Below are 72,089 nucleotides of genomic sequence, written 5' to 3'. Positions count from 1 at the left end.
CGTGATGGACAGGGAGTCCTGGCGTGCTGCAGTCCATGGGGTCACAAAGAGTCAGACACGACTGGGTGACTGAACTGAGCTGAACTGAAGAAAAACGCATTGGTTAGCTCAAGGTTTGAGAAAAGTTAATTTCAGGTGGAACCAGGTGTCACCATAGCAAAACAGAATTTTAAAACAAACCTTTTGATTGTGTATAGAGAAGGGAAAAAAGTCTGACACTTGTAGTTTGTTTCCTTCTGCCACTTTAGAGAGAAATAAAAAATGTCTGACACTTGCAGCCTATTTCCTCCACTTGGGCCCCCCGTAGCTTTCCTGCCTGTTACCCTGTCAGGGACAGCCTTGATCACTGCCTCTTGTACAATGTCAGGAACCTCCATCCATAGTTCTTCAGGCACTGTTTATCAGATCTAGTCCCTTAAATCTATTTCTCACTTCCACTGTATAATCATAAGGGACTTGATTTAGGTCATACCAAATGGTCTAGTGATTTTCCCTACTTTCTTCAGTTTAAGTCTGAATTTGGCAACAAGGAGTTCATGATCTGAGCCACAGTCAGCTCCCAGTCTTGTTTTTGCTGACTGTATAGAGCTTCTCCATCTTTGGCTGCAAAGAATATAATCAATCTGATTTTGGTGTTGACCATCTGGTGATGTCCATGTGTAGAGTCTTCTCTTATGTTGTTGGAAGAGGGTGTTTGCTATGACCAGTGTGTTCTCTTCGCAAAACTCTGTTAGCCTCTACCCTGCTTCATTTTTTACTCCATGGCCAAATTTGCCTGTTACTCCAGGTATCTCTTGACTTCCTACTTTCACATTCCATCCCCCTATAATGAAAAGGACACCTTTGTTTTTTTGCTGTTAATCCTAGAAGGTCTTGTAGGTCTTCATAGAACCATTCAACTTCAGCTTCTTCAGCATTACTGGTCAGGGCATAAACTTGGATTATCGTGATATTGAATGGTTTACCTTGGAAATGAACAGAGATTGTTCTGTCATTTTTGAGGTTGCATCCAAGTATTGCATTTCGGAGTCTTTTGTTGACTATGATGGCCACTCCATTTCTTCTAAGGGATTCTTGTCTACTGTAGTAGATATAATGGTCATCTGAGTTAAATTCACCCATTCCAGTCCATCTTAGTTTGCTGATTCCTAAAATGTCATTGTTCACTCTTGCCATCTCCTGTTTGACCACTTCCAATTTGCCTTGATTCATGGACCTCACATTCTGAGTTCTTATGCTCCGGGAGTTGGTGATGGACAGGGAAGCCTTGCATGCTGCAGTCCATGGAGGAGCAGAGAGTTGGACATGACTGAGCGGCTGAACTGACTGAAGGAATATTGTTCTTTATAGCATCGAACTTTACTTTCATCACCTGTCACATCCACAGCTGGGTATTGTTTTCACTTTGGCTCTGTCTCTTCATTCTTTCTGGAGTTACTTCTCCACTGATCTCCAGTAGCATATTGGGTACCTACTGACCTGGAGAGTTCATCTTTTAGTGTCATATCTTTTTACCTTTCATACTGTTCATGGGGTTCTCAAGGCAAGAATACTGAAGTGGTTTGCCGTTCCCTTCTGCAGTGGACCACGTTTTGTCAGAACTCTCCACTATGACCCATCTGTCTTGGGTGGCCCTACCCAAGGCCATAGTTTCATTGAGTTAGGCAAGGCTGTGGTCCATGTAATCAGTCTGATTAATTTTCTGTGATTGTGATTGAAAGGTCTTTGTGCTTTTCAATCTGTGATTGAAAGATCTTTGTGCATTAAGACCTTCCAACTTCACTGAGCCCAAGATTTTAGAGATGAAAGGAAATGTTTCTCCAGTGGATTACTTGGTACAGTTATAAAAGAGGGCCTCACATCTCTACCTCTTAGTTCCAGGATCAATGCATTCTGGCTTTGAGGAAAACAGTATGACATAGTGGCCACTATTATGAGAAATATCCCACACCTTTAGGAGAGCACCCTAACCTCACAAAGTGTTGTCTTATAGCTGATACTACAAATGAATATTCAGCAAGCCATTTCATAAAGTTGGCTGCTTCTGGGTCATGAGGTACATGGTAAAATTAGTAAACCCCACAGACACGAGCCTATTGTATCACCTACTTGACAACAAAAATCTATCTCCATGTCAGAGGCAATGGATAAAGCATTCTATAAGTCCACAAGTCGTGGTTCTGGCAGAAGTGTTACAGGGAAGAAAGGTAACCTGTATTTATATTTATTTGAGGACAAACTTCTTTGCCTCTTCTGATGGAATGGAAAAGATTCAGGTAACCAATAAGCCACTGGTGGCCAGATGGTTGGTCCCTCCCAAGAAAAGTGCCATACCAAGACTCTGGGTGGCCTCTACTATTGGATAGTTGGGCTTTTAGCAGTGGAGCAACCAGATCACTATTGATGAAAGGAAATCTATTTTACGAAGCCCATTGGAGAGCCTCCATTCCTGCCACTAAAGCCACCTTATACACGGGCCCATTGAGCAAGCATTATGGTGGCTACAGAAAGAGGCTGTTCAATGTCACAGAACAAATGATCTCCTCTACTTGATTACTGAAAATTTGCTCTACTGAGATCACTCTCTGGGGAGTGTTTTCATGGGATACACATTATTCTTATACTCTGTGCTGATTTCAGCCCTACATGACCTCAGACCTTCTTGTCACCAATGTTCCACACTGCCAGTGTCCATTCTCATAGAAATGGCTTCCACTTGATAGTGGATTGTAGCTCATATAGCTACAATCATATAGCTCAGATTTAGTTTGTTGGATCAGATAGCATTAAGTTCATGGTGGGTAGGAGAGTTCACAACAAATTTAGAATCCCCGTGGGTCCAGCATTCATTTCCTCCTTGAGCTATGCAAAATGCTCCATACCGTACAGTTTCCACTTGAATCTGCTAAGGGGCACAGAAGCTTCCCCTGCAGATTCTACCTTATTTAGAGCCTGCCCCTGCCCTGGGCGTCACCAATTTCTCAATAAATAAGCCATAGGGGCACACTCAAATACAATATATGTTGCCTCCAATATCCAAACAGTCCCACTGAGTTTGATGCCTCTAGTTTGGAAGTAAGTGTTGCAATGAGCAGGAAATTGTTAAGAGTAGATAGCCCCAGCAATCTCATCAGAAATGTCAGTGGTATGGCAAGCCACTGAACTTTGATGGGGTTTTTCTTCCACTTTCTGGTATACATTTGTACTAGCACGACATCTGGGATTCTTGCTTTTTTCTGCTCGAAATACCCAGCACGATGCTAACAATGATATCCTGTGAGACGCCCAGGTGACCGCAGACCCTGTGGATCGTGTTATATGACACTGCAGCTCTAGAGTTCATGTACCTCTAAGGTTTACCGGTATCTCTCTCAGGTAAAAGCAAGCTGCTTCTGATAATCTGTGTTAATTGATATAAGGAAAAACATTGGTCAGCTGCAGACCAAATACCTGGGACCATGTTCATTCACTCTGGAAATAAGATGTAACAACAGCTAGAAAAAGTAGCTGTAATTGGCCTCACTGCTTAATTAACTTTATAATGATCCACAGGCATTCTCCAAATTCATCTGGCTTTTGTACTAGCCAAACATGCAAGTTAAACAAGGGTGTGATAGGGATCAACAGGCTGTAATGTTCAAGTCCTTCATGGTAGCACTATTCTTTACAGTCTCCATATGAAGGTGTTATTACTCTTGATTTTTTTATTTAGTAAGAGAGCCTTTCACTTGGCTTCCATTTGACCCTGCTTACCACATTAGCCCTTACACCACGGGTAAGAGGCTGATGTAAGTATTCAACCAGTTGCTAAATATCAATATTTCAACCATGAATCCAGGAATTCAAAAACTGCAGAAGGACTCTTTTCTGTGCTGGGACCACTGTGAGACATGAATTTGAGCAAACTCTGGGAGACAGTGAAGGACAGGGAAGCCTGGTGTGCTGCAGTCCATGGAGTTTTGAAGAGTTGGATACAACTTAGCGACTGAACAACTGTGAGGACAAACTCAGGACAGAATTTAATTTAATTTATCCTCTATTCTCCATAAGCCATCACTGGTTCAGCAGACCACAGTGCCATTTCTGGCCCCTGGAAATTACTGTCAACTCAGAGCTAGTATTCATTCTGCATTTTCTCCCAAAGACCACAGGTCCCCTCTCAAGGTGACATACATACCCTTCAGTCAAGGGACTACAGAGCTGTTACTTGGTTTAGGTGTGGGAACATGGTAAGGTGCCAGACCTCTGCCCAGCAGGCCTAGAGATTTTCCAGTGATATAAATCCCATAACTTTTATCGAATCAGAGTCCATTTCAGCATCAGTATCTCCCTACACTGATTCATTTCTCAATGACTTAGTAAAGGAATGTGTCCTCCAAGGCCTTCCCCTCCTCCCTGGAAGGGGAATACTTTGAACATGATAAATTCACTCCAAACTTCTTATCTTCCTAAACCTTTGGATTTCTTCTACATCATACCATAGAAGCTATGACATCTTAACCTCACTGATTATAGAATAACACTGAATTCAAATTTTAGTTTAGCAACTAAGAAAACTCTTAGAACCACTTATAGTTGACTAAGAAAACATATTAAATCCATAATCTTGGGTAAGTGTGCCTGTTTCAGTAACTATAGTTCAATTCAGTATTATATTCCATTCATCTTGATCTAACATCACTTTGATTCCATTTTCACATGTGTTTCCCTGCTACTATAAATTAGAAAGAACTTGAAATTCTTTTAATGTAACTGTCTCCTACTGAAGCATAATTTAAATTCTCTCCTAGGGGCATAAGATATCTGACTCTAGGTGTTAAGTCTTTAGGCAATGAGAATATGCACTACCTTGTAAATCAACTATCTTGGAGGGATAATTACAGCATCTTAAGCAGGAAATGCTTGTCTTCTCAGAGTTGAGGAGGAGGAGGAGGAATTGATTCTATTGACAAAGGAAGCAAAGAAGGATTATAGTTACAATTTCTCAGATTCATTTGAATCTGATAGGGACAGAGTAAAGGGACAAAGTAGGTGATTAAATAGTTAATCCCATCAGGGAGTTGTAAGTAGAAAAATATGGGAGACCCCTGTAAGTTTAATGATTACTAAAAAAAACCAGATTTGTTTAACCACAAAACCAAGAAGGCTTGCTTAGCAACAAAACCACATAAGAGAAGCCCAGGACATGCCTCAAAATGATGAAAGAGTGGTGGCATGAAACCCTCATCCCACTCAGTGGCTCAGGAAATTGGGACATGCTCTCTCCAAACATAAAAAAACAGTAATTTGTGGACCTAGCTTGATCATGTAGGAACAAGAAAATTCCCCTGTCCAACCTGGAGGAAGAATTGATGATGGAAGCCTGATGTCTACTCAAGAATGACAAAGATTTTCCTTTCCCTCTCACTTTTCTTTTGATTATAAAACTGCAGCCCACTAAATTCTTGGGTGCAGCACCTTCCTGGCCACCCACTTGTAAGCCTCATAAGCATCCTATGCTAGTAAATCACTTCTTATCTATCACTTTGCTTCTCACTGAATTCTTTCTGTGTTGAGATATAAAGGACCGGAGCTCCATGGAGTTCCCCTGAAATGCCACCTAGTGGTTTCAAATCCACCCAAATGTTCTTATTCCTAAAGGTCCCAGTCTTTCCCATTCTCTAATTTAACACAAGGTACTTTTAGAAGTTGCATACTCAACTATTCAAATTATGTATGTCACACAAATAGATTTTGAGTCTTCAGCCACAATAACCACTCACATGCACACATGTGCACATACAAAATGGCACCATAAGAGCCGTCTTGTTCTGTGCCCATGTCTTGAGTTGAGAGTTTAAATTTCTAGACTTATTATTTTATTTCTCTAAACTCTCCAGAGCAGTCAGAAGCAGCAATCCCATCTCACAGACTTTGCACTATTTACAGTCATGAGGGCAAGTACAGCAGCTATATAATGTATTCCATTTGGCTGACATTTCCTACCAAGCAATAATAGGTTATAACATAATTTAAATAATTGTGATGCCACTATATGCCACAGACTTTTACTAGCCAACAAGTAGAATAGGGTTCTACTTGTAAGGAGGTTTCATGGTAGTCAAACTTAAATAGGTGAGCAACCCGATACTAGAATTCCATTTTGAGAGGCAATTTCTTTGGTAGATAGTTGGCAAAATGGACATTATTATCCTCTCTTTGTATCCATGAACTTTTCGCATTGCCCTAAATAATGTTCTCGAACAGCCAGATGCATGAATATAGACTAGTAATCTTCAACCAACTGACCAGAGTACTGCAGATACACAAGTGCTTCCCCAGCTGAGATGAGCTGGCCCAGATCAGCAGCAAATGATGTACAGACTCATGAGAAAAAGTCAAGCATTGCTGCTTTGAGCCATTAAGTTTTGGAGTGAGTTATTATACAACAAAAGCTAACTGATTGATACCAGGGTACTCCAAGTATGTAGTGGCAACCATATCAATCAGGGTCTAGTTGGGAAAATCTGGGTATTTAAAATGAGGGATTCTAATTCAAGAATTGATTATGCAGGTGATGAAATTGCTAAGGCACTCAGGGGGACAATGTGGTGACTGAGAAGCTGTGACAAACCCAAGAGCCAGAAACAGCAGAAAGAGGTGGTGTTACTAAAAGACAAAACCAGGGTCATCAGGGAGAGCGAGAGGCCCCTACAATCATGAAGGGCACAGCTATCTGATGGAAGCTGGAATCACAAAAATTTTAACTTTACCTTTGTGATTTTTCTTTAAACTGTCTAGTGTTTTTAGATATACTATAGCCATCAACCCATCAGTTGGTCCTTGATATCTGTGTCTCCTTCATTTCTTTATAGAGGTTAATATCTGTATGTAGTATATTTCCTGGCCCATAAGTCAGTGTTATACTGTATAGACAAAGTTCTGGTTTTTCCAGTAGTCATGTATGGATGTGAAAGTTGGACCATGAAAACGTCTGAGCACTGAAATATAGATGCTTTCAAATTGTGATGCTGGAGAAGATTCTTGAGAGTCTCTCGGACTGTGAGGAAATCAAACTAATCAATCCCAAACCAAATCAACCCTGAATATTCACTGTGTCAGGCGAGTGTATGTTCCTTGGTTTTTCTCTTGTCATAACAAAGATTTGGAGTGATGGACATTAAAGCCCCCTAGGCATGTCACAGCTCCTGGGTATTAGACCATGTTATAACTCTCAGGTCTCGAACAGACCGTGTTTTAGCTCTTAGACAAATCAGTGTTACAGCTCAGTGTTATAGCTCTATTTCATTTAGAAGATAGCAGGAAAATCCTCTCCGAGGGGTGAGGGCACGTCGATCCAAAGACGTGAAGAGAACAGTGCCCCATCAGGCGGGGTGGGGGGAGACAGGGGGAGAGCAAGAGAGACGGAGAGAGAGATGGGGGGAGGGGACGGAGAGAGGGAGAGAGTCCTTTGGCTCCTCTTTTTGCATGTTTTTTTTATCCCCCTGGGCTTACCCTATGCAAATTGGGCTTAGTCAGGAGTGCTGTTCCACCTGAAGTCCTCACTCTGGTCCTCGGACCTTCCTTTGACCTTCCTCTGTTCTGTTTTCAAGGGCTTTTCCCTTCCCTTGTCTTTTAGCCACCGCCATTTGGGACTCCTTTTCCCTATTCTAACTACCTAACAATTGGAAGGACTGATCTGAAACTGAAGTTCCAATACTCAGGTCATCTACTGTGAAGAGCCAACTCACTGGAAAAGACCCTGATACTAGGAAAGATTGAAGGTCTTTGTTAGATAGCATCTAACCTAGGTTAGATGGCATCACCTCAGTGGACATGAATCTGAGCAAACTCTGGGAGACAGTTGAGACTAAGAGAGATAGTTGAAACCACAGAGACTGATATAGAACTGTGTTTGAGTGTCTCCTGTGGAGGTCCGGGTCAGCAGTGGACTGCCACTGGGACGGGGGCTCTGGGTGCAGCAGACTTGGGTGTGACATGAGCCCTCTTGGAGGAGTTCGCCGTTAACCCCACCACAGAGCTGCCAGAACTGACACAGGACTGGGAATTAGACTCTTGGAGGGCACAGACAGAACCTTGTGCACCAGGACCCAGGAGAAAGGAGTAGTGACCCCACAAGAGACTGACCCAGACTTGCCTGTGAGTGTCCAGGAGTCTCCACCAGACGTGTGGGTCAGCGGTGGCCTGCTCAAGGGTTGGGAGTACTGAGTGTAGCAGTACATAAATGGGATCTTTTGAAGGAGGTCACCATTATCTTCATTGCCTCCACCATAGTTTGGCCCCAGGTAAATAGCAGGGAGGGAACACAGCTCTACCTATCAACAGAAAATTGGATTAAAGATTTACTGAGCATGGCCCTGCCTATCAGAACAAGACCCAGTTTTCCCCTCAGTCAGTCCCTCCCATTAGGAAACTTCCATAAGCCTCTTATCTTTCTCTATCAAAGGGCAAACAGACTGAAAACCACAATTACAGAAAATTAACAGATTAAATCACATGGACCACAGCCTTGTCTAACTCAATGAAACAATGAGCCAAGTCATGTAGGGCCGCCCAAGACGGACCGGTCACAATGGAGAGTTCTGACAAAATGTGGTCTACTGGAGAAGGGAATGGTAAACCACTTCAGTATTCTTGCCTTGAGTCCCCATGAACAGTATGAAAAGGCAAAAAGATAGGACACTGAAGCATGAACTCCCCAGGTCAGCAGGTACCCAATATGCTACTGGAGATCAGTGGAGAAATAATTCCAGAAAGAATGAAGAGACGGAGCCAAAGCAAAAACAACACCCAGTTGTAGATATGACTGGTGATGGAAGCAAGGTCTGATGCTGTAAAGGGCAATATCGCATAGGAACCTGGAATGTTAGGTCCATGAATCAAGGCAAATTGGAAGTGGTCAAACAGAAGATGGCAAGAGTGAATGTAGATATTTTAGGAATCAGCAAATTAAAATGGACTGGAATGGGTGAATTTAACTCAGATGACCATTATATCTACTACAGTGGGCAAGAATCCCTTAGAAGAAATGGAGTGGCCATCATAGTCAACATAAGAGTCTGAAATGCAGTACTTGGATGCAATCTCAAAAACGACACAATGATCTCTGATTGTTTCCAAGGCAAACCATTCAGTATCACAGTAATCCAAGTCTATGTCCCGACCAGTGATGCTGAAGAAGCTGAAGTTGAATGGTTCTATGAAGACCTACAAGACCTTCTAGAATTAACACCCAAAAAAGATGTCCTTTTCATTATAGGGGACTGGAAAGCAAAAGTAGGAAATCAAGAAACCTGGAGTAACAGGCAAATTTGGCCTTGGGGTACAGAATGAAGCAGGGCAAAGATTAATAGAGTTTAACCAAGAGAATGCACTGGTCATAGCAAACATCCTCTTCCAACAACACAAGAAAAGACTCTACATATGCACATAACCAGATGGCCAACACCAAAATTATATTGATTATATTCTTGGAAGCCAAAGATGGAGAAGGTCTATACAGTCGGCAAAAACAAGACGGGGAGCTGACTGCTGTTCAGATAGTGAACTCCTTATTGACAATTCAGACTTAAATTGAAGAAAGTAGGGAAAACCACTAGACCATTCAGGTATGACCTAAATCAAATCCCTTATGATTATACAGTGGAAGTGAGAAATAGATTTAAGGGACTAGATCTTATAGACAGAGTGCCTGATGAACTATGGATGGAGGTTTGTGATATTGTACAGGAGACAGGAATCAAGACCATCCCCAAGAAAAAGAAATGCAAAGAAGCACAATGGCTGTCTGAGAAGGCCTTACAAATAACTGTGAAAAGAAGAGAAGTGAAAAGCAAAGGAGAAAAGGAAAGATATACTCATTTGAATGCATAGTTCCAAAGAATAGCAAGGGGAGATAAGAAAGCCCTCCTGAGTTATCAGTGCAAAGAAATAGAAGAAAATAATAGAATGGGAAAGACTAGAGATTTCTTCAAGAAAATTATAGATATGAAGGGAACATTTCATTCAAAGATGGGCTAAATAAAGGAGAGAAATAGTATGGACCTTGCAGAAGAAGAAGATATTAAGCAGAGGTGGCAAGAATACACAGAAAAACTGTACAAAAAAGGTCTTCACAACCCAGATAATCACAATAGTGTGATCACTCACCTAGAGCCAGACATCCTGGAATGTGAAGTCAAGTGGGCCTTAGGAAGCATTGCTCCAAACAAACCTAGGGGAAGCGATGGAATTCCAGTTGAACTATTTCAAATCCTAAAAGATGATACTGTGAAAGTCCTGCACTCAATATGCCAGCAAATTTGGAAAACTCAGCAGTGGCCGCAGGACTGGAAAAGATCAGTTTTCATTCCAATTCATAAGAAAGGCAATGTCAAAGAATGCTCAAACTACCACACAGTTGCACTCATCTCACATGCTAGCAGAGTAATGCTCAAAATTCTCCAAGCCAGGCTTCAGCAATACATGAACTGTGAACTTCCAGATGTTCAAACTGGTTTTAGAAAAGGCAGAGGAACCAGAGATCAAATTGCCAACATCCATTGGATAATCAAAAAAGCAAGAGAGTTCCAGAAAAACATCTATTTCTGCTTTATTGACTATGCCAAGGCCTTTGACTGTGTGGATCACAATAAACAGTGGAAAATTCTAAAAGAGATGAGAATACCAGACCACCTCACTTGCCTTTTGTGAAATCTGTATGCAGGTCAGGAAGCAACAGTTAGAATTGGACATCAAACAACAGACTGGTTCCAAATAGGAAAAGGAGTACATCAAGTATATTATCATACTTATTTAACTTATATGCAGAATACATCACGGGAAACACTGGGCTGGATGAAGCACAAGCTGGAATCAAGATTGCTGGCAGAAATATCAATAGCCTCAGATATGCAGATGACACCACCCTTATGGCAGAAATTGAAGAAGAACTAAAGAGCCTCTTGATGAAAATGAAAGAGGAGAGTGAAAAAGTTGGTTTAAAAAACTCAACATTCAAAAAACTAAGATTATGGCATCCAGTCCCATTACTACATGGCAAATAGATGGGGAAACAGTGACTCCAAAATCACTGCAGATGGTGATTGCAGCCATGAAATTAAAAGTCACTTGCTCCTTGGAAGGATAGTTATGACCAAACTAGACAGCATATTAATCCACCCACAGCTCATGGGGAGAACTGTGATCCAATCTAAACCCCTGACTCAAACTCCACCCTCCTGACTCCTAGCCAGTGCTCCTCCACTGACCTCCAAGGTCTCCAGAAAGGAACATTTGGATGCTAATGTAGACAGCATATTAAAAAGCAGAGACATTACTTTGTCAACAAAGGTCTGTCTAGTCAAGGCTATGGTTTTTCCAGTAGTCATGTATGGATGTGAGAGTTGGACTATAAAGAAAGCTGAGCACCAAAGAACTGATGTTTTTGAACTGTGGTGTTGGAGAAGACTCTTGAGAGTCCCTTGGACTGCAAGGAGATCCAACCAGTCAATCCTAAAGGAGATCAGTCCTGGGTGTTCATTGGAAGGACTGATCCTGAAGCAGAAACTTCCATATTTTGGCCACCTCATGCGAAGAGCTGACTCGTTGGAAAAGACCCTGATATTGGGAAAGATTGAGGGCAGGAGGAGAAGGGGCCGACAGAGGATGAGATGGTTGGATGGCATCACCGACTCAACAGACATGAGTTTGAGTAAACTCCGGGAGTTGGTGACGGATAGGGAGGCCTGGCGTGCTGCAGTCCATGGGGTCACAAAGAGCCGGACATGACTGTAACTGAACTGGGAGATAGTGAAGGACAAGAAAGCCTGGTGTGTTGCAGTTCACAGTTGCACAAAGAGTCAGACACGACTTAGTGACTGAACAACAGCAACAATACCAGTCATCATCATCAGTTATCATCATCATATATTTTTATGGCAGGAACTATTGTTCCCCAAAGGCTTTTCTTCAACGAGCACCTCATTCATGGGAGCCCATAGCCTGCCACATACCTCTCTCTGAATACTAATGTGACTTCTCAATTGCCTTTAAACCCCAAGCAAGGCCTAATAACCAATTCTAGAATCCCCCAATTTCCCAAAGATTATGTGGCCTACAACCCTTCCTTCTGGTATCAATACCTGAATTTATCAGTGCATTGAAAATGATTCTGATTCTTCAAAACAGAAAAGAATTTATGGATCTCTTGTAGACAGCATATATAGGGGTCTTAGAAATATAGATCAATGGAACAGAATAGAAAGCCCAGAGATGAATCCACGAACCTATGGTCACCTTATCTTCGACAAAGGAGGCAAGGATATACAATGGAAAAAAGACAACCTCTTTAACAAGTGGTGCTGGGAAAACTGGTCAACCACTTGTAAAAGAATGAAACTATCCATAGAAGAGCCTTCTCATTTAAATTAATTTTCTATTCTCATTGCCAGGGTACCTCCCTTATCTCTTAATATTTCCAGCTCAGTTTACTACCAGAGAAGTACTTTTACTCAAACTCTTCTGTCTTGGACTTTTAATGCATAGTAAAACATTCAATTTCTGCTTGTACCAAGAGGATGTTTGTCTTCCTAACTAAACCATTTCTATTTTAACAGTATTATGCAGTTGTCAGTTTTGTAAACCATGAACTTTCCCACATGCTGTAAGATTTTTAATGTGACTAAAAAATAATTAAAGTTTTGTGTTATCAACAACAACAAAAAAAGAATGAAGCTAAAACACTTTCTAACACCATAAACAAAAATAAACTCAAAATGGATTAAAGATCTAAATGTAAGACCAGAAACTATAAAACTCCTAGAGGAGAACATAGGCAAAACACTCTCCGACATAAATCACAGCAGGATCCTCTATGACCCACATCCCAGCATATTGGAAATAAAAGCAAAAATAAACAAATGGGACCTAATGAAACTTAAAAGCTTTTGCACAACAAAGGAAACTATAAGCAAGGTGAAAAGACAGCCCTCAGATTGGGAGAAAATAATAGCAAACGAAGCAACAGACAAAGGATTAATCTCAAAAATATACAAGCAACTCCTCCAGCTCAACTCCAGAAAAATAAATGACCCAATCCAAAAATGGGCCAAAGAACTAAACAGACATTTCTCCAAGGAAGACATACAGATGGCAAAAAAAAACACATGAAAAGATGTTCAACATCACTCATTATCAGAGAAATGCAAATCAAAACCACAATGAGGTACCATTACATGCCAGTCAGGATGGCTGCTATCCAAAAGTCTACAAGCAATAAATGCTGGAGAGGGTGTGGAGAAAAGGGAACCCTCTTACACTGTTGGTGGGAATGCAAACTAGTACAGCCGCTATGGAAAACAGTGTGGAGATTTCTTAAAAAGCTGGAAATAGAACTGCCATATGACCCAGCAATCCCACTCCTGGGCATACACACCGAGGAAACCAGATCTGAAAGAGACACGTGCACCCCAATGTTCATCACAGCACTGTTTATAATAGCCAGGACATGGAAGCAACCTAGATGCCCATCAGCAGACGAATGGATGAGGAAGCTGTGGTACATATACACCATGGAATATTACTCAGCCATTAAAAAGAATTCATTTGAATCAGTTCTAGTGAGATGGATGAAACTGGAGCCCATTATACAGAGCGAAGTAAGCCAGAAAGATAAAGACCATTACAGTATACTAACACATATATATGGAATTTAGAAAGATGGTAACGATAACCCTATATGCAAAACAGAAAAAGAGACACAGATGTATAGAACAGACTTTTGGACTCTGTGGGAGAAGGCGAGGGTGGGATGTTTCAAGAGAACAGCATTGAAACATGTATATTATCTAGGGTGAAACAGATCATCAGCCCAGGTTGGATGCATGAGACAAGTGCTCTGAGCTGGTGCACTGGGAAGACCCAGAGGGATTGGGTGTAGAGGGAGGTGGGAGGGGGGATCGGGATGGGGAATACATGTAAATCCATGGCTGATTCATGCCAATGTATGACAAAAACCACTACAATATTGTAAAGTAATTAGCCTCCAGCTAATAAAAAAATAAAAAAAAATTAAGATGAATTGCAAAAAAAAAAAAAAAGAATTTATGGAATGGTGTGTTGGGTAGGAAAATTGAACCCTCAAATCTTCGTGACCTTTACACATAAAAACACCTTTCTTACTCACCATACTTTAATAGTGAGGGTTGGAGCCAGATAATCTGCTCCATATTGTCACCTGGGGACCCAGAATAATGGTGGGTCCACTACTGGTGACATTGCTAGTCACAGTGTCAGGGGAAGAGAGACTTTTCAGTGTCCCAGCCTGGACTTACCACATGCCCCTGCCAAACACAAAAGAGCTAGGAAATCCTCTTTGCATCTGCCTGGGAAGGAAGAGGGAAATAGATAGTAGTGAGTAAAAGCGGTGTTTACTACAGAATGGCAGGAGGCAGTTCAGAGTACTTAGCAAATAGCAGCTGAAGATATATAAAGGGACTACAGGAGGAAAGCACTCATGAGACTCTGCCGTAGGTATAAATCTCTCTGAGTACCAACCCTGAACGCATCTCCTTGCTGACCTCCATACCCTTGGAAACATCTGCCATAATGTTAGTCCTTGACTGTATTGCAGATAATCTCAAACCGAACTCCCTTAAGCCTCAAAGTCCCAGGTAGGAGAATTTGATTAACACAGCAGGTGGTTTAGATCACATGTCCACATTTAAGCTGCAGACAGTGGGGAGAGGAAAATTGTGCCTATTTCAGATTCCCTGGACAGAAGGATGCTTTTGCTTCTTGAATTTAGGATTCCCTCTAAAAGAAGTGTGTTTGGATTTGGGGCATCCAAGGCATTAAAATATGCATTTTATAGTTTGATTTGCATATTTAAGAATTTCATATAAACAGAATCACACAAACTATGTCCTTTTTTTCCTGGCTTCTTCCACAGTATATTTTGAGGTCCATTTATGTTGTTGCATGTATCAATACTCTGGTCTTTTTTATTGCTGAGTACGATTCCATTGTATGGACATGCCATCCCACGATTGTTTACCTATTCACTTGTTGTTGAACATTTGGATTGTTTCCACCTGTTGGCTACTACCAAGAAAGGTACTATGAACAGTCATAAACTGGTCTGTGTATGGACATAAGCTTCCATTTCTGTTGGGTAAATATCTAGGAGAGGACTTGCTAAATTGAATGGTAAGTGCTTGCTTGAATGATTAAGAAGAAATTGCCAAACTCTTCCAGAGTAGTACCATTTTACATTTCCACCAACAGCATATGAGAGCTCCAGTTCTTGCATCCTCACCAACGTTAAGGTGGTCAGTTTTCTTAATTTTAGCCATTCTAATAGGTACGTGGTGGCAAATATGGTGATTTTAATTTGCATTTGCTAAAGACTAATGATGCATGTGTGCTAGTCATTTCAGTCATGCCTGACCCTTTGTGACCCCATGGACGTAGCCTGCCAAGCACCTCCTCTATCCATGCTTCTCCAGGCAAGAATACTGGAGTGGGTTGCCATGCCCTCCTTCAGGGGAAGATTAATGACAATAAAGACTAATAGGGTTTTCTCATATACTTAATTGGAGAAGGCAATGGCACCCCACTCCAGTACTCTTGCCTGGAAAATCCCATGGACGGAGGAGCGTGGTAGGCTGCAGTCCGTGAGGTCGCTGAGAGTCGGATACAACTGAGAGACTTCACTTTCACTTTTCACTTTCATGCATTGGAGAAGAAAATGGCAACCCACTCAGTGTTCTTGCCTGGAGAATCCCAGGGACGAGGGAGCCTGGTGGGCTGCCGTCTATGGGGTCTCACAGAGTTGGACACGACTGATGCAGCTTAGCAGCAGCAGCATATACTTAATTACCTTCTCTGTCTGTTTTAACTTTTTGGTGAAATATCTATTCAAATATTTTGCCCATTTTTAACTATATTTGTCCCAATCTCTAGCTTCCTTTTCACTGTCTAATTGTTTTTTCTCCTTTACATTTTATTGTTTAAATTTTACATGTAGGTCAGTAATCCATTTTGAGTTAATTTTTTTTTCTTTTTTTTTGGCATGGTGCAAAGTACTGATCAAAGGTCTCTGTTTTGTTTTGTTTTGTTTTTTTTTGGCATATGTACATCCAATTTTTTGAGTCATTTGTTTAAAAAAGACTATCTTTTTTTCCCCAATGAATTACTTTTTCCTATTTGTCAAAATCAGTTGTCCATAGACATGTAGATCAATTTCTGGACTCTGGGTCCTGTCCCAATAATCCTTTTGTCTATCTTAAAATCAGACAGTCTTAATTACTGTACCTTTAAATATAAAATTATACCAAAATAAAAAGTTTATTTAAAAATATAAAAATGCAAAGACTTAATAGAAAATGAGCAAAGCTATTAACAGTTTACAGAGAAGGAATTACGATGGCTCTTTAATATCCAAAAAGATGCTCAACATCAGCTGTTAATACCAAAGATCTAAACAGACATTTCTCTAAAGAAGACACACAGATGGCTGACAAACACATGAAAAGATGCTCAACATCACTCATTATCAGAGAAATGCAAATCAAACCCACAATGAGATACCATTACACGCCAGTCAGGATGGCTGCTATCCAAAAGTCTACAAGCAATAAATGCTGGAGAGGGTGTGGAGAAAAGGGAACCCTCTTACACTGTTGGTGGGAATGCAAACTAGTACAGCCACTATGGAGAACAGTGTGGAGATTTCTTAAAAAGCTGGAAATAGAACTGCCATATGACCCAGCAATCCCACTCCTGGGCATACGCACCGAGGAAACAAGATCTGAAAGAGATATGTGCACCCCAATGTTCATCGCAGCACTGTTTATAATAGCCAGGACATGGATGCCCATCAGCAGACGAATGGATGAGGAAGCTGTGGTACATATACACTATGGGATATTACTCAGCCACTAAAAAGAATTCATTTGAATCAGTTCCAATAAGATGGATGAAACTGGAGCCTATTATACAGAGTGAAGTAAGCCAGAAAGATAAACACCATTACAGTATACTAACACATATATATGGAATTTAGAAAGATGGTAATGATAACCCTATATGCAAAACAGAAAAAGAGACACAGATGTACAGAACAGACTTTTAGACTCTGTGGGAGAAGGCGAGGGTGGGATGTTCTGAGAGAACAGCGCTGAAACAAGTATACTATCAAGAGCAAAGCAGATCACCAGCCCAGGTTGGATGCATGAGACAAGTGCTCAGGGCTGGTGCACTGGGAAGACCCAGAGGGATGGAGAGGGAGGTGGGAGGGGGGATCAGGATGGGGAACACATGTAAATCCATGGTTGATTCGTGTCAATGTATGGCAAAAACCACTACAATATTGTAAAGTGATTAGCTTCCAACTAATGAAAATAAATGGAGAAGAAAACCCATCAGCCATAATAAAATAAATGCAAATTGAAACTCTACTGAGATACAATTCCCACCTTTCAGACTGTCAGATACTAAAAATTTTAGCAGTGCACTATATTGATAGAGTATAAAGAAATGGGTGCTTTCATACACTGATGATACAAGTTAAGCTGGAACAATTTCTATGGAAAACAATTTAGTAACATTCATTTAAATTTTAAATGGATTTAACTTTCGACCCCCAAAATTCCGTTGCTAGAAATTTATCCTGCAGCGTAGTTTAATGTTAGGGCTTCCCTGCTGGCTCAGACGGAAAAGAATCTGCCTGCAATGCGGGAGACAGGGGTTCAGTCCCTGGGTTGGGATGATCCCCTGGAGAAGGGAATGTCTACCCCCTCCAGTATTCTTGCCTGGAGAATTCCATGGACAGAGAGCCTGGCAGGCTACAGTCCATGGGGTTGCAAAGGCTCGGACACGACTGAGCGACCGACACATATAGTTCAACATGTGCTCATAGAGTATGTTCAAGTTTTTTCACTGTAGCATTTCTCAGAATAGCCAAGACAATAAACAACCAAAATCTCTAGCAATAGAAAACTGGTGGAATAAACCATGATATAGTCATATAGCAATATAGAGTTCACTAGAAAAAGAATGAGTCAGATATATGAGATGTACTGGAAAGATCTTCAAAATGTACTGATAAAGGAGGCATTCAAAGTACTGAAGAGTGTTTTCAGTATGCTTCTATCTGTGTGAAAAGGGAAACTATATACTTAAAAATGTATATATGCTTTCAGGACACAGAATAGTTATGGAAAAAACCCAAGAAACTGTGAACAGTGATTGCCACTAGGGATGATGGGAAAAATTGGTGCTGAGGTAGAAGAAAATTTAATGTACATTATATAACGCTTTTTCTGTTAGAATGTGTCTTTTTTCAGAGAAAAATTATTTTAAAGAAGTTTTTCAATAATAGAAACTGTTCTTAAAAAAGTGTTTCAATAAGAAAAACTATTCTTAAAAAAGTGATTCAATAAGAAAAACTATTTTTAAAGAAAATAAGGATGCATGCTATCTCAAACACAGAGTGAATATCTCAGGAAGTGTAAGTCCGTATGATTATCATTTTCTCTATTGTGCTCTTTTGCACTTGACAAATTTTAAGACATGAAAATGTGTTTCTTCCATAATCAGAAAAATAACTACTTTTAAAATATTCTAAGAAAGCATAAGAAGAGATTAGCTTTACCTGGAATAATGGACAATGCCTAAAACAAGATGAAGAAAAAGATGTTGCATTTTCTTCTGTCATTCATAAACACACATAGCACACTGTTCAAAATTCATTTCTATAGGCAAAAGTTAATAAAAGAGGAAGGAAGTACAACAAAGGAAACTAAAAGCAAAGCAGTTTTAAGTCCTTTAGTTTTTCAAGTAAGAAAAAGTTCTACCATCTGGTAGCCTTGAGTAAAACTTCCTACCAAATGTATTATTATGACAGTATCATTATGACTTTTTAAAGTTCTCATCATGAAAGGGTGGTGACATCACCATTAGCATAAAAGACTCAAACCCCAGAGAAGTATTGTACAATAACTGGTTTTTCTTTTAGAATCCCTGAAATATAATGCTCTGAAAACATCCTAGGACATTTTCTCTTTATATCACCAAAACTAAAGGTAAGGCTCTTAGGAAGGAAGGATATGAAAGTTTGGATCATCTGGCAAATTCCCAGATAGGGATCATCCCCAAACTTCGGCCTTGAAAATACATTGTACAAAATAGGGCACACATCAACGTACTACTGGCCTTTAAAAATAATGTCAGTGGGGCTTCCCAGGTGGCACTAGTGATAAAAAAAAAATGTCATTGAGGGCAGATTGTCAGAAAATAATCTGGCTAAATGGAATCTTATCGCATGCATTTCTAACCGTCTTGAATTTTTTTTTTTTTTTGACTGTGCTATGCAGCCTTCAGGATCTTAGTTCCCTGACCAGGGATCAAACCTCTGCCCCCTGCATTGAGAGCACAGAGTCTTAACCACTGGACTGCTAGGGAAGTCTCTAACGGTCTTGGATTTCAAAGGTGGCCATTTCACATTGCAGGGACACTAAAACTGTGCCCAGTTAAAGCATTCCCAATGTGGTGTTATTTATAAAAAAATTATAAGTAGAAATGTAATGCAAGCCACATTTGAAACTTGAAATGTTACAAATGTGAAGCTACACTGCAAGGCACAGATGTAAAACATCCTGCTCACTGAATTCATGTTCAAAAAGTAAATATTAGAGACCTCCATTTTACTCCAACACTTCACCTACAGGCAGGACCTATTTTTGGATGATGAAATCAATTAATGCTTGTAAACCATAACCCTTAACCTGACCAAACACCTTCAACACAAGTTTGGTCATTGGTTGAAGCCAAATATTCCATTTAAGAGCTTACTGCCTTTAATTTAAAATTTTAATCACAATGAAAAATCTGCCCGCAATGCAGGAGACCAGGGTTTGATCCTGGGTCAGGAAGATTCCCTGGGGAAGAGAATTGTTACCTACTCCAGTATTCTTGTCTGAAGAATCTCATGGGCAGAGGATCCTGGTGGGCTACAATCTATGGGGTCACAAAGAGTCAGACATGACTGAGCAACTAACACTTTTACTTTCTCACTTTCACCTTTGAAAGAGTGTATATGTTTTTAGGTTTCTGGTACTCTAGACTTTGAATAAATCATCAGTCAAAATCTTTGTGAGGAAAATACATGTATACATACATATCAGCTTTGGAGCAGAATCTATCTAATGCATAATGATATCATCCTTAGTACCCCATTTTATTGTCACAGAAGCCCAAGTGAAATAGAATGAGTTTTACTGAATTTCATTTACGCAAATAGGCTGGACTTTGATAAAGGACTGTGAAAAGAATGGGCTTCCCTTGCCACTTCCCTTGTAGCTCAGCTGGTAAAGAATCTGCCTGCAATGCAGGAGACCTGGGTTTGATCTCTGGGTTGGGAAGATCACCTGGAGAAGGGAAAGGCTATCAACTCCAGTATTCTGTCCTGGAAAATTCCATGGACTATATAGTCCATGGGGTCACAAAGAGTCAGACACGACTGAGCGACTTTCACTTATGAAAAGAATATCACAGGCCCTTTGCACCTAATCTAAAATGAATCCCTCCTAAAGGGCTCACCTTATGGGAGATTTCTCCAGCACTTCAAACCCAATAGGTGGTTTTCCTGACTCAAGTCTGCTTTCTTCCTAAAGCTGAGCATTCTGGAATCAGACACTTGGATTAATGGCCAAGTTTCCACAAATTGATATGTTATTAGAAGATGGCAAGAAAATTGTTTTCTACTTCCCAAAAAACTTTTTCTCCTCTTTTTTTCTAGGAGACAATGAATACCAAATGGAAACTGCTGTTATTGATTGCATTTGCTTTATCCTTGATGTGGATTATGCATCGTTCTCAGTAAATACAATAGACTTATGAGTTATTATATTTAATGACTGGCAGAATTGATCTAAAATGCTGAGTGTTGCTCAAAAATTATTAATAAATATTCCCTAAATTAATCAGGAGTTACTTTCCTTTGGGGGAACAAATAAAATCATAAATATATTAATTCTTTCATTTTTCAACATTCAACAAATATTTATTGAGTGCCTCCTTGGTGCCAGGGCCTATTCTAAGTTCTAGGAACTTAGTACTCAGGAACAACACAAAGTAACTGCTCTTATGAAGCTTTACATTCTAGGTGGAGGAGATGGACAATAAGCAAAGAAATATTTAACATAATGACAGGAGCATTGTATTTTATGTCTTAATGCTATAAGAAAGAAATTATGCAAGATGAGAGGACTGAGAGTGTTAGGGGGCTATTTTAGATGCATTTTAAGCTATACCAATAATCCTCTAATAGAAAAAGACTCAAAGTAACCTCCTACAGAAACACAGATATGCTGGGAAATAAATTAGTTAATCTGCTAAAATTCTCTCGCACAGAAAAATTCAAATCCTTCCCTCCTCCATGGGCTCCTTTTCATGATCTTTTTAAAAGGAGCAATGCAACGCTCCTGGTGCTATTTGACAATCAGCTAAACTGTGAGAGCTAATACCTTTTAAAATTAACCCTACTGCTTTAGTTTCACGTTGCATATGTTATTTGCCCTTTAGAGGTATTGTGCCTTAAAAATAGAAAGGACTTGTGGTCACTTGTAATAGTATTAATATCATCCTTTTGAAGATAATGTGTTTGCTCAAAAAGAAAGTAATAGACCATAAGCTCATTGCAGGCCTGGATTTCAGAACTGTAATATCATGTCAGAACGAGATGCCATGTATTCTAGAATTAGGAGTACAGTGCCTGGCAGATAGTAGATACTTAGTAATTATCCGGCTAACAAGTGAGCGAATGAAAGAATCTGAATTCTAGATTTTTTCTTTGTTATTCAATTGCAACGGCAATTTTTTCAAATTTAACACTAAAATGTCTTTTTATCTTGTATCTAAAGAATAAAGAAGAACCTGCAGAAGATGAACTTCTGCTGGTAAGAATCTTTTTTCTGTAAGTACTTTACAAATTGCGTGGAGGACAAACTAACTGGCGTCAAGTGGGTTCCAAGGGTAATGGCCTTCAGGAAGCCCAGAAAACTAGACTGAATTCTCCAGAGGCAACCACTGACAAATCCGGGGGATGTCAGTTCAGAAATATTTTATGCACACACATATATGCATATATACAAGTTTGTATGGATGTCTTCCAATTTCGCTCACTTGACACACTCATTTGCTTAAACCAGAGAAGTTTTTAACATTTTCTATGGTTGAAGTATGCATCTTTGTCCAGGATGATATTTTTCTTTAGATTGACAGCCCTCTCTAGTCAATCATGTTTTCTACCATTGACCATTGTGTAGGACCCAAGAAATTAGTGAAACCAACCCTAAAAACAACTTTTTTTAAGTTCTCCACTTGTCACTGTATAGTTTTTAATAAAGTTGGGCAATTTGTATTTTGAAAGAGCATAAATCTTGAGCAGTCTTATAAGGAAATAACTTCAGTTAAAAACATCTTTGAAATGGCAAAAGATACACTTTAAAGTGTTCTTTAATATTTGATTTTGAAATAATTATAGATTCACAGGTGTTGCAAAGATAGTATAAAGAAGTCACACATACCTTTCACCCAATCTCCCCCAGTGTCACATCTTACATTCAATGACAATTCAATTCAATAACAAAACAGGAAATCAATGTTGGGACAATGTATGTATATAATTATATGACATTTAATCCCATGTGTAGATTGATGTAACCACCACAGCAAATCAAGATACAAAACTATTCCATCACCACAAAGACCTCCTCTGAGCTACCATTTATACACATAGCCAATTCCTCTCCCTGACTCCCCCTAAACCCTAGGACCACCAGATTTATATTTTTATTTAAATCTTGCATTTTCAGAGGCATCCTCTGATACTGCTCCAGCTGGGAAATGGGTTGGCACCTCCCTGTTACAGTCAGTTGAGGTTTCAGGTTCCCAACTCTGCCTCCTTGTTCGTGTAAGAAGAGTCTCAACCCCTTGTTACTAATGAGTGGGGCTGAGAGTTTAGGCTCCGTACATGGTCTCCACTGACGCGGACCACAGGAAGATGCCCACCCTGCTAAGCAGTGGTGAAGGTTCTAACCCCCACTACACCAGTGAGGAGGGGAGGGAAGTCTCATAGTCTGGCAAGCATGGAAGTTTTAGCTCTCCACTTGGTCTTTGCTGGAGGGATGAATATGGGGCCATAGTTACTCTGTCATACCGGGCTGGAGTAAAGTGAGTAGTCTCAGAGTTTTCTGTCTTGCTAGGCTGCCCTTTTCCTGGTCCTTTAATTGTAAAGAGCAGGCTTTTCTCAAAGTTCTTTTTGTGTTTATACTCATTGACATTTCTGGGTTACTGGCTTCTCTTGAACTCGCTCTGGAATACATTTGGCAGAAAACCCAGGGAACTCACTGCTATGACAATGCTTGAGCTCTGGGGTACCTACCTGAACTGGCTTCTTTGCTTTCAGAGTCTTCTTTTGTTTGCTTCATAAACAATGTCCAGGGTGTCTTGCTATTTTTAGGGGTGGTTGTTGTTCGGTTGCTAAGTTGTGTCCGACTCTTTGCAGCTCCGTGGACTGCAGCACACCAGGTTTCCTGCCCTCCATTATCTTCCAGAGTTTGCTTTAATTCACATCCATTGAGTTGGTGATGCTATCTCACCATCTCATCCTCTGCCACTCCCTTCTCCTTTTGACTTCAACCTTTCCCAGCATCAGGGTCTTTACCAATGAGTTGGCTCTTTGCATCAGGTGACCTAAGTATTGGAGCTTCAGCTTCAGCAAGAGTTCTTCAATGAATATTCAGGGTTGATTTCCTTTAGGATTGACTGGTTTGATCTCCTTGATGTCCAAGGGACTCTCAAGAGTCTTCTCTAGCACCACAGTTCAAAACCATCAGTTCTTCGGTGCTCAGCCTTCTTTATGGTCTAACTCTCTCATCTGTATGTGATTACCAGAAAAACCGTAGCTTTGACTATATGGACCTCATCTCACATGCTAGCAAAGTAAAGCTCAAAATTCTCCAAGCCAGGCTTCAACAGTACATGAACTGTGAACTTCCAGATGTTCAAACTGGATTTAGAAAAGGAAGAGGAACCAGAGATTAAATTGCCAACATCCATTGGATCATCGAGAAAGCAGGAGAGTTCCAGAAAAAACATCTACTTCTGCTTTATTGACTACACCAAAGTCTTTGACTGTGTGGATCACAACAAACTGTGGAAAATTCTTAAAGAGATGGGAATACCAGACCGCCTTACCTGCCTCCTGAGAAATCTGTATGCAGGTCAAGAAGCAACAGTTAGAACTGGACATGGAACAACAGACTGGTTCCAAATTGGGAAAGGAGTACATTAAGGCTGTATATTGTCACCCTGCTTATTTAACTTCTAAGCAGAGTACATCACGTGAAATGCCCAGCTGGATGAAGCACACACTGGAATCAAGATTGCTGGGAGAAATATCAATAATCTCAGATATGCAGATGACACTTATGTCAGAAAGTGAAGAAGAACTAAAGAGCCTCTTGATGAAAGTGAAAGAGGAGACTGAAAAAGTTGGCTTAAAACTCAACATTCAGAAAACCAAGAGCATGGCATCCGGTCCCATTACTTCATGGCAAATAGATGGGGAAATAATGGAAACAGTGACAGACTTTATTTTGGGGAGCTGAAAAATCACTGCAAATGGTAACCACAGCCATGAAATTGAAAGACGCTTACTCCTTGGAAGAAAAGCTATGAACAACCTAGACAGCACATTAAAAAACAGAGGGCAGGAAGATCTTTGCCAACAAAGATCTGTCTAGTCAAAACTATGGTTTTTCCAGTAGTCATGTATGGGTGTGAGAATTGGACCATAAAGAAAGCTGAGCACCAAAGAATTGATGCTTTTGGACTGTGGTGCTGGGGAAGACTCTTGAGAATCCCTTGGACTGCAAGGAGATCCTACTAGTCCATCCTAAAGGAGATCAGTACTAAATATTCTTTGAATGGACTGATGCTGAAGCTGAAACTCCAATCCTTTGGCCACCTGATGTGAAGAACTGACTCACTGGAAAAGATCCTGATTCTGGAAAAGATTGAAGGCAGGAGGAGAAGGGGACGACAGAGGATGAGATGGTTGGATGGCATCACTGACTCGATGGACATGAATTTGAGTAAGCTCCGGGAGTTGGTGATGGACCAGGAGGCCTGGTGTGCTGCAGTCCATGGGGTTGCAAAGAGTAGGACATGACTGAGCAACTGAACTGAACTAAACTGAACTGATATGGACCTTTGTGGACAAAGTGATGTCTCTGCATTTTAATATGCTGTCTAGGTTTGTTATAGCTTTTCTTCCAAGGAGCATGTGTCTTTTAGTTTTATGGCTGCAGTCACTGTCTGCAGTGATTTTGAAGACCAAGAAAAGAAAATCTGTCACTGCTTCCACTTTTCCCCCTTCTATTTGCCATGAAGTGATGGGACAGGATGCCATGATCTTGGTTTTTTCAATGCTGTGTTTTAAGCCAGCTTTGTCACACTGCTCTTTCATCATCATCCAGAGGCTCTTTAGTTCCTTTTCACTTTCTGCCATTAGAATGGTATCATCTGCACATCTGAGGTTGTTTATATTCCTCTTGGCCATCTTGATTCCAGCTTGTGATTCATCCAGCCCAGCATTTTGCATGATACACTTGGCATGCATGCTTGCTAAGTCACTTCAGTCAAGTCCAACTCTTTGCAACCTTATGGACTGTAGCCTGCCAACCTCCTCCATCCATGGGATTCTCCAGGCAAGAATACCAGAGTGGGCTGCCATGCCCTCCTCTAGGGGATCTTCCCTACCCAGGGATTGAACCCTCATTTCTTACATCTCCTGCATTGGCAGGCAGGTTCTTCACCACTAGCACCACCTACTCTGTATATAAGTTAAATAAGCAAGGTGAAAATATACAGCCTTGTCATACTCCTTTCCCAATTTTAAGCCAGTCAGTTGTTCCATGTCTGCTTCTAAGTGTTGCTTCTTGACCACTTAGAGGTTTCTCAGCAGATAAGTAAGGTGGTCTGGTACTCCCATCTCCTTAAAAATTTTCCAGTTTGTTGTGATCCACACAGTCAGAGGCTTTAGCATAGTCAGTGAAGCAGAAGTAGATGTTTTTCTGGGATTCCCTCACTTTCTCTATGATCCAGTGAATGCTCGCAATTTGATCTCTGGTTCCTTTGCCTTTTCTAAACTCAGTTTATATGTCTGGAAGTTCTCAGTTGGCATTGCCCTTTTGGGTTGGAATAATTGACCTTTTCCAGACCTGTGGCCACTGCTGAGTTTTCCAAATTGCTGGCATATTGAGGGCAGCAGTTTAACAGCATCATCTTTTAGGATTTGAAATAGCTCAGCTGGAATTCCATCACCTCCACTGGCTTTGTTCACAGTGATGCTTCCTAAGGCCCACTTGACTTCACACTCCAGGATGTCTGACTCTAGGTGAGTGACCACATCATCATTATCTAGGTCATTAAGATCTTTCTTATATACTTAGGGGGAGAAATAGGGAAAATCAGGACTATTCCATTTTTATGGAAGCACAGGAAACTAAAAGTTATTCTTATTTTACAAAAATTCCCAGTTTATGGAGAAGTCCCCTCATAACCTTGTTAATTATGTAATTAACTTGAAAGTACAATAAAAACCTTAGTGTATCCTATCTTTAAGTGGAAACCAAAGATGAACATCCAGACCCCTACTCTAACTCCTTTATTTTAAAACCTGAGAGTATTTATCACATAATAAGGTACTAATGTTTGATAAACTAAATCTTCATTTTCTATGAATAGGCATTATTTTCTGGCTCTGTTAATTTTTAAAATATATCCCCCCCCCCACCCACCCAATACTGTTCCTTGCCTTCCTGCCCTTGGTCATAACCTCTTCACCCTACACCACTTTCCTAGTGTAACCCTTATTATTCCAGACTCAATTACATATTTCTACTCCAATTGGTTTTCCCTTAACCCCAAATTTAGGCTGGATGCCCTATTTATATGCTCTCATGGACATCTGTTTTCCCCATTAGCGCTTATCTTTCTTATCATCTTTCCTGCTCCTCTATCAGCTTCCTGAGGACAGGAGGTGATCTAAACGTTCATAGTTACAGAACCAGCAATATAAATTTGTTGAATGAGCAGATTACTCTTACATGATTTTCATTTTGTACCTAGGGATCAAGAAACAGGAGAACCTCAGCTCTCAGACTGGTTTAATCCTAAGTAAGAACCAAAAATTTTACTCAAAAATAATAACAATAATATAAATTATAATAATGTAATAATATTATATTACAATAACATAATAATAGTATAATAATATTAATATAACTCTATTTGAATGGGGAGTTTTTTTTTTTTATCATCAAATTGTAGCTAAACTGGGAGGTTTCCAGGACTTGGATTTTTTACTTTTAAAAGTTTTTATATACAATCCTAGGACCTATTTATCAAGAATTAGGCAATTAAGGGTCATAATGAGAAAGCTGTTGTCTGGTTTAATGTTCCTGGTTTTATTAGGGGAAAAAAAATCTCTCTAGTAACAGCTTGAAAAATGTCATTAATAAGTCCTCTAGATTTTGGCGTTAACATTCAGGGGGAAATTTCATTCTTTATAATGGCTGTATAGCATAATTTAATTATTAACCATTCCCTGTTGGTTTTATATTGTTTGCAACTTGGGGGCTATTGTAAGTAATATTTCAATGAATAACCTTGTATATATATTTTTGTTAACTGCTGTGTGAATTTATCTATAAGATAAATTCCCATCATGGAATCATTAGTTTAAGAGGATATAAACATTTAAAACATTGCTTTAGGTTGCTAAATTCCCTTTAATAATTATACTATGTATTTTCTAATCTATAGAGGATAAATGTTAATGGAGCAGCAAACATTTTGTAACTTGCAAAGCTTAATTGAAATATCTCCATTCCATTTGTATTTCTGTAATCCTTACTGAATTTGAGCATTCTCTATGTGTATTATTTGTTTATATTTCATCCCTTTTTTGTACTTATATTTTTAATGGATTGCAGTTGCAGAGAATTAGATTAATAATAATCCTTGCTTCATGACTGACTCTCATCATTATTCATGCAAAATTCACTTTGTGTGTTTTTGCTTATTTTTAATGAACCAAAATTACAAGTTCTATAACTTCAACAGGGCTTTCCTGTGATGGTTCAGTGGTAAAGAATCCATCTGCCAATGCAGGAGACACGGGTTCAGTCTTCCTGGGTCGGGAAGATCCCCTGGAGAAGGAAATGGCAACCACTCCAGTATTCTCACTTGGGGAAATCCCATGGACAGAGCCTGGAGGGCTACAGTTAATGGGGTCACAAAAGGTTGGAAACGACTCAGCAACGAAATAGCAACAATAATAACTTCAGTATCTAGCTTTTCAATACCCCCAGTCTATCTCCTTGCCCTACCCCTTGAAATAACCACAATCCTGAATGCTGGTTCATCATCCTCTTACTTTCTTTTTTCAAGTGAAAATTTATATCTTCCAAGTGTATTCTGGAAAGTCAATTTAAAAATTTTAGTTGTTTATGACTTTATACCCAGGATACCGTGATGTATGTAATCTTCAAGGACTTATTTTTTTCCCCTTAAAATTAGATTGCTAAAATTCATCACCAATTTGCATATCACTGTCATTCATTTTGATGGCTGCATAATAACTGACTGTGGAAATATACCCCAGTTTGTTCATATACTGCTTGGTCAAAGTGCACTTGAACTGTTTCCAGGTTTTTGCTGTTATGAACATAAAGAACAAATACTCTTTGGAGATACCTTTCCAAAGAGTTCAAAGAGTTTAAAATAGGAAAAATTTATAGATAAAAGAGCTGCCTAACATCTTCGACATTTGTCCCCTCACTGCACACCTGGCCTCCTTGATGTTCCACGGATACACCAAGTCGGCTGTCAACTCAGGGCTTTTGCTCCTTCTGTTTTCCTCTGTGTAGTTAAATGGCTCATTCTCTCACTTCCATCAGGACTCACTCTGATGTTATTTTATCAGTGACGCCTTCTCCAACTACTCATATAAAATGGCACCTCCCATTCCCTTTTCCCTTCACTCTGCTCTATTTTTCTCCATTGCACTCATCAACTTCTGACATAATACTTATTGGCAGGTTTATTCATTTATTATCTGCTTCTCCCAATAGAATGTACCTAGAAAAAAATCCTATATATAGTAGACACTCAATATTTGTAGAATAACACATGAAACATCTTGACTGATTGAAATGATAGCACTTCCATAACACAACAAACCATTACACAATATTTGTAATTATATTGGTAGTAGTGGTGATAATGGCAGAAGGCATTCTTTAATTAGAGGGCTTGTGCTTTATTATTAAGCATCATATACTGGCTTGCAGTCTAAAGTGAAATGGCCAGAAATTCCCTGGAGGTCCAGTGGTTAAGATTTGCTGCTTTCACTGCTATAGACCCAGATTCAATCCCTGGTCAGGAAACTAAGATCCCATAAGCTGTGCCATGTGGCCAAAATAATAGTAATAATAATAACAAATAAAACTTTAAAAAAACCAGCTGGGTAACATCTAATAAAAATGAACACACATAAACAGGAATCCTACTTGTAGAACTAGCTTATAAAAATAACAGCAATGATACATAAGATACAAGATTAAGAAAGTTTATTGTATCATTTTTCATAGTGAGGAAAATTCCAGAAATAAAATGAATCTCTATTCATAAAGAAATGGCTAAACTCCACATTGTGGAATATCATGCAGCCGTTAAAAATGAATAAGATTCTGTGCAGAAACACCTGGAAGGATTTTCACAAGGTTGTATTGCTTAAGAAAATCAAGATGCAGATAAATGTACATTGCTTCATTATTGTAAAACAAGATTTTAAAAGTCTGGATACACATGTGTATTTATGTATATGTGTATATTATTCAGAACTCAGGGTTGGCACTCATTGCTGGGAAATATTCTTGTCGTTGAGTCCATGCAAAAACTCCACTGGAGTCCAAGTAGCTGGGGCCTCTCTCTATACAGACACTAAGCCAGCCGCAAGGGAGGCTGGACAAGGCATGTGGCTAACACCTGGAGGGAAGGTCAATTTGTCCACCTTTCAGAGGATGTCCTCTGGCCAAACTTGCCTCTCAGGGGAAGAGTTTAGTACTGATACTCTAAATCTGATTTAATGACCACTATAAATCTGATGACTCTTCTTCCTCTTCTGTTTCATCAAACAATTTCTAAACACAAGTTTTTTTTATTGCTTTCTGCTTTCAGAGATGCTTTTTTCTTTCATTCTGGCAGCAAATCTTTGATCTAATGAGGAAAGAGAGAGAATCTTCCAACCCTTTCATTGTCTCAAACAGACACTGATTTGCATCTGTAGCCTAATTTCTAAGTATCATTACTTAGAAATTGTGACAAGGCTACATCTGGCCATTTTTAAGATAGAGTCTGAGATTTATGAGCCAAATAGAAGTGGTTGACTATCAATTCTAAGAACAGGGAGTGTTCAAATGTATAAAAAATAAACAAATGTATAAGCTAAAACAGTAAAAGGGGCAGTTTTGAAGAATTTGTTATTATATTATAACTAATATGCTATTAAGGGTTGACATATCCTAACCATAATGGGTCTGTTTCTGATTGATACCTGTGATCACTAACAGCAAAATAGCTTCTCACTTTGTATTCAGTCCCTTCCAAAATGAAAAGTCTTAATTGACTTTAATAGTTTAACACCCTGCCTCCAGCCAAAATATTTATTACGAATGCTGTGGCTTATGCTGCCATTTTGTTATTATTACAAGCAAATCCAACATTATTCTTTCTTTGTGGACTAATCACATTTTCTTCCAGGTGGCAGTGATGGGGGCCTAGCATTAAGGAGAAATGAAAAGAGAATCCTTTGATCTTCTAGGGAAAGAGGAGGAATAAAAAGGAAAAGGAGAAGTTGGAAGTTGGGAGGGAATATAAGGAGATAGCGGTTCTTGTCTGCTTTAGGAACAATCAGAGAAATGTTCAGACACGGGGCTACTTCAGTTTAAGTTGTAGTCAGAGCCTTGGTGGCTTAGCTGGTAAAGAATCTGCCTGCACTGCAGGAGACCTGGGTTTGATCCCTGGTCTGGGAAGATCCCTTGGAGAAGGTAAAGGCTACCCTCTCCAGTATTCTGGCCTGGAAAATTCCATGGACTGTATAGTACTTGGGGTCACAAAGAGTTGGACATGACTGAACGACTTTCGCTTTCACAGAGCTCAAAGAAAAAAATCCCTGGGCTCAAAAGGCATTATGGCATAAGGACTGAAGTAAAGATTCGTAAGCCCAGCTGGCTGATCTTGAAGCCTGACTGCCATTTATTAACTGTGTGATACCAAGCAATTTACTCAACAAATCTGTGACCTAAATTCCCTCATATGAAAAATAGGAATGATAATGGAACTTATAGGACATTGCAAGGATTAAATAAGTAATGGAAAAAGCACTTAATCACTATTCCAGGAATATAGTAGGCACATGATAATCATTAGTTATTATCACTTGGACAGCAACCTTTCCTCTCATAATGAAGTGGTACCTGATTGCTTTGTTTCTTGTCTGTTCAACAGAAAACGTCCTGATGTAATAACAACAACCGACTGGCTTGCTCCAGTCATATGGGAAGGAACTTACAATAGACCGGTCCTGGAAAAATACTACAAAAGGCTAAACATCACTATAGGATTGGCTGTAATATGTGTTCCCGGAAAGTAGGCACTACTAATAGTCACCCCCCCCCCTTTTTTTTTTAAATTTTGGGAAGAAATGTGGATAAGTAAGCACCCATAGACTTTCTACATTTAAAGAGATATTTATGAATAGTTCTAACCATTATTTCTGGCTGACAGTATAATTATTTTTAGTGGTTATTTTCTTCAGGCAGATCTGAATCCTTAATACTCCATGGGAATCTTTTCATTTATATCCAGTTAGTTTTCACAACAAACTCGATGGTTCCTCTTAGGCCCAGAAGATCACTACAGTCTCTTTCACTAACCAATACATTTAAGTTTTAGACCCAACTGCGCTATACTTACCTATTTATAGTTCTTAAGCAACAATGATGGGCCTTGCAGGTGGCACTAGTGGTAAAGAACCCATTTTGCTCTTGGCAAGTACAGGAGACATAAAAGATGTGGGTTTGATCCCTGGGTTGTAAAGATCCCCTGGAGCAGGGCACGGCAACCTGTCGCCTAAGCTCGGCCTCTGTTCACCTGTGCCAAATAGAAACAAGGAGACAGAGTTTTGGGTGGAGTAGAAAAGAGTAGTTTTATTGCTTTGCCAGGCAAAGGGGGCCCCAGTGGGCTCATGCCCTGAAGGCCATGTGACCTACCTTGGAGGGGGCAGTAAGGAGTTTTATAGTGTTCAAGGAGCAGGGCATGATCAGCTTGTGGACAAGTCTTGGATTGGTTGGCCATCAAGGTGAAGCTTCAAGCATCATCAAACAGTCTAGGGTCTATGTTCTTGTTGTCAGCAGTTTTCATCTGGAGGGGTTCCACTTCCTGTAAAAACAGTTTAGGAATGTGTGTCAGGCCTTTGTCTATATCTTTCAGGAAACTGAGAGTTTGGTGATTCTGTTACATAGCAGAATTATAGTCTAAATTGTTACCAGTTCCTTAGCCCAACAGGTCTTCTTAGCTTCCACATCTTCACATTTCCCAGTCATTAACTCTTGAGTCAGCAGTATACTTCAAAAGACAAGGACACAGGGGCTTGTACATGGTTTCAAACCACTCCAGTATTCTTGCCTAGAGACCCCCCTGTGGACAGAGAAGCCTGGTGAGCTACTGTCCGTAGGGTTACAAAGAGTTGGACATGACTGAAGTGACGTTAGAATGTTTAAATGACAGGTAATTTCCTGATGATTTCTGGCAAAATGAGTCTTTTGTGTTGTGTGTTTGTTCTTCATGTTTCACAGGTTTTCAAATCAGAGCCTGGCTGACTTCATCCAGTCTGCAAACAAGCACTTCCTCTTCGGCTACAACGTTGTCTTTTACTTCTTGCTGGATGTCTTCTCCACCCTGCCTCCCATAGCCTTAGGTCCCCTTCGAACATTTAAGGTATTTTTAATGGTCAGAAGTGATATAGGGAAAGATTTTTATTTCATATACATGAATAACTTATTTGACTACATCATAACACACATCCAGTATGAAGTCAACTTTCTCTTTGTTATGAATGCAAACCAGGTCTTCAAGTATGATTTTGGAGTGGAAACCCTGGGAAAATCTGTAGCTCAACTTAGTGCATGGTGGTATTTTAGAGATGGTGACACTTTCCCTTATGAGAGAAGACTTAAATCAGCAGCTTTCATCCCTTTTGAAGAGGGAGATTTCTACTACCATAGTGCAATTTTTGGTGGCACAGTTGAGGAGGTTTTAAACCTCATTAGAGAATATCAGAAAGGAGCTATTCAAGACATTAAAAATCAACTTAGCAGCACATATGAACATCACCTAAACAAATATCTTTTTATCAAGAAACCGACTAAGTTATTATCACCAGAATACAATTGGGATCCAAGTTTTAGAACCCCTCCGCAAATTAAATGTGTCAAGATAGCATGGCAGTCAAGAAATGTTTGATGGTTGTATTGATGGGTTTGTGGATTAACAGCTTCACTACAATAATTCCTCACATATGAAACTCATTAATATTTTCAGTTTTAGGAAATTAGAAAAATGTGCAATCTTCCAAACGAAACTGCTTTTCTCCTTCCGATTTTGAACCACCTAAATCTAACTTATGCTGGATTACAAATAAATGAATATTAACTAATGTTAATACACAATAATGATGTCATATATGATTTAGATATAGATATATATTATAAATAATGTAGAAATATTTTGGAGGCATAAAATGAATGTTTTATGAAGAAACACATCCAGATTCTAGTCCAAAAAAAAATAATAGAAGGACAGATAAATAAGTAGATAGATAACACATAAATATCTATGGGATTTTTTAAATTGATTGTTTTTATTCTTGAATGTGCTAGGTCTTCTTTGGTGGTTCAGATGGTAAAGAGTCTGTCTGCAGTGTGGGAGACTCGGATTCCATCCCTAGGTAGGGAAGATCCTCTAGAGAAGGAAATGGCAACCCACTCTAGTATCCTTGCCTGGAAAATCCCATGGGCAGAGGAGCCTGGCAGGCTACAGTCCACGGGGTTGAAAGGAGTCGACATGACTGAGCACCTTCACTTTCACGTTCAGGTCTTCTTTGCTGCGTTGCGGGCTTTCTCCAGTTGCAGTGAGTGGGGCTCCTCTCTAGTTTCGGTGCAAGAGCTCATTGTGGTGGCCTCTCGTGTGGTAGAGCATGGGCTCTAGAGCACTGGCTCAGTAGTTGTGGCTCACGGGCATGTAAAATCTCCCCAGATCAGGGACGTAACCAGTGTCCCCTGCCTTGCAAGGCAGATGCTTAACCACTGGACCACCAGGGAAGCCCAGGGATAGGTGTAAGGGAAAAAATATTTGTCAACTCATTCATCAATTACTTACTCAGGTTTTTAGTGTTGAGATATATATTGCTTGTGATTAATCTGCTCAATTAGTATTCAGTCTATCTAATACCTGATTAAACTTAGGTGAGCTAGAGATATTCTATCAAATATGTGTCTTACTTTCATTGTTGCAAAGATACTGAGTTCATTTTTAAAAATGCTGCAAGAATTTTATTTTTTAAAAAGCTATATATTTACTGAATTCATGGTAAATATATTAGATGGCATCAGAAATAGAAAGAATGTTTCAAAAATGTATAATGTGTCTTCAAGCAGCCTACAGTCTAGCATGGGAGATAAAACTAACTACAAATATCTCTTTTAACAAGTTGAAAATTACCAAAATCTCATAAGGAAGACATGGCTAATATAGTGTGATGGTTCAGGAAAGGGAGTAATCACCTCCATAAGAATTTTTAATCAACCCTGAATATTCATTGGAAGGACTGACGCTCTAGCTGAAGCTCCAGTACTTTGGCCACCTGATGGGAAGAGCTAACTCACTGGAAAAGACCTTGATGCGGGGAAAGATTGAAGGCAGGAGGAGAAGGGAATGACAGAGGATGAGATGGTTGGATGGCATCACTGACTAAATGGACATGAGTTTGAGCAAGTTCTGGGAAGTGGTGAAGGACAGGGAAGCCTGGTGTACTGCAGTGGTCCATGGGGTTGTAAAGAGTCAGATATGACTGAACAACTGAACAACAACAAAGAATCTTTAGGTAGTCATACCCACTACGTTTCCATAAATTAGTGAGGCATTACAGCACAGTTGTAAGAACTGGAGGTTCTAAAGTAAAAAATAAGCCATGATTTTAAGCCTCTTTTATGGGAGGAAAACTGAGTCTTAGTAAGTAGCCTATAAAAGATAAGAATTATTGGTTATAAAAAACACTAAAATTGTAAGGAATAATGATGATGACTGTAGCAGGCAGACCTTATGATGGTCTCCAATGATGCCCATATCCTGGTATTCATGTCCTTATGTACTGCCCCCCACCCACCTACCTGCAGTATGACCTGAATGTAGGGACTTCCTTCCAACCTACAGAATATGACAAAGATGATGGGATGTCCATTCCATGATGAGGTCACATAAGGTTATGATTTCCATCTTACTAGCAGACCTCTTTCTTGCTGTATTTGATTAATCAAGTTGAAATGTTGGAGAGACTTTCTCAGCAAGGAATCAAGGGCAGTCACCAACCAACAGCTAGAAAGGATCTGAGGCCCTCAGTCCAACAACCCTCGAGAAACTGAATTCTGCCAACAACCATGCCAGTTTCAAAGCAGATCTTTCCCCAGTTGAGTCTTCACATTATCTTCAGCTAATACCTTAATTGCAGCCTTGTGAGAGACCCAGAAGTAGAAGAAACCATGCCCAGATCCTGGAATCACAGAAACTGTGAGATAATAAAGATGTGTGGCTTTAAGACATTAAGTTCTGGGGTAATTTGTTGTATAGCAATAGATAACTAATACAGATACCGTACCTGAAAGTGGGGATGATGCCACTAAAAATTCTAAAACTGTGGAGTGGTTCGGGAACTAGATAGTGGATGGAAGCTGGGAAGATTTCCCAGCACTTGGCAGAACCCACATTTCTCTGAACGGACTGTTAGTAGAAATCTGAACTTCGAGGATGCTGTCAGTGAGAGCTCAAAGGGAAGTGAGGAACATATTACTGGAAACTGTAGGAAGGGAAATCTTTGTTATGTAGAGACAGAAAGCATGACAACATTGCCCCCTCCAGTTATGTGGAAAACAGAACATGCTTAGTTTTATAAAGAGATTTTTAAGCTTCCTTCTTGCTGTTTATAACAAAATGTGAGCAAATGAAGTGAGGAAAGAACTATGAAATAAAATAGCCCACTTTCTTTTTTTAATTAATTTATTTTAATTGGAGGATAATTTCTTTACAATATTGTAGTTTTTGCCATATATCGACATGAATGCCCCACGGGTGCACATGTGTCTCCCTATCTTGAACCCCCTCCCATCTCCCTGTCCAGCCCATCCCTCTGGGTTCTCCCAGAGCACTTGCTTTGAGTGTCTTGCTTCATGCATTGAATTTGCACTGGCCATCTGTTTTACATGTGGTAATATACACGTTTCAGTACTAAAACAGCCAAATTTCTCTGCAAATTCTGGTCCTAGATGAGATGACAAAGATTCACTTTTCCTTTTACTTCTCTCAAAACACAACTAAAAATCTGGAAATAATTACAGACAACCATAAAAGAACTCTGAAATGTGGAAAGGGGAAGGCAGGCTGGCTAGGGACCTTAGGACTTGAGGAACAATAGGGTGGCACGTCCCCTGGGATTTCTCTTTGCTTCCCATAAATTTTGGATGGGTACTGAAGAAGGCCCACAACTCAAACCACCAAAAGGTACAGATTTTTTAAAGTTCCAGCAAAAGCCAGGTATCTCTGGCTGAAGGGCCAGGAAAGAGACAGCAGAGACCTAGTTGGGGAAACCCCATCTTCACCCCATCCCTGGCTGCCCTGCCTGCACCAGCAGCACCTGTAAGAGTAGGCGTCTGACTCCACCCCGAAGTCCCAACAGGCCTGGGGCCTCCTGGCCCTCCACTCCGCAGCGGAGGGAGAGCTATATCCACAATCTCCTGGACCACATTCGGTGGTAAAGGATGACTCCCAGTGCTAGAGGGAGAAGGAGGCCCGGGCTGAAGTTTCCCTCCCTCAGCGGCACCGGCACAGATGGAATAAGAAGCATGTTGGCACACGGTGCCCTAGAGAGAAGGTCCTGGGAAACACTCTCTGCCCCACAGGTTCAGCATCCTCCACCCATCCTCTACCCTAGCAGCACTGGGGGCCCAGGAAAGTACCTTCCACCCTCCTCAAGCAGCACCGTCAGTGATTAGGCAGGCCCTAGGTAGTAGCCTTGAGAACAGGCTCAGGGAAGCAGTAACTGCCCCGTGGCCCAGCATCTCCCACACTCCTTCCAGCAGGACCTGCCTGGGAAACCGCACTTGGGCCCTGCAGGTAGCATCAACAGGATCAAACCGGAGCCCTGGGGGTGCCAGGCGAACGCACTGGACCAGAAAGGCACTCTCTAGGCTCTGAAACCTGTCGTCATTGGAACCAAAGCCGAAGGAAGTAAGCCAAGGGACTATGCACTAAACATGAACAGGGTGACTGCCTGCTGAAAGAAAAGACTTAAATAGGATCCAGAGTCTCATAACTTAATTCTCCAAATATCCAGGATACAAAAAAAAAAAATCACTCATCATACCGAGAACTGGAAAAGACACAACCTGAAGAAGAAAAGGCAATCAGCTGATATCAATATAAAGATAAACCAAATATTTGAATTATCTGACAAGGATTTGAGAGCAGCCATCACAAAAAATGCTTCAGGAGGAGGGATAAGTTGGAAGATTGGAATTGACATATACTCAATACTATATATTAAAAAGTAAGTAATAAGAACTGTGTAGCACAGGGAACTCTAGTCAATACTCTGTTATGACCCATATAGGAAAAGAATCTAAAAGAGAGTAGATATATGTATATGTATAACCAATTTACTCTGCTGTATGGTAGAAATTAACAAAACCTTGTGAATCTATGCTCCAATAAAAATTAATTTAAAAATTAAAAATCCAATTCTTGTTTCACTGAAAAAAAAATGCTTCAATAAGCAATTCCAAATTGTCTCTAAACAAATGACAAAACAGAAAACTTCAGCAAAAACATTTCTCTCTGTAGAAGGACACAAAATATATCTATATATCACTTATGTATTAGTTTACAAAACGCAAAGTAACATTACATACTATTGAGGGACATATACATAAACAAAAATATAAGGATGTGAATTGCAAGAATGATTACCAAATTTGTGATTATGGTTACTTTTATGATAGGAAGGAAATGCAATTCGAAAGGGAAATACAGTGTGCTTTCTCTAGATGTGAAATGTTTTATTTCTTAAGCTTCATTGTTGATACATGTTCATTATAACAATCTTCACATGGTTATGTCTGAAATATTTCATAATAAAAATGATTACTGAGGAACTCTACTAAGTGATGGCTGTCTCTTGTAGCTTGCAACTTTACACTTAGTACCTTAAACAAAGCATTAGTGCTTAACATGGTTAATTTTTGCTTTAACTTTTAAGGCTTTTAAAATATAAAAGAAGAAATAGAAAATTAGAATATCTTAAAAGAAATTGAGTCAGAGAGGGAAAATCTTTTCATAAAAGTAAGTCTAGGCCCTTTTCTCATACCATTTACAAAAATTAACTCAAAATGGATTAAGAATCTAAATGTACGTTCCCAAGTCTTGCCTATGTAAATAGGGCTGCTATGAACATCAAGGTGCATGTATCTTTTCAAATTAGAGTTTTCTCTCAATATCTGCCCAGGAGTGGGATTGCAAGATAATATGGTAAATCTATTTTTAGTATTTTTGAGGAACCTCCATAATGTTCTCCATTGTGATTGTACTAATTTACATTTCCATCAATAGTGTATAGGAAGGTTCCTTTTTTCCACATCCTCTCAAGTATTTATTACTTGTAGATTTTTTAAATGATGGCCATTGTGACTGGTGTGAGGTGATACCTCATTGTGGTTTTGGTTTGCATTTTTTAATAGTTAGCAACTAAAGAGCCTCTTGATGAAAGTGAAAGAGGAGAGTGAAAAAGTTTGCTTAAAACTCAACATTCAGAAAACTAACATCATGGCATCTGGTCCCATCACTTTATGGCAAATAGATGGGGAAACAATGGAAACAGTAACAGACTTTATTTTGGGGGGCTCCAAAATCACTTCAGATGGTGACTGCAGTCATGAAATTAAAAGAAGCTTGCTCCTTGGAAGAAAAGCTATGACCAACCTAGATAGCATATTAAAAAGCAGAGACATTACTTTGCCAACAAGGTCCATCTAGCCAAAGCTATGGTTTTTCCAGTAGTCATGTATGGATGTGAGAGTTGGACCATCAAGAGAGCTTAGTGCTAAAGGATGGATGCTTTGAACTGTGGTGTTGGAGAAGACTCTTGAGAGTCCCTTGGACAACAAGGAGATCAAACCAGTCAATCCTAAAGGAAATCAGTCCTGAATATTCACTGGAAGGACTGATGCTGAAGCTGAAACCCCAATACTTTGGCCACCTGATTCGAAGAACTGACTTATTGGAAAAGACCTTGATGCTGGGAAAGATTGAAGGTGGGAGGAGAAGGGGACGACAGATGAGATGGTTGGATGGCATCATCAACTCAATGGACAAGAGTTTGAGCAAGCTCCAGGAGTTGGTGAAGGACAGGGAAGCCTGGCGTGTTGCAATCCATGGGGTCACAAAGGGTTGAACACGATTGAGCAACTGAACTGGACTGAACTGAATATTGAGCATGCTTTTATGTGCCTGTTGGTTATCTGTATATCTTCTTTGGGGAAATGTCTATTTAGGTCTTCTGCCTATTTATTGGCTGGGTTGTTTGTTTGTTTTTTTATATTAAGCTATGCTAACTGTACATTTTGGAAATAGGCCAGAAACATTATTTGCCAATATTTTCTCCCAGTCCTTAGGTTGTTTTTTTTGTGGTTTATGGTTTCCTTTACTGTGTAAAAACTTTTAAGTTTAAATAGGTTCCATTTATTTATTTTTGTTTTTATTTCCATTACTCTAGGAGATAAATCCAAAAATATATTGCTGCACTTTATGTCAAAGAGTGTGCTGCTTTATGTTTTCCTTTAGGAGTTTTATAGTATCCGGTCTTACATTTTGGTCTTCAATCCATTTAGATTTTATTTTTGTATATGGTGTTAGAGAAGTTCTATTTCATTATTTTACATACAGCTGTCCAGTTTTCCCAGAATCACTTGTTGAAGAGACTGTCTTTTTTCCATTGTATATTCTTGCCTTCTTTGTCATAGATTAATTGACCAGAAGTGTGTGGGTTTATTTCTGGGCTTTCTATCCTTTTCTACTGATCTATTTGTCTGCTCTTGTGCCAGTACCATACAGTACTGATAACTATAGCTTTTCAATATAGGCTCAAGTCAGGGAGTGTGATTCCTGGGCTCTGTTCTTCTTTCTCAAGATCATCCTAGCTATTTGAAGTCTTTTGTGTTTCCATACATTTTAAATTTTTGTTCTCATTCTGTGAAAAATGCCACTGGTAATTTGATAGGGGTTGCATTGAATCTGTAGATTGCTTTGGGGGACTATGGTTATTTTAACAATATTCAGTCTTCCAATCCAAGAATACAGTTTATCTTTCTGCTTGTGCTATCTTCAATTTCTTTCATCAGCATTTTACAGTGTTCAGAGTACAGGTCTTTTGTCTCCTTAGATAGGTTTATTCACAGGTATTTTATTATTTTTGATGGAGAAGGGAATGGCAACCCACTCCAGTATTCTTTCCTGGAGAATTCCATGGACAGAGGAGCCTGGCAGGCTACAGTCAATGGGGTCACAAAGAGTTGGATATGACTGAGCGACTATCACTTTTGCTTTTCACTTTATTATGTTTAATGTGATGGTAAGTGAAATTGTTTTCTTAATTTCTCTTTCTGATAGTATATATGTATACGTATATACACAAGACTTTTGTATATTAAAATTTTGTACCTAGCAACTCTACCAAATTCATTGATGAGCTCCAGCAATTTTGTGGTAGGGTTTTTGCGACTTGGGGGGTTTTCTATGTGTAATAGAGCATCACGTCATCTAAAAACAGTGCAGTGTCACTTCTTCTTTTCCAACTTGAGCACCTTTTATCTTTCTTCCCTGATTACTGTGTCCAGAATTTCCAAAACTATGTTGAATTAAAGTGGTGAGAGTGGACATCCTTGTCTTAGTCCTGATCTTAGAGGAAATGTTTTCAGCTTTCCACCACTGAGTATGATGTTAGCTGTGAGTGTGCCATAAGTGGCTTTTATTATGTTGAGATATGTTCCCTCTGTACCCACTTTCTGAATTCCTTCATTGCTGTTCAGTCGCTCAGCCGTGTCCAGTCCTTTGCGAACCCAAAGACTGCAGCATGTCAGGCTTCCTTGTCCTTCACTATTTCCTAGAGTTTGCTCAAACTCATGTCCATTGAGTTGATGATGCCATCTCGCCATCTCACCCTCTGTTGCCCCCTTCTCCTCCTGCCTTCAATCTTTCCCAGCATCAGGGTCTTTTCCAATGAGTCAGCTCTTTGCATCAGGAGGCCAAAGTATTGGAACTTCGCATCAGTCCTTCCAATGAATATTCAGGGTTGATTTCCTTTAGAATTGGCTGGTTTGATCTTCTTGCAGTCCAAGGGACTCTCAAGAGTCTTCTCCAGAACCACAATTTAAAAGTATCAATTCTTTGGCTCTCAGCCTTCTTTATGGACCAACTTTCACATCCATACACAACTACTGGAAAAACTATAGCTTCAACTATAGTTGGACCTTTGTGTATGGACTAATACACAACTATATTATGGACCTTTGTCAGCAAAGTGGTGTCTCTGCTTTTTAATATGCTGTCAAGATTTTTCATGGCTTTCCTTCCAAGGAGCAAGTGCCCTTTGATTTTTCATGAAGTGATAAAACTGGATGCCATGGTCTTAGTTTTTTAACTTAATTTTTTAATCAAAGGATAATTGCTTTACAGAATTTTGTTGTTTTCTGTCAAACATCAACATGAATCAGCTTAGTTGTTTGAATGTTAAATTTCAAGCCATATTTCTCACTCTCCTCTTTCACCTTAATCAAGAGGCTCTTTAGTTCCTCTTCACTTTCTGCCATTAGGGTGGTATCATCTGCTTATCTGACATTGTTGATATTTCTCCTGTCAATCTTGATTCCAGCTTATGATTCATCCAGCCCCATATTTTGCATGATGTACTCTGCACACAAGTTAAACCAGCAGGGTGACAGCATACAGCCTTGTCCATTCAGAATGAGTCAGTTGATCCATGTTTAGTTCTAACTGTTGCTTCTTGACCCAAATACTGGTTTCTCAGGAAGCAGGTAAGGTTCCTCACTATCCCTGTGTTTTGTTCAGCTTCTCAGGGAGGTCATCTTCTCAGTGAGGCCTCCCTAATCACCTGGTCTAAATTTATAGAGTCCTCTTTTCCAAAATTTTAAACTTAATTCTTTCTTCCTTAATTTATTTCTTCTCCTCAAAATTTATAGCCATATAGCACACTATATACTTTACTTATTTATCATCCCCACAAGGCTGTAAGTATCCATGAGTTCCGGGTTTTTGTCCACAGCTGTACTCTCAATGCCTAGAAAAGTAACTGGCTTATTGAAATTATTCAATCAATATTTGTCAAATTAACAAAAGAACACGTGACTGATGACTTTGGAAACTGTCCTCAGACTCTTAATTCATCTGCTTATTTTTAAGCATCTAACTAGACAGGGAAGCCTGGCATGCTGCAGTCCATGGGGTCTCAAAGAGTCTAACACGACTTAGCAACTGAACTAGGACCAAGGAGTACATAAAAATTAGCACTAGATGGCGCAATATTACAAGGAAAGTAACCTCATCCTTTTCTGCCACCGGGAATTGCTTCAAAAAAATCCTAACTTGCCAAGTTTCCTCTGGCCTCCCCACTTCCTGGCCTGCTCCTGTGAGGTTAATCTCACTGACTTTTGCCCCACCTGCGTAAATGTTATTCTGCGCTGCTGAGTATTTCAGAGCTTCTATGTGCCAGTCTGTGTTACCAAGTTCCTCCTCCCCATCCCTTGTAACCTTCCAGCCTACCTTCAACTGGTCATTAATGCACTAGAGCCTTCAATTTCTGGAGCTGTGGGTGGTCTGCGGTGAGAAAGAATCTGTCCCCTCTGGGTCACACTCTGTTGAGCAGGGGATGTCAAAGATTTTACCCCCGACCTCTTCTCTCCCTAGAACTCACATTGGACCCATGGGTTCCCAGGGTTGAGGATGGATCTGAATGACAGTTGCCACGGAGTCTTAAGAATCACCACTTCCCTGTACCACTTCATGCTTTCTTACTGGGTCAACTAACCCAGCTTGACCGGTTATTCCCTAAGGACCGGTTATCTCGGAAGGTGACTTGGTGCTCATGCCAAGAAGCTCCTGTCACTAACCAGCATTCGCCAGTTCATAGTAGGCTGGGGTGATGAACTCATTCCAGTTGTCCAGGGACTTTCCCCATTTTTAACGCAGGAAGTCTCAGGTTCTGGGCAATCCCTCAGTCTGGAGCAAACCAGGGCAGTTGATAACCTTACGTAAAGCCCAGATCTCACTGCATTTAAACTCGAGTCAGAACTGGGTCACATCTGTGTAAAATTTTTAGTGCACATCTAGATTTCTGTTCTCTACTCCACCCACATCACCAGTTACCACGTCAGGGGAGTCTGTCTTCTCTGTGTCCCCATCTTCATTTTCTCCTCTATGCTCTCACTGCAAGTTAGTGGGAAATGACAGTAACCAAGACAAGAGGGGATCACTGAGGATTCAGAGTCTTCAGAAATGAAGCTTTGGATCATACCACCTGGTATAGTTGCTGGCTCAGAGCAAAGGAAATATGAATGAGTAGGGGAAGTTATAAGTATCAACTACAGGCTCATGACCAGAGAGAAGAGGGGACCAATCGCTAAATGTTTTCTTCTTTGCTTAATGTATTTCTATAAATCTGTGTGCTTATGTATTTGTGTATATACAAACTATTTTTTTCTTCCTTTGCACTGTAAGAATTAATGGCAGTGGTTAACTTTACAGTTTCATCTTTAGCTTACAGGATATTCAGAAGGGACTCTAATAACTAAAGTTGAGGAGTAACTGACATCACCCAAAGGTCACTAAAATAACATTTGCGATCTTTTCTTTTTTGTGTAAAAGGTGAGAGTGCCTATTTCTATAAAGGACAGTTGTATTTTGTCAAAGAAAAGTTGAAGTTTGTTATTGCTGTACCGGAAGTTGAAATAGACGTAGAAAGTTGTGCACGGATATTGAGTAGGCAAAGTGGAGAGCTGTTCCAGTTATTACACTCTCAGTCCAAACCCATACTTTAACACTCTGCTTTGTGATGCTAGGGTAGGGACTATGAGAACTATATTTCTACTTGGCCAGTTGACTTTCTGTTCAATTCTGCAAGGCAGAGGAGGGAGAAAGGATGCAGTCTTCTCTGACTAGTGGTTAACAATTATAGTATTGAGCTTTGGGTTGGGGGATACTCCTAGAACCAGCCTCATCATGCCTAATCAAAGATACCATCAGTTGTCAGCCTCAGGTGCTGTCTCGGAGGTCTCGGGGCCCTCTCCTTCAAGCTCCTTGTGTCCCTGCAGTCTTGGGAACGGCAGCTTCATCCTGCGGTTCCAGCTGTGGGTTACTCAGTATCCGCTTTTTTTTCTTTTCACTTCTCCAAAAGTACTTCAGTTTCGTTCAGTCACTCAGTCGTGTCCGACTCTTTGCGACCCTATGGACTGCCTCACACCAGGCCTCCCTGTCCATCACAAACTCCCAGAGCTTGCTCAAACTCATGTCCATTAAGTTGGTGATGCCATCCAACCATCTCATTCTTTGTTGTCCTCTTTTCCCCCTGCCTTCAATCTTTCCCAGCATCAGGGTCTTTTGCAATGAGTCAGTTCTTTACGGCAGGTGGCCAAAACTACTTAACCAATTCCTTATATTAAATTCTCTCCGTTGAAATTCCAGGTGTGTTTTCTGTTGTTGTGAATATATCCTGACTGATACAGTTACCCTGCCAAGTAAATAACCCTAACCACCTGAAGGTCTAACTTACTCCTGCCTGGAGAATCCCATGGACAGAGAAGCCTGGCGGGCTACATTCCATAGAGTCAGAAAGAGTCAGACATGACTGAGTGCCTTAGCATGCACGCATGTATCTTCCAAAGAAGGTATCTATTACCTTCTAGAGAAGTATGGTTAATTTAACAAACACTTAAAATTGTGTTTGTTTGTTAAAATGATATTATATGGTGCAAGTCTTCATGAAATATTGGTAAATAGTTAATGAGCATTGTATTTATATCATATCCACAATCAGAATGTTAATATTACCTACTTCTCTTTGGCCATAAAACCCAAGTGTTGGTAAGCAAATAGTAGTGAACCGAGAGTAGCACTGGAATGCAAGTGTGAGTGCGTGTGGGTGCCTGATACCCACACTTTGATAACCAGGTCTAGACTGTGAAGTTCAGTGTGAGATAAACACTCTGGAGCTGACATTTGCCGGCTGATGAGGTCAAGTCCACACAGCATCACAGGACAGTCAGGCAGTGCTGTTGTCATCTTCCGGCAGCCTGGGGATGCAAAGCTCAGATTCCAACGTTGGTGAATCTTCTACACTGATAATGCTCAAAGCTGAGACTGGTTTGTTGATGGAAGGTCTTGACCCGCTTTGGAACCAGGACATTCACTGGGGAGTCAGAGAAGCCCCTTTGGCCAGCAGGCGTGTGGTTTTCTGCCTGAGGATGGATGGCCTCTGAATTGGTTGTTGCGTTCGTCAATTAGAACCAGTCTCTTTCGTCCCAGGTGACCTTCGGAGGCTGTGTTTCATGTGTTGGAAGATCCGTTACAGTGGCATTAAAACAGCTGGTTTGGTTATCACAGCTCTGCAGGAAAATATTATTTCTCAAAACACCACAGAGTAGTAAGTGCAGTGTTCCTCAGTCTTATTTTCCAAAACTGCTTTCAATAGGAGGGCTTCCCTTATAGCTCAGTAGGTAAAGAATCTGCCTGCAATGCAGGAGACCCGGGTTCGATTCCTGGGTCTGGAAGATGCCCTGGAGAAGGAAATGGCAACCTACTCCAGTATTCTTGCCTGGAGAATCCCATGGACAGAGTGGCCTGGTGAGCTACAGTCCTTGGGGCTCAAAGAGTTGGACAAGACTGAACGACTAACGCTTTCATTTTGGGGCTTCCCTGATAGCTCTGCTGGTAAAAAAATCCACCTTCTTATGCAGGAGACCCCAGTTTGATTCCTGGGTCGGGAAGATCCCCTGGAGAAGGGATAGACTACACACTCCAGTATTCATGGGCTTCCCTGGTGGGTCGGGAATCTGCCTGCAATGTTGGAGACCTGGGTTCGATCCCTGGGTTGTGAAGATCCCCTGGAGAAGGGAAAGACTACCCACTCCACTGTTCTGCCTATATAGTCCATGAAATTCTCTGGACTGGTTAATGGCAGCTCTGCAGGATAATATTATTTCTCAAGATACCAGAGTAGTAAACTAAGTTTGCCTCAGATTTATTTTCCAAAAATACTTTTAATAGGAAGAAAGATGAAGGAAATTGAAAGCGGACTTGTGTAAATATTTTGTTGTTTTTCTGGGCTGGGTCTGCGGTTGAGTTAGGGTCTACGGAGCACGTCATGGTATGGAGACCAGATTGGAGCATGGATGGTGGATTAGCTAGAGGTCTGCGTCAAGGCCTGTTTCCTGAATGGGGTGACTATCCTGTGGTTCTGCAGGGGCTTCTGTCTCTTTTGTCAGGAAACCACCCAGTAGTGTAAATAGTGCGTGTGTCCGCCTTCACCTGCCGCCCCGCTGCCCTGCGAACTCCTGGGGCGATGGAGCAGGTGTCTGAGCTCGATGGGTGTGTTTGCTCTGTGCTGTTTGTTCAGTATCCTCTCTGCTTTTGTGCCCTTGTAATGAGGGTGGGTGATATTTCCTTGTCACTGTCGTTTGAGCGCTATTTCAGAGATAATAAGCTCAATATATGGTGTCTTTTTCTTGGAGGCCAAAGATGGAAATGCTTGTGACAAGGAGATGTGAGTCATGCCAGGAAGAACCAAGCAAGTTTTCTAAACCCCAGCCTCCAGCTGCCTCCAAGACACAAACATCATATACCATTTTCTGTTTCTAAAACCAATTCTGCCAAGACCTTGCTTCCTATACTTATGAACACAATTTCAGCTTGCAGGAAAGCTTCCTAAGATAGATAGAAAGATTTTGCGTGGTGCCTATATGTGGTTGAAGGACTATTTTCACACTTTAATGTCCACAAGGAAGAAATCCCTAGTAGTTTGCATAATACACAGATAGTGCCATATATAAGTGGTACAAGGTAGTTGTTTTTAGTTTGACATTTTCTTAAGTGACATCGAAAACTCACGAGAAGTATCTATTTATATAGTTTTGCCTGTATTCACTTCCAAATACTTCAGTAAAGGAGGAATAAAGGAGAACTATAAAAGATGGCTTGTATGTAAAGATGGGATAGAATTGGAATGGTGCTCAGAATTAGTTCATCTCACACTGTGATCTGGTTATGCTTTGTTATTATTGTTTATAGGTTTTTTGTTGTTTTTTCTTTTTTAGAAATCTGAGTTCCCCTCAGTTGTAACCTGAACACACCTGCCAGGCATTATTTTTTTTTTTAATTAGAGGTGCTGCATCCTTCCCTGAGGTTCCAGTGGTGATCCTTCGGTGGTTGTTGCTGAAGCGCTTTTTCAGAGGCTGTCAGGAGTGTCTTGAGAGCCCCAGTGACCCCCTGCAGACCTGCCCCCCGCCCCATGGAGGCCCTCCTGGGAGGCCCTCCTCTCCCAGGCACACAGCCCCTTCATTTGGGAAGAGAACCACTTCCCTTCCTGCCGAGGTGCTGCCCCTGGTGTTCCTCGGAGGAGGGAGAGGAGTATTTTTGCCACTTTACAGAAGAGAAATGTAGGTGATAGCATGGTCCACGTGGTGCAAGAAGGGGGATCTCTTGGAGGTACCTGGGTCCTCTCCCACAAATCACCCGAGGAGTGTGTGCTTTCCCTGGTTCTTCTCAAAATAACTGATTAGATGGACTGTGTGCATCCATCCTAACATGCTTTTTATTCTTTGTTTGTACCTTTGGAGGATCCCAAGGTGAAAGACACTCATAAACAGGTCAATGTTTCACCCAAAACACAGGATTCTGTGGTTTATGCCAAAGAAGGAAAAAAGAAACCAAAGACAGAACCTTTAATCCAGAGTGGGGCAGATAAGGTGAAATTCCGTGTGGCTGGTGATTCAGAATGCTGCTAGGTTGAGAATGTGCTTTTCCAGACTGATTTCATCCTGCAGAGTTGTGACTGACAATGATCTGATTTAAAATCCTGACTGTCTACAAACAATAAATGCTGGAGAGGGTGTGGAGAAAAGGGAACCCTCTTACACTGTTGGTGGGAATGCAAACTAGTACAGCCACTGTGGAGAACAGTGTGGAGATTCCTTAAAAAACTGGAAATAGAACTGCCATATGACCCAGCAATCCCACTGCTGGGCATACACACCGAGGAAACCAGATCTGAAAGAGACACATGTACCCCAGTGTTCATCGCAGCACTGTTTATAATAGCCAGGACATAGAAGTAAACTAGATGTTCATCGGCAGATGAATGGATAAGAAAGCTATGGTACATATACACAATGGAATATTACTCAGCCGTTAAAAAGAATACATTTAAATCACTTCTAATGAGGGATCCTATTATAAAGAGTGAAGTAAGTCAGGAAGAAAAACACCAATACAGTATACTAATGCATATATATGGAATTTAGAAAGATGTTAATGATGACCCTATATGTGAAATAGCAAAAGAGACACAGATGTAAAGAACAGACTTTTGGATTCTGTGGGAGAAGGCGAGGGTGGGATGATTTGAGAGAATAGCATTGAAACATGTATATTACCATATGTGAAATAGTTCACCAGTCCAGGTTTGATGCATGAGACAGGGTGCTCAGGGCTGGTGCACTGGGATGACCCTGAGAGATGGGATGGGGAGGGAGGTGGGAGGGGGTTTCAGGATGGGGGACACATGTACACCCATGGCTGAGTCATGTGAATGTATGGCAAAAACCAGTATAATATTGTAAAGTAATTAAAATAAATAAATTAATTAATAAAAAATAAAATAAAATCCTGGCTGTAAGTGTCTGATTTATTAATACATTGGTTATCATGTAGGGCTGTGGTGAGGGGAGTTAAAAAACAAAGTTCCATGGTTGAGGACAGTGGGCTTCTCCTGTTAGGAAGCCCAAGATGAACACAGGACTTAGAACTCATTCTGTTGTCTCTCCGGATGTCAGGGTGGGCCTGTTTTCCCTGAAGGGCCATTGACACAAAAAACAACCAACAAGCATGTCAACCTTTTGAGGGAAATGTGAGCATAAAAGCCATCTGAACTCTTTGGAGTATGAGAGACTTTTAAAAGACTAGATTTCAGAAGTGACTTTAAAAGGAGGTAATTTAAAAGGCACTCCTTCCAGTCCCACTCCTATTCTTAGTGCTATTGGTACAACTACTACCACTAGTAATATTGTTATCATTATTCACATTATTACTGTTACCACCATTGTCAGTACTACTACTAGTATTACCATTAGCACTACTGCTACGACTCTTACTGGCGCTATTGTTACTGCTATTGTTGGCCTGTTACTAGTATTGTTAGTATTACTGTTACTGTGAGCACTGCTGGTGCCAACCATTGTTGGTGCTGATAAAGTAGCATCATTGTTACTGCTACTGTTCCTACCATTGTGAGCACCACTGTCACTGGTATCATTACTGCTACTGTTACTACTGCTGTTAGCATTAGTGTTACTACCGCTGTTAGTACTACTGGTATCACTACCATTGGTGCTACTGCTACTATTAGTATTAGCACTACTGTTACTATTATTATTATTGCTGTTGTTCCTACTGTTATTAGTATTACTATTACTGTTAGCACTACTGTTACTTGTATTATTCATGCTACCATTACTACCGCTGTCAGCTCTGATGGGGGTCCAGGCTCTGAAGAAGGTGCTTCGGTGGCCGTGTTCCCTGTAGGTGTGATGAATACTTAGGAGACCCTGGTCCCGTGGCTAGCTGTGGAGAGAGAGGAGAGTGGCTGGAGGGGGGGGGGGTCCCCTTGCCTTCTCCGCAGCATCTGACAAGTTTGGAAGTCCTTTCTCTTAATGCTGTCCTCTCCCTTGGCTCTCAGCACCACACAAAATGACTTCAGTTTTCTCCTCTTTGCTTGCTGCTTCTTAGCTTCCTGTGTTTGCTTCGAGCTATAGAGTTGGCTGTTTCCTTGATGTTTTTCTCTGATTGTTACTGCCCCCAACCCCCGTGCTCCCCACCCCAGGACAAAGCATCGTCCTGTTGTGCACCAGGCTCTGGTCTGGACATGCAGGGGTGTTCAGACATGTTTCTTCCATCTGCGGGGCTTGCAGCTTGGTGGGTCAGCAGATGCCTGAGCATCGAGGTCAGACTGATCTGAGGCACGCTTTGGGGCTATCCCTCAGCCTGTTGAACCTTTATGACCTGAAACTCTGTAGTATATTAACAGCCATAGAAAATTTAACCACTGAGTAAAGTGTCTTTCTTTGCAAGACACACTCTGTGGGAATGGCCTGGGTGGCCGGGCGCACAGCGGGCCCTCCCTCTGGGAGGAGTGTGGTGTCCTAGGACTCACACTCCAGCTGTCACCCTGCTGCACCCGGGACCTGGGCACACTCCGTATCTGCAGGGGGCCCTCTGGGTTTGTTTGAAGACTGCCTTGAGTGTTAATATCAAAGGCACAGATAGAGGAACCGCTGGGACGCACTGGGTCCTGCCCCTTTCCTCTCCTCTTCCGTCCCTCATCCTCCAGCCTGTGGTGGCTCTTCTAGGGCCGGGGGCTGGAAAAGGCAAGAATGGACCCATGGGGGTGGGGAGGTCCAGGACTCTTGACCAAGGAACGGGATGGGCTGCGACTGTAGTCTCCCATTTTGGATCATGAGCCCATCAGCGGCCACATCTCTGTCCTTTCAGATGTTGAAGGAACTGCCTGGCCCACTTCTTTCTCTTTGCTGACACCTGTTGCTTTTGATCAGAATGAGGACAAACTTTTCAAGAATCTTGGGATTTTATAAGCATTTAACACATCCAGTTGTAATGCTAATTACATGATTTTATCTGCCAATTAATTTGAGTGACTCAAGTGTACAGCTTCAACCCCTACCTATTTAAGCCCAGTTCTTGAATATGTTTTGAAGGAGTACATCTGTGTGACCTTAAAATATGATGTTGATGTCTGGTGCTTGCTTTGCATTTATTCCTAACTGAATGAGCTGGATACACACTTGTCGAAAGCTCACTGTATTTGTCTCTGGCCTGAGTCCCATGATTGGTGAGACACAGGGATGACCCGGACTCCCAGGGTCTGGGACCTTTATGGACACAGTGCAGATGTCGAGGCCCACCAAGGCCAGCACCTGGATTAAAGCAGAATCAAGGGCAGTGGGGAGATAGAAGTGGTGTGCAGGGCCTGCGGTCCCTGGACCAGGCTGCCTGACAGTGATACAGGAGGCTCTGAGAATGCTGAGCTCTAACTCTGGTTTGGATCAGAGAAGGTACAAGGCACGTCAGCTTGAAAACACTGTCTGTGTCATTTTCCTGCAGATGGTGATGTGTTTAAAGCCCAGACTCCTAACCAGGAAGCCCAAGGAGCCCCAGAAGTCAGAGAGGCCCCAGACGTGCACATGGAGGTGCCTGTGGACGAGGTGGGTGTCCCCTCACCCTGTCTGCATGCATTCCTGGCCCCTCTAGAATGTTCTTTGCTTCCTGGGTGGAGGTGCCTGTGGACGAGGTGGGTGTCCCCTCACCCCGTCTGCATGCATCCCTGGCCCCTCCAGAATGTTCTTTGCTTCCTGCAGTTAACACCCTTCAGACCCTGTGCCTCACACTTTCCTGCCTATCTGCCCCCGCCAAGACATTCCTGCTACCAGGACCCTCTGATCAGTAGTCTAGGTTTGTGACTGCATACTCGACCTTGTCATTTTTTTGGTTCCTGTCTTTCCCCCTGCTAAGCTGCAAGCTCCACAGCAATGAGATGGTCTGCGTTGCTTAGCTTGTATAGCCCCTGTTCCCAGCAGAGTGCCTGGCAGGTAGGAGGCTCCTAGGGATCACTGGTGGAAAGACGGGATGAATGATGTCTTCAGACCCTGTGGTCAGGAGCCAGGCATCTGTTCCTTCCTAGCTTCCTGCTCTCGGGTCTCAGCGTCCTGTCCCTGCGATGAGGTGATGTCACCGAGCCAGTCAGCATGGGCACTGAGTGAGGCTGTGCAAGCGGAAGTGTCCCGTCCAGGGCTTGGCGTGCCGTGGACCCTCGCTCACTGTTCCCTTCACAGAGGAGGGAGGTGAAGCCCTGCGTGTTCCCCCGGAGGAGAGGAGGGGACCGATGAGCTGGCCGAGGGGCTGACCTCGAGCCAGGCTCCTGCACAGGAGCAGAAGCAAAGGGCCGCACCCCCGGGCTCAGCTGGCAGGAGCTGTCGGGCCCTTGGGGCTCAGCATCAGCATCAGTCTGGTCACTTGTCCCCTCACTTTAAGTCAGGTGTGGCTACCTGACCTGCTATCACCGATGACATGCGACGTGTCCAGGAAGAGGCCTTAAAGGCCAGTGTGGACTTGACCAAGTGCCTTTTCTGCCTCTGAGATTGTGGGAGCACTAGGGGTTAGAGTCTCCCAGCTGGCTGATTTTGAGAGACCCTCCTCTGCCCCAGGAACCCGCGTGGGAGCCTTTGATTTTGACCCCAGAAGACAGGATTTTCCCAGGGTGGAGAGAGGCCCCAGGGCACCAACTGCTACAGCTTGTTGCCTTTTGCCAACAAGCCATGACCACCAGGAAGGTGCCCACTCAGAGAAGTGTGCCCATGGCCTTGTAGGGAGCGGGGCCAGGCAGTCTCTTGGACGCGGAGAAGAGTGCTGTTTGGGGTCCCCATGGGAACGCTGGGAATTGCAGAGGGTCTGCAGTGACCAGTCTCTCCTTTTTACCCAAAAGGGTTCTGCAGTGTCTCTTAACATTTTTCCCAGCAATTTTATTATGGAGGTGGGCATTCGATGGCGCAGCCAAAGGTAAAAGCACAGAGCAGATGCCATCCTGGGTGTGAAGAAACCTCTGTGGGAAAAGGATGGCTTTCGTCTCTGCCCGCACGAGTGTCAGGAGGTCACAGGGCTTCATGCGCTCTTTGCAGCTTGGAAGGACTGTGACGCAGGTTGACTGTGACTAAATCCAGCGTGTGGTGTATTTGCTCCCTGGAAACCAGCCGAGATCATCCAAGACACTGAAGAGACAGACACACGTCGGGGATTTTGAAAGCAGCAGGGTGAGTTATTTCTACTTTCGTTTTGCACTGCCCAGCTTGAGTCTACGGCACCTCTTCATCCTTGCAACATGCTGGGTGGAGCTCACATTGGATGGGACAAGGGTCAGAAAACCAAGTCACCCCAGAATAGAACTGTGGGGCCAGAGTGTGTGTATTCCCTGCAGGCTGTGCTCACCTCAGGTCTCATGTGTCAGAAATTGCAGGCGTAGTTTTCATGGTTCTACACTAATCCTAATTACCCTTTGCAGTATTTCCGGTCACAGACCAAAAAGCTTTTTCCCCAACAACTTTCGAGATGCATTTTTAGAAGGGGAGGAAGGAGAGGGGCGCCTTGGCAGCAGATGTGGGGGAGGCTCCGTTGTTCTGAGTACCCCGGGCATCGGTTTTGTGGGCTGTCAGTGTGGTGTGAACGACAAGTCTTGGCTGAGGTTGCGTGTGGCACAGACTCTGTAGATGGCAGTGTGAGCTAGCTCAGAACGCACTGTGTGGTTTGGGTTTTCCCTCTTTCCCGTCCAGATGCTTTAGATGTGCCATCAATGCACGCAGTGTGTTTCTTCCTGTTGTAAGTGATGAGAATATGTGACTAATCTGTATGAAATATGTGTACTGGGAAAACAAAATTGATGCCCTTCTATTTTAACTTTTTTAATCGAGTAATATTTGACAACTAAAAACTCTCTATTTTTAAGGTACACAACTTGATATATGTATCAATTGTGAAATAATCACCATAATCCAGCTGATTAACAGAGACGTGGGTGTGTAGTGAGAACATTCAAGACAAAATTCACTTTAAATGTACAGTTCATGGAGCTGAGAAACAGATTTTGGGAATTTGTTTTAAAAATTCCTTAGTTTTTTTTTTCCAAGGTGGTTTCTTGTTTTTAAATTCTCGATCTCAGGCAGGAGGTTGGGTAACACACATGGGATATCGAGTCAACCTGAGTGCGTTCTGATAAGAGAATATACACCAATCCGCGGTGTGATGGCCTTGCAGATGATCATTTCCTCCTCTGAAACTTACCCTGCAGTGTCCAGGCTCCATGCATGGGAAGAGGGAACAGTGACTCCAGAAGTGGGGGACTGCGGGATGCTGGAGCTGGAGTTGGTCCCTGGTTCTGGCGCATCTTGGAAAGGGGTGTTTGTTGGAAAGGGCATAAGTTCTCAGGAAGCTGGTTCAGGTTTTTCAACCTGAGCAAGCTTGTGATCTGAAACAGATGGCTAGAGGGAATAATCTTTCAAATGATCCTTTTGCCTTCCTTACAGTCTTAACTATTTCTGACCAGGAGGCAGCATTCAGGGAAAGACGCGATGTGTCCAGACAGTTAGGGAAGCCTTTCAAATGCAGATGGTGGGTATTTACAAGGATGCTCATGGTGGGTGACAAGTGTAAGGCTGTGTCTGGGGTGGGAGGGCATCGGTCCCAGGGCACTGGGTGACCAGGGGCCAAAGGTCCCCTGCTTGTGTTTCCTGGAGGAAAGGGTGCTGTTAGGATTCAGTAGCGGAGTAATGGAATATCATGCTTTAATGGAAACACGGCATCAGTGTTTCATCTGCACTGAGTTTGTACCGTCACCTGGAGGTGTGCACACTGTAGGAATTCATCTCTGCCTTACTAACTTGTTCTGTAGATACATTTCCTTGGGCCTCTGGGGTCATCTTGTGTATTAGCAGCTGACTTCAGTCAGGAGACAATTTCTAAGCATGTATCAAAGTGACTTTCTCAATGCCAGCAATATCACTAAAATAATGGCAAACACAAGCACCTCACTTGTACATATCTGGGCTAAAGACCTGAGCTTTTGGGCAGGAAGGTGATAAGGAGTGTCTGAGCCTCCTTCTCTTGCCCAAACAGGATGAATTAAGTTGGGCAAAAGGGCTGGATGGGCAACACATCTTCACTGAGCTCTGCCCAGGGGCTGGGCACGGTGCTGGGCCCTGACACTCGCATCCCAGCTCACCCCCACATTGATCTTCCAGGTGGTGTCAGCCCCCCTTTATAAACTCAGAACCAGTGAGATGGAGAGATGTGAGCGAGTCTAGCATGCCGGCAGTCAGGAAGCAGGGTGCTGGGCTCTGAACCCAGTTTCAAACGATCTACAGTTGGTGTTTCCTCCTCCCCAGGGAGTGGGCTGGCTGAGTCTCGCTCCTTGGAGGGACGCTGCCCACATGGGGCTTCCAGGATGGGTGCTCTGTGGGGCTGTGTGCTGGCTTCCTTGTGTGCGAGGCTGCTGGATGTTCCAGTCCTGCTGGGTGCACACGACTCAGCTCAGCTCCAGCACAAGACAAACAAAACCCCCAGTGGTGAGAAATGCCTCTGAGGTTGAAGGTTGTCAGCCCTAAAACTTAGCCCATGTTCTATGGGATCAGAAAGAGAGCAAGCATTGTATAAGCATTGCAGCAGCTAGTAACACTAGTGAAAAGAAATAATACTCTACCCTTCCTGGCTGATAGGCTGCATGATCTATCTACTCTCAGTGGAGTGGGGTTTCTCTTGGCATTGCATTTGTCTGTTCATTTGAAAGATCAATCTTGTGATGTTTATTCGACCCTGGATGTATAGGTTTCTTAGGTATGTGGTTTCTGGCTTAATCACCCTCCCCAAACTGATTGTGAAATCCTGAGGGGCTGATATGTGTCCTTTGCAGTGTCTAGGACAGTCTTATATACTGTTCTAGGTGCTTCATAAATTCTATGAAATTGCTTTGCTTTGCCCATGACTCAGTTGCTTAAAATGAAGAGTGTGATCTTGGGATAAAATGCTAATGACCGTGCTAAGCTGTAGGATAGCATATTGTTATGAACAAAACACAAGAAAAGGTATGACCAACCTGGACAGCATAAAAAGCAGAGATATTACTTTACCAACAAAGGTCTGCCTAGTCAAAGCTATGGTTTTTCCAGTAGTCATGTATGGATGTGAGAGTTGGACTATAAAGAAAGCTGAAGAATTGATGCTCTTGAACTGTGGTGTTGGAGAAGACTCTTGAGAGTCCCTTGGACAGCAAGGAGATCCAACCAGTCAATCCTAAAGGAGATCAGTCCTGAATATTCATTGAAAGGACTGATGTTGAAGCAGAAACTCCAGTACTCTGGCCACCTGATGCAAAGAACTGACTCATTAGAAAAGACCCTGATGCTGGGAAAGATTGAAGGCGGGAGGAGAAGGGACGACAGAGGATGAGATGGTTGGATGGCATCACTGACTCAATGGACATGAGTTTGAGTAAACTCCGAGAGTTGATGATGGACAGGGAGGCCTAGTATGCTGCAGTCCATAGAGTTGCAAAGAGATGGACACGACTGAGTGACTGAATTGTGACATGAACAGTGTTTAGAAATACATATTATATTTCTGATATTGGATCACAAGAGTTCCTGTTTCATTTTGTTGAAGATTGTTAGGATAAAGCACATTTATATATAGCATGAGACTTGCTGTTTTGACTGTTTAGTGTACTTAGTTCATCACACCCGTAAGCTCAGCGGTGTGAAGCATGTTTGTAGTGCTGCGTGGCTGCATCCTCAGGATGCTTTAAATGTGTTAGTCACAGTCAGGACAACTTTGCCCACGTCTGACACTTCAAAAATATTTTCCTTCTTGAAAAGGTGGAATCTTATCAATGTTAATTAGCTAATTTGGAAAACTCTTCTGTGAATTTACAAAGATGGCGTGTGTACTTTCCTCCTTTATCTATTTCAAACTGTGTTCCTGACACATGTTTTTAATGGAATTGGGTGCTTGAGAACTGTCAGAATTGAGGTGGGTTGCAATCTCTCCAGTTCTGCTCCTGCCTGATTTGTTTGGATCCATCCATTGTAAGGTACTTCATGTGCAAGCAGCACTTCCTCATGAGTGCTGCCTGCTAAGTATGTAAAACATTTGTAAGTTTGTAAAAAGTTTGTCTAAAAGTTTAGAAAAGATTCAGTTCCTTTCCAAAGGAATGTGAAGATGAAGTCACAGGCCATGTGTTTAGGGCTCTCCAGCCTGGCAGGAATTTTGCACCCTGGGAAGAGTGCAGAGTGATCTGCAGGCAGGTGTGCACGGGAGTTGTCCAGCCTCTGGGACTCTAAGCCTTAATATCTAGCTGCGAGATATGGGTTATCAACCTTTTAATTGATTTTTAAAAAAAAATTTTCCTGCCTTCAAAAATGTTATGCATTTAAAAATGTCCTGGATAATTTTGTGTATTCATGGAGTGGGGACGGAGAGTTGTTGATGTTAATATTTTGGGTGCTCTCCATGGAGGTTATTCGGGCACTTTCTACCACCTTCTGGCCACTTGATGCGAAGAGCCAGTGCATTGGAAAAGATCCTGATGCTGGGAAAGATTGAAGGCAGGAGGAGAAGGGAATGACAGAGGACAATATGGTTGAATGGCATCACTGACTGGATGGACACGAGTTTGAGCAAGCTCTGGGAGTTGGTGAAGGACAGGGAAGCCTGGCATGCTGCAGTCCATGGGGTCGCAAAGAGCTGGACAAGTTGTATCCAAACAACAACTTCATCACTGCCATTTCAAGTTTCTTCCGCCCTCCAAGGCTCCTTACTAACACCAACATCCTCATTAAGCTTTCTGGATCCTTCACCAAGAGGTGGAAGCGCTTCCTCCGTGACTCCCAGTCGTGTTTTGTGTGTTTCTTACACCACCCGAATCACATGTTGGCACTTCTTACAGTTATTTGTGCACTTCTCCTGTGTCCTCGGACAGAGTAAGTTTTGAGAAGAAAGAGTTTGCTTTACTATACTCTTAACAACTCTCACATCACCTGGCGTGCAGGAGTAACTGTTCTTGAATCTGGTCAAGAACCTTGAGCACAGTAGATGCCTATTATGTAGTTGGCCTAGAGGCAGGCCTGTGGCAAAGCTGGGGCCAGGAAGTCATTCCGAGCAGAGAGAACTGAAAATGAAGCCGGATATTCAGTGAGTCTCCAGAGACTATGTCTTAAGAAGTCATCAAAGCCTTGACCTTTCTCTCCATGAAAATTAAATTCTCTTTGGAAAATACCATAAAGTCAAAAGTCAGCCAAAATATGGAAGAAACTATCTGCAAGGCAAATTTTCTTAATTTACAAAGAGTTCATTAAGTCATTTATATAATCCCATTAAAAGAAAAGATGTAAAAAAATATATCTACTTTATTCCTATTTAAAGAAATACAAACAAGAAATGGTGAGTTTATTTTAAAAATCAGGTTGACAGTGTCCAGGGCTGGGATGATGCAGGGAGGATGAAATTCTTCTTAACAGGGTCAAACGTAAATGGTGCAGCCTTTTGGGAAGGGAATTTTGCTCTTCCTATGAAAATTAAATCTGCACATGTTTTTTAAACTATCATTTCTATAGCTAGGAATACCCCACAAACATACTCATAAATAACAAGAAATAGAAACAAATGAGATATTCATCCTTTGGGGTTGGTTGATTAATTTATGCTTCATCCATACAATGGAAAACCCTGCAGCTGTAAAAACAATAAGATAGACATATGTGTACTGAGGTTGGGGGCTCCAGAATATTATATTAAGTGAAAAAAATCAGGGTGGAACTGAGCATATAATATTCTGTATTTTGTATAAAAATATGTAACAAGATGCACACAAAAATGAAGAGTTTAGAGTGGGGAAGGGGTAGTGCTTGACCAAATGGAAGGGAAAGAGGACCCCAGCTGTGGTAGCCAGGATGGTCAAGGCTTAGACCCAACTCTTGAGTGATATTTATAACAGGAAAGAATTTGACCCAACCAGGAAGGTGAGAGGAGTTTGGGAGATTAAGAATGTATTTGACAATCTCCTTCTTGCAGATAGTTGATTGCTATATTTATCTTTTTTAGTAATAGGGAAATGAAGATGCAAAGCTTTTTGAAGATAATGAAAGGAAGGTTTGTATCAACAGATTCTGTAGTTTTGTGTTTCCTATTCTGAAGAGAGACCTAACAAGATAATCAAAGGATTCCCAAACCTTGTCAGGTGCTTGTTAGAAATATAATATCTACATCTTCATCATATACCAAAGCTCTATTCCCTCGAGGCAGAAAACCAAGTCAGAGGAAAGGAAATGTTAAGACATTTCAAGCAGGTGGATGGATCCACTGTGAAAGCAAATGAAAAATAGGGGAGGGAAGACTCCTTTAGGGTCATGTATCAGGACTCCCCCCCACCCCCCTCCCCGACAAGTTATCTGCCTTCAGGCACCTAGAGACACCCGTCTGGGTTGTCCAGGGAGCCAGGAATGCTCCATGCTGTCAGGCTCAGGATGAACGTGTCCACAGGGTGAGGGCATCAGGGGAGGACAGGCTCCCAAAGCCATGAGGTTCACAGCCCCTGGGAAGGCAGGGCTCTGGCTGAGCAGCTGGCCCCACGTGGCGGGTGATGGCGCATCCAGCTCCATGGTGTTACTCTCCAGTAGCTGTGTTATAGGTAGCATCAAGGTCTCCTCATTATTTGTTAAATGATTACATGATCATAATGATTTTTGTCTGAGTACATAATTTATTTACTTATTCCTAAATTCACTTAGACTCTTCATCACTCCATAAAGAAATACCTGAGCCATAAATAGTAATACTTTGGGCTGTAAATACTAACATTTGGAAAGTACCTAATCAAAACCAGCACCTGTAAGCCACCTGAACTTTGACATCAGATTGGCTCATTCATCACTCACCCCATGTGACCTTAGGAACCCCTTCAAATTTCAGAGTTTCAGTTTCCTCTGCGGCAAGTCTGTTGTTCAGTAGTTTATCCCCAAATTAACCTCCGGGATTAGTGAATATGTGGATAAAATATGCTCGATGATACGCTTTTTATTTGTATGAGTAAAAACAGCGAATTGTAGGAGAATCCTGACGGCCTCGGGGGAGAAGGCGCACGTGAGCTACAGTTCCATGTGTGAATATATTTCTACGTGCAGCCGAGTTAGTACCAGACTCCAGTTTGAGTGCTTCTATTAATTTGTGGCCTTTGTTAAGTAATTTTACCTCTCTGAACCTCATTCATTCAATCAATAATTATTGTACATTTACAAGTTTACTTTCCTAGAAAGAATCAATTGAGACAGTGGATTTGAAAGTTCTTGAAAAGTGTATTTATGTTTAAAATTATGTTTATGTGCTTTATATTGAAGCTAAATAATGAAAGCACATGTTTTCCAGTTGGAAAATGGGCACTGGGTTTTCCGTCTCTTCTCTCTTTCGTTAAAAGCAATGTGATCAGTTTTATCTGGCATTCTGTCCTTTGAAATGTACTTAGGAAGGACCCCTCAGCGACCAGCCTGTGCTGAAAAGATCACAGTGTGTTTGCCCTGATGTCCCTGAAAACTAAAGTAATGTCCACTTGGCTTTCAGTGTCTGGTGATTCTCTGTATATTTACCATTTGTTTGATGTAGATATTACTTGCTCTTTTAATCAGAATGTTTAACCAAACACAGTGGATGAAGAATGCAGACCTTGAACACATATAAACTGTGTCGTGAACACAATTTCACTTCCCTGAGCCCCAGCTTCTTTGTAAAGCTGGGAATTTCTAACCTGTGAAGTCAGTATGGAGATTAGAATTATTCTTAAAAAGCCTTACACAGTGGATTGAGAGTTAATTATAGCAATTATTACTGTTATTCTATAGTCTCACTGTGGTTTCTAGCACAGGTTTCAAGTCCTTGGAATCGGGAATTTGACTTTATATTTTCATTTTTGTCAGCATCAGGCACATACGATGCCTTACTCATAGTTAGCATTAATTGTATTTTTTTAATTGAATCTTCTTTTATGCTATTTAATGTTTTAAAATTAAGAATACTTTACCAAACTATAAAGAGTTCAGTGTTCTTGTAGAATTATTAGCAGATACAAATAAGGAAAAAGTGAAAACATTGAGTTCCTGTTTAGAATCTGTTTTCACTTTTGGGTATATCTTAAGACTATTTTCCATTTATTTTTTTATGTGGCATATTAAAGGAACAATGACTCTGCTAGTAATAGAAAAGTTTATTTTAACAAGTACTATGAATCAGTATTGAGGATATTATCAGCATTTACTTTTTCTTCCCCTCAATATACTTCAGAATGGTGGTTTATTTATTTGAAATAAATGTAAACATTTTGAGTGAAGCTGCCATTCATATAAAAAGAACACCTTGCCCCCACGAGAATGACATATCAATCGGGTGCTTGTATGGAATTCTTTCAGAGCAACACTAGTTTCACTTCTTGGGTATCATTTTGGTGTCATCTATTTTGATCAGTTAATTTTATGCCAGCAGTTTTACTTCTTTTTTACTGGAATAAATATTCTATTGATTTCTCATTGGATATATTTTTGTGCTTACAATGAAATATTGAGAGTCTTAGGGAAGTACAGTTGACCCTTGAACTGCAGGGGTCTATTTACATGCAGGTCTGTTCAATAGTAAATATTGCCCCACTGCACGAGCCCCATGGTTGTTTGCAGCTGCACATGTGGGCCCTCGGACAGGGAGGGACCCTATATGTGGAGGGCCAGCTACTAGTTATGCTCAGATTTTTATCTGCATCAGGATTGCACCAGGTCCCTGCATCAGGGACCCCCGAGCCCCACTCCAAGGGTCAACTACAAATGGATAGACTAGTTTATCCAGTAATACATTAAAAAATGGAAACTAAAGTTTAAAACCTTAAGTAGATGTGAAATTACTCTGTTTCCATCCTATATTGGCTGATAATAACTGAAACCAAACACCAACAAAGGACAATCGGACACCCGGGTATGCAAGTTGGTGGTCTGGTTTTATTTCTGCTTTGTAGGACATGATCAGAACACATGATCACTCTTGACTGACAGGCAACCAGACTGGCTGCCACAGAGACAAGTTCTAGGTGCAAAGCGTGTAAGAAGAGAAAATGATAATTGTAAAGAGTTTTCCAAAGGCTTCAAAAATCAAGTATACTTTGATAATAAGTGTGCTATCTGTCATAAAACACTTCCTAGATAAGATTTTTAACATATATTTTCATTGATACACGAGATATTCTATCACCTTGTAGAGGTGCATTTTGTATGTTTTATGACAACGTTATGTATGAAGGCCTCCCTGGTGGTTCAGTTGGTAAAGAATCCACCTGCAATGCAGGAGACCCCCATTGGATCCCTGGCTTGGGAAGATCCCCTGGAAAGGGGAATGGCTACCCACTCTAGTATTCTGACCTAGAGAATTCCACGGACTGTATAGTCCAAGGAATTGCAAAGAGCTGGACACGACTGAGCCACTTTCACTTTCACTAGGTATGATTAGATCAAGTTAAAGTAATTTCAAATGTGTGTTAAAGGCAAGGCTGGACCAGACCTCAAAACCTCTGGAGCATTAAGTGCTGTCAATGTGATGGAAAAATAGCAGATTTTGTCTGACTTTAAAGCATTTGTAATTTAGCCCAGGAGAAAAGCAAGAGAGAAATAGTAACCAGTTCAGTTCAGTAGCTCAGTCATCTCTGACTCTTTGCAACCCCATGAACCGCAGTACGCCAGGCCTCCCTGTCCATCACCAACTCCCTCCACCCAAACCCATATCCATTGAGTCGGTGATGCCATCCAACCATCTCATCCTCTGTTGTCCCCTTCTCCTCCTGCCTTTAATCTTTCCCAGCATCAGGGTCTTTTCCAATGAGTCAGCTCTTCACATCAGGTGGCCAAAATATTGGAGTTTCAGCTTCAGCATCAGTCCTTCCAATGAACACCCAGGACTGATCTCCTTTAGGATGGACAGGTTGGATCTCCTTGCAGTCCAAGGGACTCTCAAGAGTCTTCTCCAACACCAGAGTTCAAAAGCATCAGTTCTTTGGCACTCAGCTTTCAAAACATCAGTTCTTTGGCACTCAGCTTTCTTCACAGTCCAGCTCTCACATCCATACATCCTTTTATAACTAACACCCAATAAAGATGTCCTTTTCATTATAAGGGACTGGAATGCAAAAGTAGGAAGTCAAGAAACATCGGGAGTAACAGGCAAATTCGGCTTTGGAGTACAGGATGAAGCAGGGCAAAGGCTACTAGAGTTTTGCCAAGAGAACGCACTGGTCATAGCAAACACCCTCTTCCAAAAACACAAGAGAAGACTCTACACATGGCCATCACCAGATGGTCAACACCGAAATCAGATTGATTACATTCTTTGCAGCCAAAGATGGAGAAGCTCTATACAGTCAGCAAAAACAAGACCAAGAGCTGACTGTGGCTCAGATCATGAACTCCTTATTGCCAAATTCAACTTAAATTGAATAAAGTAGGGAAAACCACTAGACCCTTCAGGTATGACCTAAATAAAATCCCTTATGATTATACATTGGAAGTGAGAAATAGATTCAAGGGATTAGATCTGATAGACAGAGTGCCTGATGAACTATGGACAGAGGTTCGTGACATTGTACAGGAGACAGGGATCAAGACCATCCCCATGGAAAAGAAATGCAAAAAAAACCCAAAAAACAAAAAAAAGAAACCCAGCAACACATAAATAGAGCTCATGTCTGTTTAAATTTATTCCTTTGGACATAATGTACACTTGGGTGTTGCTTGTTCTGTTAAAATCTTTATGTTTATAAATTGAAACGTTTAGAACACAAGCCTAAATTGAGAATCAGCTGTCTGGTGTCTGATTTGACAATGGAACACTGAGGGTCATTTTGTCTGTAGGTTATTGCCCTAGGCTGGAATTAATGTAAGCCCTTCAAGGGCAAGGCTCTTCTGCACATGCAATGGACTTCAGAGTTTAATCTTCTTGCCCAAGAATGTTCTGTTAATAGTGTTGAACTAGAAGCAGTGCCCAGGTGAGAAAAAGGGGCATCTTCAGATGGCTTGGCCGTGCCGTTAGTGAGCGTGCAGTGTCAGCCTCGTGGAGGACGCTGGTGGTGGCTTCCCTCCCCACATCCTCTTCCTTTCAGTGGAGGGTGGACTGCCATCTTTCCCCTGAAGAAATGTAACTTCTAAGTTTCCCCTTCTGGCCTGATCTTCCATTCTTTCCCCAAAGCTGTGTCTCTAATCAACTCATGAGTTACCCTCTTCCAAGAAACTCATCAATTACCCTTTCTGGTCATTTCTTAACACCCTTTTCTTTTGGTAATTATGCATGCTACTTTATTTTATTTTCTTTTTCTTTTTTTTTCCACTTATTTTTATTAGTTGGAGGTTAATTACTTTACAATATTGTAGTGGTTTTTGCCATACATTGACATGAATTAGCCATGGATTTACATGTCTTCCCCATCCTGAACTCCCCTCCCACCTCCCTCCCCATCCCATCCCTCTGGGTCATCCCAGTGCACCAGCCCCGAGCACTTGTCTCATGCATCCAACCTGGACTGGCGATCTGTTTTACACTTGATAATATACATGTTTCGATGCTGTTCTCTCAGATCATTCCACCCTCGTCTTCTCCCATAGACTCCAAAAGTCTGTTCTGTAAATCTGTGTCTCTTTTTCTGTTTTGCATATAGGGTTATTATCACCATCTTTCTAAATTCCATATATATGCCTTAGTATACTGTATTGGTGTTTATCTTTCTGGCTTACTTCACTCTGTATAATGGGCTCCAGTTTTATCCATCTCATTAGAACTGATTCAAATGTATTCTTTTTAATGGCTGAGTAATATTCCATTGTGTATATGTACCACAGCTTTCTTATCAATTCGTCTGCTGATGGGCAGGAAGCAATCTAGGTTGCTTCCATGTCCTGGCTATTATAAGCAGTGCTGCGATGGACACTGGGGTACACGTGTCTCTTTCAGATCTGGTTTCCTCAGTGTGTATGCCCAGGAGTGGGATTGCTGGGTACATGCTACTTTAATCTTGTCTTTTTTTTTCTTTCTGATTACCCCCTAGTTATTGTGTGTGTGCTTTCAAGGTTCTCAGCAGCTCTCTGAGAACTGTGCTGGCTCCTATTTTTCCTGCAAGGTGGCAGTTCCCTCTGTCGGGCTGTGACTTCTGCTCAGTCTTATTCTCTGCCAAGGAGCATGAGTTGTTGAAAAAATTCTTAACTGAACATGCCTGGGCCTCCTAGAACTAAAATCTGAGATGAGAAAGATCGGGCGTTCTCATAGCTTTTAGTCTTCAGTGTTTACCTGTGGTTGAAAACTTTTTTTTTTTTTTTTTTATTTATTTATTTTTTTTTTTAAAATTTTTATTAGTTGGAGGCTAATTACTTTACATCATTACAGTAGTTTTTGTTATACATTGATATGAATTAGCCATGGATTTACATGTATTCCCCATCCCAGTCCCCCCTCCCACCTCCCTCTCCACCCGATCCCTCTGGGTCTTCCCAGTGCACCAGGCCCGAGCACTTGTCTCATGTACCCAACCTGAGCTGGTTATCCGTTTCACCCTAGATAATACACATGTTTCAATGCTGTTCTCCTGAAACATCCCACCCTCGCCTTCTCCCAGAGTCCACAAGTCTGTTCCATACATCTGAGTCTCTTTTTCTGTTTTGCATATAGGGTTATCGTTACCATCTTTCTAAAGTCCATATATATGTGTTAGTATACTGTAATGGTCTTTATCTTTCTGGCTTACTTCGCTCTGTATAATGGGCTCCAGTTTCATCCATCTCATTAGAAGTGATTCAAATGAATTCTTTTTAATGGCTGAGTAATATTCCATGGTGTATATGTACCACAGCTTCCTCATCCATTCGTCTGCTGATGGGCATCTGGGTTGCTTCCATGTCCTGGCTATTATAAACAGTGCTGCGATGAACATTGGGGTGCATGTGGCTCTTTCAGATCTGGTTTCCTTGGTGTGTATGCCCAGAAGTGGGATTGCTGGGTCATATGGCAGTTCTATTTCCAGCTTTTTAAGAAATCTCCACACTGTTTTCCATAGTGGCTGTACTAATTTGCATTCCCACCAACAGTGTAAGAGGGTTCCCTTTTCTCCACACCCTCTCCAGCATTTATTGCTTGTAGATTTTTGGATAGCAGCCATCCTGACTGGCGTATAATGATACCTCATTGTGGTTTTGATTTGCATTTCTCTGATAATGAGTGATGTTGAGCATCTTTTCATGTGTTTGTTAGCCATCTGTATGTCTTCCTTGGAGAAATGTCTGTTGAGTTCTTTGGCCCATTTTTTGATTGGGTCATTTATTTTTCTGGAGTTGAGCTGGAGGAGTTGCTTGTATATTTTTGAGATTAATCCTTTGTCTGTTGCTTCATTTGCTATTATTTTCTCCCAATCTGAGGGCTGTCTTTTCACCTTGCTTATAGTTTCCTTTGTTGTGCAAAAGCTTTTAAGTTTCATTAGGTCCCATTTGTTTATTTTTGCTTTTATTTCTGAAATTCTGGGATGTGGGTCATAGAGGATCCTGCTGTGATTTATGTCGGAGAGTGTTTTGCCTATGTTCTCCTCTAGGAGTTTGATAGTTTCTGGTCTTACATTTAGATCTTTAATCCATTTTGAGTTTATTTTTGTGTATGGTGTTAGAAAGTGTTCTAGTTTCATTCTTTTACAGGTGGTTGACCAGTTTTCCCAGCACCACTTGTTAAAGAGGTTATCTTTTTTCCATTGTATATCCTTGCCTCCTTTGTCGAAGATAAGGTGACCATAGGTTCGTGGACTTATCTCTGGGCTTTCTATTCTGTTCCATTGATCTATATTTCTGTCTTTGTGCCAGTACCATACTGTCTTGATGACTGTGGCTTTGTAGTAGAGTCTGAAGTCAGGCAGATTGATTCCTCCAGTTCCATTCTTCTTTCTCAGGATTACTTTGGCTATTCGAGGTTTTTTGTATTTCCATACAAATTGTGAGATTATTTGTTCTAGTTCTGTGAAAAATACTGTTGGTAGTTTGATAGGGATTGCATTGAATCTATAGATTACTTTGGGTAGTATAGCCATTTTGACAATATTGATTCTTCCAATCCATGAACATGGTATATTTCTCCATCTATTTGTGTCCTCTTTGATTTCTTTCATCAGTGTTTTATAGTTTTCTATGTATAGGTCTTTTGTTTCTTTAGGTAGATATACTCCTAAGTATTTTATTCTTTTTGTTGCAATGGTGAATGGTATTGTTTCCTTAATTTCTCTTTCTGTTTTCTCATTGTTAGTGTATAGGAATGCAAGAGATTTCTGTGTGTTAATTTTATATCCTGCAACTTGACTGTATTCGTTGATTAGCTCTAGTAATTTTCTGGTAGAGTCTTTAGGGTTTTCTATGTAGAGGATCATGTCATCTGCAAACAGCGAGAGTTTCACTTCTTCTTTTCCTATCTGGATTCCTTTTATTTCTTTTTCTGCCCTGATTGCTGTGGCCAAAACTTCCAAAACTATGTTGAATAGTAGTGGTGAGAGTGGGCACCCTTGTCTTGTTCCTGATTTCAGGGGAAATGCTTTCAATTTTTCACCATTGAGGGTGATGCTTGCTGTGGGTTTGTCATATATAGCTTTTATTATGTTGAGGTATGTTCCTTCTATTCCTGCTTTCTGGAGAGTTTTAATCATAAATGGATGTTGAATTTTGTCAAAGGCTTTTTCTGCATCTATTGAGATAATCATATGGTTTTTATCTTTCAATTTGTTAATGTGGTGTATTACATTGATTGATTTGCGGATATTAAAGAATCCTTGCATTCCTGGGATAAAGCCCACTTGGTCATGATGAATGATTTTTTTAATATGTTGTTGGATTCTGTTTGCTAGAATTTTGTTAAGGATTTTTGCATCTATGTTCATCAGCGATATTGGCCTGTAGTTTTCTTTTTTTGTGGCATCTTTGTCTGGTTTTGGAATTAGGGTGATGGTGGCCTCATAGAATGAGTTTGGAAGTCTACCTTCTTCTGCAATTTTCTGGAAGAGTTTGAGTAAGATAGGTGTTAGCTCTTCTCTAAATTTTTGGTAGAATTCAGCTGTGAAGCCATCTGGTCCTGGGCTTTTGTTTGCTGGAAGATTTCTGATTACAGTTTCGATTTCCTTGCTTGTGATGGTTTTGTTAAGATCTTCTATTTCTTCCTGGTTCAGTTTTGGAAAGTTATACTTCTCTAAGAACTTGTCCATTTCTTCCAAGTTGTCCATTTTATTGGCATAGAGCTGCTGGTAGTAGTCTCTTATGATCCTTTGTATTTCAGTGTTGTCTGTTGTGATCTCTCCATTTTCATTTCTAATTTTGTTAATTTGGTTCTTCTCCCTTTGTTTCTTAATGAGTCTTGCTAATGGTTTGTCAATTTTGTTAATTTTTTCAAAAAACCAGCTTTTAGCTTTGTTAATTTTTGCTATGGTCTCTTTAGTTTCTTTTGCATTTATTTCTGCCCTAATTTTTAAGATTTCTTTCCTTCTACTAACCCTGGGGTTCTTCATTTCTTCTTCCTCTAGTTGCTTTAGGTGTAGAGTTAGGTTATTTATTTGACTTTTTTCTTGTTTCTTGAGGTAGGCCTGTAATGCTATGAATCTTCCCCTCAGCACTGCTTTTACAGTGTCCCATAGGTTTTGGGTTGTTGTGTTATCATTTTCATTCATTTCTATGCATATTTTGATTTCTTTTTTGATTTCTTCTATGATTTGTTGGTTATTCAGAAGCGTGTTGTTTAGCCTCCATATGTTTGAATTTTTAATAATTTTTTTCCTGTAATTGAGATCTAATCTTACTGCACTGTGGTCAGAAAAGATGACTGGAATGATTTCAGTCTTTTTGAATTTACCAAGACTAGATTTATGGCCCAGGATGTGATCTATTCTGGAGAAGGTTCCGTGTGCACTTGAGAAAAAGGTGAAGTTGATTGTTTTGGGGTGAAACGTCCTATAGATGTCAATTAGGTCTAGCTGGTCCATTGTGTCCGTTAAAGTTTGTGTTTCCTTGTTCATTTTCTGTTTAGTTGATCTATCCATAGTTGTGAGTGGGGTATTAAAGTCTCCTACTATTATTGTGTTACTATTAATTTCCTCTTTCATACTCGTTAGCGTTTGCCTTACATATTGCGGTGCTCCTATGTTGGGTGCATATATATTTATAATTGTTATATCTTCTTCTTGGATTGATCCTTTGATCATTATGTAGTGTCCATCTTTGTCTCTTTTCACAGACTTAATTTGAAAGTCTATTTTATAACCAGCTCAGGTTGGGTACATGAGACAAGTGCTCTGGCCTGGTGCACTGGGAAGACTCAGAGGGATCGGGTGGAGAGGGAGGTGGGAGGGGGGACTGGGATGGGGAATACATGTAAATCCATGGCTAATTCATATCAATGTATAACAAAAACTACTGTAATGATGTAAAGTAATTAGCCTCCAACTAATAAAAATATAAAAAAAAAAAAAAAAAAAACAAAACAAAACAAAACAAAACAAAAAAAAAAACAAAACAGAAAGTCTATTTTATCTGATATGAGTATTGCGACTCCTGCTTTCTTTTGGTCTCCATTTGCGTGGAATATTTTTTTCCAGCCCTTCACCTGTGGTTGAAAACTTGAAAACTTGAAACCATTATGACTCTGGGGGGAGTCATAAGAACAAGAAAATTGGAATAAAAATAGAACACTGTGGGTAATTTTGGTGCAGTAGAGAAAAGAAATTATCATTGATGAATATGTGTGCTTATTTGTTTAAAAAGAGTCATGTTCTGTTTTGCATTTTGGTTTTCTTGTTATTATGACTCCACAGTAAATAATGTTGTGGATCAAAACCTCCTAGGATGAAGGGTTTTGAAAGAAATGTCATGTGTAGCTCTGCTTCACGTGGGCTGTGTATTGGTGCACCTCATCACAGATGAGATCAGATCAGAACAGTGACTTGATATATTTCTAACTGTAAAATGAGTGATAAGACAGCAAAACCTTAAAAAAATCAAGTAGCAGTTTCTCTCAATTGACATAAATCACATATAAGTGATTTAATACACTTAACAAGTGCTGGGCTCAGAATGTGAGGCATTTCCCATTGCCTGCAGCTACTGATGAAAACCACCATTTAAGCATCTTGCTGAAATAAAATGCACACCGAATCCAAAACAGTAATTTACTCTTGTTGTCTGCTTTATCAGGCAATCAGCAGAGGGGTTTCATTTAATTCCCTTTGCCAGAAATGCCAATAAAGCTGGGCAGTTTTTGATCTCTCATTGTCTCTGACTCAGGGTTTTTGTGACCGAATGAAAGCAACATCGATTCTTTAATTGATTTTTGAAATTCATTGCCTGCCCAGTATCTTTACCAATTTTTCCCTTTTATTATTTTGATACCCCTTTGTCACTACAGCTGAGTGTTTTACTACACTTGATCTTAGCCAAAAGGCCGAGAAGCGATTCAGCTGAGTGTTTTATTCCTTCCCTAAGACGCAAGGTTAATACTGAGCAACAGTGGAGTTTCAAAGGCTAAGTGTAAGTCATCCATGCAAAGTGGGCTTTGGTGAGCTGAAAGTCTTAGAGAATTATACAGCTTCAGAAAAATAAAGCTTGGATTCCTCTGTACATAGGAGATTCCTTTGTATTCAAGCAGAAAGAGAAATGTTCATTGTTGAATAAAAGAGAGGCTTTACCTTCATCACAGCTGCAGGCATATATTCTGTGAAATGCTTTGTATTAATGAAGTAGAGGTATTGAATTGATGTCTGATAATAGAACATACACAGATGAACCGATCTTTTCATATGGTGGGCTCCATCCAAACACTTTTGTTGAATTTACGCCAGTGTTAAAAATCATGGTTAGGGACCTGACTTAATTTTAATTATGAAAATTATTAGTATGAGGTCCATCTACAATGTTTTTGTAAGGGACCAAACAACCTAGGATTTAGACCTGTGTAATGTAGACAGGGTCATACATATAATTTTTGGAAGCAAAAAGTAACATTTAAAATTTTCATTTCTGGGAAAGCTTTATTGGCTGCCTGTACCAACCACATGCTGGAAAGATGCTTTTAGGTGAATTCAGAACTTAGCTGCCAGAAATTAATAGCCATATTTTGGAAGAAAAAATATCTTTTCCATGAGTAGTTTTAGTGGGAAGAAAATCAGAAACTTGAAGAGGAGAGGGGCTGGAAGATCCACAGGAACATTGAATTGGCAAATGAGATTGTTTGGGGCCCTTTGTCTTGATTGCACGAATTTTCTGTGGCCCTGGCAGCTCTTCCCTGAGAGCTAAGATGAGAAATATTCAAAGCTGAGGTCTACTGTTAAGATCACACAGAGTTACTATTCACAAGACCGTGTAATAGTGGTTCAAGTCAAGGCATGTTTTTTATTTATTCATCTTCAGGGTTTGTCTATATTGATATTTGAAGGAGAGGAATCCATGGCAGGGCAAAAATAAGTTCTGTAAGTAAAAGTCACATTTCTCCTTGTGAATAGAATGAGTAGGAAGAGACAGGCTTTTTGGAAGTTGTAAAATATCAGAAAACAGGTTTCCACCTTACACTCAATAATACACCTCACAAATCAGTCAGCACCAGAAGCACAGAATATGTATGCATGTCAGCAGTCTCTGCGTTGATCTGTGTGCAGTGAAATGCCCCCTGAGCATCCTTCCCTCCCA

The 72,089-nt window shown here is 41.0% G+C and overlaps 1 protein-coding gene across 1 annotated transcript; it reads left to right on the top strand.

Moving 5' to 3' along the window:
* Positions 1-18,964: 18,964 nt before the first annotated feature.
* On the top strand, positions 18,965-52,679 carry LOC110139378 (N-acetyllactosaminide alpha-1,3-galactosyltransferase-like 1). The gene is made up of 9 exons (XM_070472812.1): positions 18,965-19,064; positions 20,780-20,859; positions 21,903-21,938; positions 27,178-27,225; positions 31,621-31,761; positions 32,970-33,111; positions 51,898-51,998; positions 52,045-52,084; positions 52,626-52,679. The coding sequence occupies exons 2-9, from the start codon at positions 20,786-20,788 to the stop codon at positions 52,677-52,679; spliced, it is 636 nt and encodes a 211-aa protein (XP_070328913.1). The 5' UTR covers positions 18,965-19,064; positions 20,780-20,785.
* Positions 52,680-72,089: the final 19,410 nt, after the last annotated feature.

Source organism: Odocoileus virginianus, chromosome 2, assembly GCF_023699985.2.
Source record: "Odocoileus virginianus isolate 20LAN1187 ecotype Illinois chromosome 2, Ovbor_1.2, whole genome shotgun sequence".
NCBI classification, from domain to species: Eukaryota; Metazoa; Chordata; class Mammalia; order Artiodactyla; family Cervidae; genus Odocoileus; species Odocoileus virginianus.
The sequence above is the reverse complement of the archived record's forward strand: the minus strand, read 5'-3'. Positions and strand labels throughout refer to the sequence as shown.

Coding starts and splice junctions, on each gene's coding strand:
- LOC110139378 (XM_070472812.1), top strand. CDS start 20,786: ATGAATACCAAATGGAAACTGCTGTTATTGATTGCATTTGCTTTATCC. Junction 21,939..27,177: donor CAGAAGATGAACTTCTGCTG/GTAAGAATCTTT, acceptor TTTTGTACCTAG/GGATCAAGAAACAGGAGAAC. Junction 33,112..51,897: donor GTCCCCTTCGAACATTTAAG/GTATTTTTAATG, acceptor ATTTTCCTGCAG/ATGGTGATGTGTTTAAAGCC.